We start from the raw sequence: 72,089 nt of genomic DNA, 5'->3' as shown, positions 1-72,089 counted from the left end.
GGATTAGATACACAGCTCAGCAGACAGTATCACACAGGATAGGATTAGATCCACAGCTCAGCAGACCAGTATCACACAGGATAGGATTAGATACACAGCTCAGCAGACAGTATCACACAGGATAGGATTAGATACACAGCTCAGCAGACAGTATCACACAGGATAGGATTAGATACACAGCTCAGCAGGACAGTATCACACAGGATAGGATTAGATACACAGCTCAGCAGACAGTATCACAGGATAGGATTAGATACACAGCTCAGCAGGACAGTATCACACAGGATAGGATTAGATACACAGCTCAGCAGACAGTATCACACAGGATAGGATTAGATACACAGCTCAGCAGACAGTATCACACAGGATAGGATTAGATACACAGCTCAGCAGACAGTATCACACAGGATAGGATTAGATACACAGCTCAGCAGACAGTATCACACAGGATAGGATAGATACACAGCTCAGCAGACAGTATCACACAGGATAGGATTAGATACACAGCTCAGCAGACAGTATCACACAGGATAGGATTAGATACACAGCTCAGCAGACAGTATCACACAGGATAGGATTAGATACACAGCTCAGCAGACAGTATCACACAGGATAGGATTAGATACACAGCTCAGCAGACAGTATCACACAGGATAGGATTAGATACACAGCTCAGCAGACAGTATCACACAGGATAGGATTAGATACACAGCTCAGCAGGCAGTATCACACATGATAGGATTAGATACACAGCTCAGCAGGCAGTATCACACAGGATAGGATTAGATACACAGCTCAGCAGACAGTATCACACAGATAGGATTAGATACACAGCTCAGCAGGACAGTATCACACAGGATAGGATTAGATACACAGCTCAGCAGACAGTATCACACAGAATAGGATTAGATACACAGCTCAGCAGACTGTATCACACAGGATAGGATTAGATACACAGCTCAGCAGGCAGTATCACACAGGATAGGATTAGATACACAGCTCAGCAGACAGTATCACACAGGATAGGATTGGATACACAGCTCAGCAGACAGTATCACACAGGATAGGATTAGATACACCGCTCAGCAGACAGTGGGGCGGGGGGCTGTAGAGGTCGCTGTTATGAGGGATACTGTCGATATCTTAACGACACACAGAAACATTAAATGTAATAGATGAAATATACCCGTGCGAAGCCGCGTCCTTCTGCTCGTCTCTTATATATACACTGAACAAAAATATAAACACAACACTTTCGGTTTTGCTCCCATTTTGCAGGAGCTGAACTCAAAGATCTGACACATTTTCTACAGACACAAAGGACCCATTACTCTCAAATAGAGGAGGTTTTAGACCGGGTCTCAGCTCTAGGACGTACGGTTCCTAAGATATTCCTAAAAAATGACCCACATTAGCCAATACAAGCCTGTAAGTCTTTCTCTTCAAATCCCAACTGCCATACACACAGTCACATGTCCCTTATCAGCCAATAGAAGCTCACATGGCCCTTAGTCTCCACATACACACAGTTTTACTCCAGGTTTCCATAACAACCCAGCCATTTTTCTTCACTGCTGTCAGTCAGCATTAGGCTCCATTCAGACGTACGCAAATGGGTCAGCATCCGTTCCGCAATATCGGGAACGGGTGCGGACCCATTCATTCTCAATGGGGCAGAACAGGATGCGGAGAACTTCCGGGACGCGGCTCCGCAAAAAAATAGAACATGTCCTATTCTTGTCCGCAATTGACAAGAATAGGCAGTTCTATGGCGGGTGCCGACTAGGTGTATTGCGGATCTGCAATTTGTGGATCCGCAATACACCACGGACGTGTGAATGGACCCTTAGGCTAGGGCTACAGGGCGACAATAAATCCACGACACATAGGGCACAACTACGCTGCTACATGCATCCATCTTGGATTGATTTTTTGCGACTTTGCAGCATGTCGCAGTGCGACACCATAGCCTATCATTATAAAAATTGTTGAGGCAAAATTTTGGGCGACACATGTCGTCGTGTAGCCATAGCATTAAAGGGGCAAGGCGCTGTGGAGGTCACTGGTAAATGGGCAGGCACTGTGGAGGTCACTTTTAAATGGGCAGGCACTGTGGAGGTCACTGTCAAAGAGGCGGGCACTGTGGAGGTCACTGTCAAAGGGGCGGGCACTGTGGAGGTCACTGTCAAAGGGGCGGGCACTGTGGATGTTACTGTTAAAGGGGCAGGGTGCTGTGGAGGTCACTGTTAAAGGGGCAGGGCCACTATTAAAGGGGAAAATGCTATGGAAGTCACTGTTAAGGCAGCAGGGTACTGTGGAGGTCACTGTTAAGGGGGCGAGCCCCTGAGGAGGTCACTGTCAAGGGAGTAGGGTGCTGTGAAACTCACTGTTAGGCCTAGTTCACACGAACGTATGGCTTTTATAGTTATTTCCGTTCCCTTTTTTCTGTATGCCGTGTACAGTATACAGTAAGTACATAGAAAAAATTGGTCTCGGCATAACATTTTCAATAGATGGTTCAGAAAAAACGGAATGGATACAGAACACATACGGATGCATTTCCGTATGTGTTCCGTTTTTTTTGCGGACGCTTTGACTTGAATGGAGCCACGGAACGTGATTTGCGGCCAAATATAGGACATGTTCTATCTTTCAACGAAACGGAAAAACGGAAATACGGAAACGGAATGCATACGGAGTACATTCCGTTTTTTTTTGCGGAACCATTGAAATGAATGGTTCCGTATACGGGCCGTATACAGGACACAAAAAAAACGGCCCGTACACTTGCAAAAAAAACGTTCGTGTGAACTAGGCCTTAAAGGGGCGGGCTGCTAGAAGTCACTGTTATGGGGGATACTGTTGATATCTTTTAACGACAAACAGAAACATTAAATGTAATAGATGAAACATACCCATGCTGCTAGTATATATATATATATCTAGGTTCAAAACTGACGATGGACAACATCTGCATGCAGTTTGTATTTTATCCTCGTGTTTGGTTGGGTTTCTTCAAGATAGTCCAATTTCTTCCCACACTCCACAGACATATTGATAGGGAACTTAGATTACGAGCCCCGTAGGGAACAGTATGATGGTAATGTGTGTAATGCGCTGCGGAATACGTCAGCACTATTTGAATGAATAAAATAAATAAATAGATAGTACTGCCTCCCTGTTTCTCGCTGTAAAACATGTGGGTACAGATAGTACTGCATCCCTGTCTCTCTCCATGTAAATTATGTAGGTACAGATAGTACTGCCTCCCTGTCTCTCCCTGTAAATGATGTAAGTACAGATAGTACTGCCTCCCTGTCTCTCCCTGTCTCTCCCTGTAAATGATGTAAGTACAGATAGTACTGCCTCCCTGTCTCTCCCTGTAAATGATGTAAGTACAGATAGTACTGCCTCCCTGTCTCTCCCTGTAAATGATGTAAGTACAGATAGTACTGCCTCCCTGTCTCTCCCTGTAAATGATGTAAGTACAGATAGTACTTCCTCCATATCTCTCCCTGTAAATGATGTAGGTACAGATAGTACTGCCTCCCTGTCTCTCCCTGTAAATGATGTAAGTACAGATAGTACTGCCTCCTTGTCTCTCTCTGTAAATGATGTAGGCACAGATAGTACTGCCTCCCTGTCTCCCTGTAAATGATGTAGGTACAGATAGTACTGCCTCCCTGTCTCTCCTTGTAAATGATGTAGGTACAGATAGTACTGCCTCCCTGTCTCTCCTTGTAAATGATGTAGGTACAGATAGTACTGACTCCCTGTCTCTCCATGCAAATAATGTAAGTACAGAGAGTACTGTCTCCCTGTCTCTCTCTGTAAATGATATAGGTACAGATAATTCTGTCTCCTTGTCTCTTTCTGTAAATGATGTATGTACAAATACTACTGACTCCCTGTAATTGATGTAGGTACAGATAGTACTGCAGTACTGCCTCCCTGTCTCTCTTTCTCTCTCTCTGTAAGTGATATACACGCAGATCATACTGTCTCCTTTTCTCTCCCTGTAAATTAAGTACATACAGATAATACTGCCTCCCTGTCTTTCCTGTAAATGATGTAGGTACAGAAAGTACTATCTCCCAGTCTGTCCCTGTAAATAATGTAGGTACAGATAGAACTGTCTCCCTCTCTCCTTGTAAATAATGTACGTACAAATATTACTGCCTACCTGTCTCTCTCTGTAAAGGATGCAGATACAGATAGTACTGCCTCCCTGTCTCTTTCTTTAAATTATGAGCTACAGATATGTAGCACTGCCTCCCTGTCTATCATTGTAAATTATATAGGTACAAATAATACTGTCTCCTTTTTTCTCCTTGTAAATGATGTAGGTACAGATAGTACTGCCTACCTGTCTCTCCTTGTAAATGATGTAGGTACAGATAGTACTGCCTCCTTGTCTCTCCATGTAAATGATGTATATACAGATAGTACTGCCTCCTTGTCTATCCCTGATAATGATGTAGAGACAGATAGTACTGCCTCCTTGTCTATCCCTAAAAATTATGTAGGTACAGATAGTACTGCCTCCCTGTCTCTCCCTGTAAATGATGTAGGTACAGATAGTACTGCCTCCCTGTCGCTCCCTCTAAATGATGTAGATACAGATAGTACTTCCTCCCAGTCTCTCCTTGTAAATGATGTTGGTACTGATAGTACTGCCTCCCTGTCTATCCCTGTAAATGATGTAGGTACTGATAGTACTGCCCCCCTATCTCTTTCTGTAAATCATTAATGTACAGATAGTACTTCCTCTCAGTCTCTCCTTGTAAATGATGTAGATACAGATAGTACTTCCTCCCAGCCTCTCTTTGTCAATGATGTAGGTACTGATAGTACTGCCCCCCTATCTCTTTCTGTAAATCATAAATGTACAGCTAGTACTGCCTCCCAGTCTCTCCTTGTAAATGACGTAGGTACAGATAGTACTTCCTCTCAGTCTCTCCTTGTAAATGACGTAGGTACAGCTAGCACTGTTTTCCTGCTTCTCTATGTAATATATATGGGCACAGATAGTACTTATAGCTATAAATAAGTGTTTTTAATGCTCTACCAACATTTTTAAAGCTATATAATACATTTTTGGGGGATTTTAAGGTTCTGGAGTACTGGACCTTCTATTCTTCAAGGATAGTAATTGTCACCCAGTTGACTCCCACTTGTCTGCCTCCTCCTCTTCCTCGCACCATGAGTCTGCCTTTGTCACACACTTCCCTGTCCTCACTAATATCATCACATAAATGGGCAGGTCACTGCCCTCACAAATTCGGCACATTTCCTGAAATACTCTGTGTTCCTGGGGACCCTGCTCCTACCTATATAACTATATGACCCTCCTACTTTTCTGTATTCCTCTCATCACAGCATGACACCTAAAGCCACTCTAACTAATATCACCTCAGAGGACATGCCATTAACCCCCCATAAGATCAGCAAATGGCTCTCCTGAAATACTTTGTGCTGCTGGTAGCCCTCTACAAAAATAACACACTCCTCTCCTTAAATACTCTGTGCTGCTGGGAGCACACCCTTTTTCCATGTCATAGCTCCCGCTTGTCCTTATTCCTATGTTCACATCATAACATTTCCTCTTGTAACTTAATTAGCTCCGCAAGGGTTCTCAGGTTCTGGCGCCTTATCAAAAGAAATTTGGAAAGAGACTGCAAGAAAATAAAAGGGAAACTTCATGCATGTTTAATAAAATTATAAATCTCCTAGACTGTAGGCTTCAACATTTCATTATTATTATTATGCACAATTCTGCTCCACTGGCGTGAAAAACGACACAGATACGAATGTGTTCTGTGACCTGGAGCGGACATGTGTGAGATCAGCTGGTGAAAACTGCTGACTGCTCCCCCCTCCTCATTGGCTGCATCAGCCCCACTGCTACATTGTACATTCTGCGGCCACATTACAACATTGCTGTCATTTCTACACAACTTGATTATTTTATAAATATTTTTTTCTGGTTTATAAAGAGGAATCCAAACGTGTTCACATTATCTTATTATCAACTGGAGGAGAATTTCATTATTATTTGTGTTGATGTCTTCTCTGTTCTCTGCCAGAATCGAAAATACTAAGAATGAGGAGAACTTTGGTATCGATCCTGTGTTTTTATTGCTCCTGGCAATGCAGTAGTGACTTTATTATTGTTTGTTTTGTTGTTGTTTTTTCATTTGAGGTTTTATGTGCTCTGATTCTCCAGATGTTTATAGATGCTGGAGCTCCTGGTCCCCAACGTAAAATCTGTACCTGGACAACCACCACCTACCATGTGCCGCTTATAATACGGCTTCTTTTTATGGGGCAGAGACCATTCCCCCCCCCCAGGCACCAGGGCCGGATATGACTACTTTCTTGGCACCGCATTAAAGCACACTCCTACCATGTACAACATTCATACCTAACGTAAACTTCCTTCTTGCAAAACTTCCCTCCGGTCTCAACATGTAGTATTATTTAGGTATTGCATAATGGCATTTTGGGGCACTGTTATGTGTTCATTTTGTGTAAGCACTATATGGCAGCATTAAGTGGGCACTGTAGAGTACTGTTATTTAGGCGGAAATGGAGTGATACCAAATATGTGTGTTTTTTGTTCAAAAGATTTACTACTTTTGTACAATATTAGCACATTTCTTGGAGGAAAGGACAGGATGGCGTCAGTGTAAAATGTAAACTTTTTGATGTTTGTGTGTGTGGTGCAAGTGTTCAGTACAATTTATTTTACCCAATAATCCAGAAGCTTATAAATGTCTGGGTTGTGGTGTCAAAGAACAGCCTCATGGGGCGCAGATGAGTGAATAGATGAGCAAGGATGAGCTGCAATTGATCAAGGGAGTAGGGGATAACATGCACAGAAATACATGTTACCGCTCCCCATGGGGTTATGTGTAGTAATTATACAGGGAGAGGAGGATCTAAATCTCTCTCCTCTTTTTGCAGCCTGTTAGGACCTTCCCAATACACTCCCTCTCCTCAACACTGGATTTAACCTGCTCTATCTCAGGCTGTATAGAAGATAAGGATATAAGCCATGTTTGGTTTTAAAGCTGACAGTGTAATTTTAAAACAAGACCACGATAACAGTTCTAGCCACCATATAGCCACAAATAGAAGCTTGAAAAAACATGCTTTAGAACAAGACCTGGCTCAAGACCCTATAGCTGATGTACAGCCTGAGATATAGAAGGTTAAAGTAGCCCTCCTTTCAGCCGGCTCTAGTCGCAGCTACTAAAGGGAAAATGATGGCCTGGCTTCTTCCCCTTGGTATTGCGGTCCCCTTAGTGGCCACTGTGGTAGTTCCACTGCTTGGCACTGTATAGGATTTGGTTAGTATTATTGTACTCTTTATTGCTCTCTATCCATATTGGGCTATATTTTGCCCAATATGCATTATAATCTTTATGTGTCAACTCAAATGACTGGATTGGCAGGGGTTGGAAACACTACAGTAATGTGGCACAACTGCTTGGTTGGAGGGGGTATAAGGTGGCAATGAAAAAAGGCTTCACCATGTCCAGTTATTCTGAAAGCAGAGATGGTCAAGGAGCTTTAGCAGTCACCAGATTCAACAGGAACATACAGTGGCAAAGCAGAGCTTGCAATCTGCACTATTGTAAGTGCCACCAGAGGTCCGTTGAGCATGGCCATTGAGTTCACATAGGCGCTCAGAAGTGTCAAGATTTGTCTCAGCACTGCTTATATATATTCATGCCAGAAGATGTCCACTCTGAGAACTCCACCATTAGAGGGACCCTCTGGTACTGTTGACACCAGAAATACCCCATGCAGGACATGACGAGGTTGGGCTGACGAACCTCCTGGCTTATGGTACTCTTCAGTCTATCAAGGCACTAAATTGTTGGGGTAAAGACAAGAGGAGGTTTATTGTGACTTTGCGCCCTCCCCTCCTGATTCCTTCTGTGGAGTGGGGGAGCCACGCTTACATTCTCATTACAGCTTGGTAAGGATGAAGGCTCAGCCTACTGTGAATTGGGTCTCCCTTCTTCCATAGGCCCCATACCAGCCGCCATTGTTTAACTAAACCATGTGACAACCTTCATAAATGATGTTATAGCAGCCATATTAACTGTCACCCAAATAAAAACCCTTCCTTCCCTCGGGAGACAGCCTGATTCAGGGGCTCCTGCTGGGGTGCCGCGCTCGTATGGGTGCAAGGCAGGGCGTGTAGAGTGCAATGGCCAGCATATGGTGTAGGAGTCTGTAATCAGGCCAGACGTAACAGAACAAATGTCTCTTGTACTTAAAGGGTTTCTACCACTTGCATATCACATATTTGGTGATCAGACACTAGCGATCCGCTAGTGTCTGATGTAGCTTACAAGCTAATTATTACCTTAATCCGTTCGGCCCATACCTCAAAAAAAGCACTTATATCTTTATGCAAATGAGCCTCTAGGTGCTATGCAGGCGTTTTTCCAGCACCTAGAGGCTCCGTCTACCTTTCAGTTTGCCGCCCAGCGCCTCGCTCCAGCACGCCCATCTTCAACTCTATTCGATCCTCCCCCTGCTTCTGTCTTCTGAAATCTCGCGCCTGCGCCGTTCGTCGCGGCATTCGGCGCAGGCGCAGTCAATGTCTGACCGCTCCGTGCTCAGACATTTCCACTGCGCCTGCGCCGATGACATCGGCGCAGGCGCAGTGGAAATGTCTGAGCACGGAGCGGTCAGACATTGACTGCGCCTGCGCCGAATGCCTCCGAATGCCGCGACGAACGGCGCAGGCGCGGGATTTCTGAAGGCAGAAGCAGGGGGAGGATCGAATACGGTAAGAGATGGGCGTGCTGGAGCGAGGCGATGGGCGGCAAACTGAAAGGTAGACGGAGCCTCTAGGTGCTGGAAAAACGCCTGCATAGCACCTAGAGGCTCATTTGCATAAAGATATAAGTGCTTTTTTTGAGGTATGGGCCGAACGGATTAAGGTAATAATTAGCTTGTAAGCTACATCAGACACTAGCGGATCGCTAGTGTCTGATCACCAAATATGTGATATGCAAGTGGTAGAAACCCTTTAAGTGCAAAATGGGAGTTTCAACTGTACACTGTCCAGATGTGAAGGGCGTCTTAACAGTGTCCCTCACAGCAGCAAAGTCTGAATAGCTGAAGTAGCAGGTTACCTTGCTGACTCCTGTGCTTGACCATGCAGATTCTAGCTTTCTCCATTGTCTCTCTCTCTCTGTCTCTTTCTCTCCTTCTGTAGATCATGCAAAGATCTGTGAATCTCTGTAGCTTGAGGCCAAAGTAAGGAACATAGGCCTCTGCTTCCTTCCTCTAACAACTCCAGTCTAGACTGACCCAAGTTAGGAGTGTGACCAGCCAACACCTAACCATCTACGAGGGCTAAGCCAGGATTGTTAACCCTGGCTGTGCCATCCATACATAGCTATGCTGGGTGCATATATAGCAAGTGTCAGATACCCCCTTACTCTGGAGTACTGCACATGTCCCAAGGCTTGTTAAAAAGTCACAATCAAAAGGTGGCACTAGAGAGACGGTTCTCTTCGCTCATGACATTCCCTCTTCTTAGAAAAGAAGCCGGTTGCAGGTTTGCCCTCAGCGATCAGTTGTGATCTGTGTCAGAAGACAATATCTCTGCAGCGCCACCACTGGGGAAATGTAGTAATGCATGGTGCCCATTGCTTTCTGCATTATTCATTGACGGGTTGGGTCCTCCAGAGAGAAAGCAGCGCTCTTTGTAGCCGCTCTCTACACCAAACAGCTGCTATAACAGGGGATTTTTTTTATTTCAGGTTATACCACAATGGAGTGCCTGGAAATGATCTGATGTCATTGTGAACTATACTGTCAGGTTACAGCTTGTTACACTGTGTATCTTGCTCTCGGCCCCAGCTATTACATTAGCCTTTTACCTAACGCATTTGTTTTTGTCTCATTAACCCCAAGACGGTGGGTTATGTTTTCCCCGAGAAGCGTTGACGCATTATGAGATTGCTGCCTATTGTGCTCACAAAGGGGGAGTGAAGGGATAATTTGCAGCGCTGTATAAATAGTTGTTACACATTTTCCCTGCAGGAGCTGAGACCCCCTGAGGAGGCCGCATTCAGACCCTACCTCTCTTTGTTTTCCCTGTATAAAGGCCTGGCAGCCGAGATGAGTGCACTATAAAAACCTGAGCAGTCTCTCCCTCGGCCCATAACTCAGAACTGTCAGGGTGACTGCAGAGCAGACTGCAGCATGTTACTCAGGTTCCTCTGAAGCCGGCGAGGAGAATGAGCTCCAGAAATCTGGAGCAACTGTCGCAAGCAACTCGGCTTGGCCGGGCACGGCATTGATAATTCCATGTGGAACACAATGTCCGAAGAGTCAGAGCAGTCTTCTCATCTCTGTATTTACATAACATAATGTGCTACAATGTATCATTTCAATTGTAGAAGAAAAATAGACCATTGTCAGTAACTGGGTCATCTCTATCTATAAGCCTACCTAACAATTAGGGTGATCGACAGCCACGTTGATGGCGACACCCAAAATATCTGGATTTTATTACCTGATCACCGTGCGTCCTCTAATATAAACTAGCAACCGAGCTCAACTTTTATAGACATGGACATGTAGGTGCAGAACTTTTTAAAGGGCTTATGCCAAATGTATGCCCTGTCCAAAGCAGAGGGGATGACTATTTGATCGGTGGGGATAACAACCCGAGAACAGGGAACGAATGTCCCTTTCCTGATGGAGGGGCAGTTTAAGCATGGCCCCTGCTGCCCCATTCAGTCTCTGTAGTACAGTGCTCAGCTATTCCCAGCAGTCCCATAGAGAATGAATGGAGGGAGCATGCTGGACCACCCGCTTTCTCAGAACCCTTATTCTCAGCAACAGTAGGGTCCAGCATTTGGGCCCCTATGTCAGTTAATTATTTCCTAACCTGAGGATAGGCAATAACTTTTAAACTTGGAACAACCCTTTTAACTTGAAGCTTCTTGGCCCCAGTGCAAAATCTCTTCTTAGGTACCAGAGGGGCCCCTCAGGCAAGAGAACCCAGGAGAGACTGCTAACTCTGCCTCTCTTATAACGGTGCTGTTTTTTTGGCGGCCCACATGCACACAGAAGCTATAGTATATTGGAGGTTGTATGGACCCTCCCTGATCACTAGATTGCAGTCCTCGCCTATCTCCACCAATCCCAGGGACTCTTCAGCTGTTGTGAGAAAACCGTCCCATTCCTGCCGTGTATCCTCCTGTATCTCCTGCACCGACTGAAAAGGTGGTTAATAGGGTTCTTCTGCCTTCACAATCCTATAACTTACTATTACTAAGGTTTTGTTGTGTCTACCATCAAATGCTAAGTAACAGCCCAGAGGATTGAAAGCCTTAGGGCCTCTTTACACAAGCTGACTGATGAGGCAATTATCTGGAGCTGCTCATTCCCAATAATTGCCTGCTCCTCAGAGGAGGTGAGATCTGCATTTACGTGCGGCAATCATCTCCTCTGTACGGAGATGATCGATCGCTGATGTGATCATTCGTCCCCACACAGATGCATTGCAGATCATTGTAGATTCTGCTGACCAGAAACAATGATTTTGGTGCCGCATCAACGATGCTTTCACCCGATCAGTGAGCAAATATCGAGTGACTGTCACCTGTACACAGGACAATAACTGGGGTTGTGCATTCATATGAACATCCATTACCAATACTCCGGCAGAACAGATGTCCAGGAATCTACAGGAATCGTAAGTGTGTAATGTGTGCGTGTTATATATATAATGTGTGTGTGTATGTGTACTATGTGCGTGGTATATATATAATGTGTGTGTGTATGTGTACTATGTGCGTGGTATATATATAGTGTGTGTAAAAAGTGTGTGTATGTGTCATGTATATGCACTTATGTGTATAGGTTGTATACTGTACATGTGTAATTGTGTGTGTCATATATATATGTGTGCAATGCGTGTGAATATATGTGTAATAAATGTGTCAGTATGTATACAGGTGCATCTCAATAATTTAGAATATTATCAAAAAGATAATTTATTTCAGTAATTCTGTTTCAAAAAATGAAAATAATATATTCTATAGATCCATTATACACAGTGATCTCTCATATATTCTATACATCCATTATACACAGAGTGATCTCTCATATATTCTGTAGATCCATTATACACAGTGATCTCTCATATATTCTGTAGATCCATTATACACAGTGATCTCTCATATATTCTATACATCCATTATACACAGAGTGATCTCTCATATATTCTGTAGATCCATTATACACAGAGTGATCTCTCATATATTCTATACATCCATTATACACACAGTGATCTCTCATATATTCTATAGATCCATTATACACACAGTGATCTCTAATATATATTCTATAGATCCATTATACACAGTGATCTCTCATATATTCTATAGATTCATTATACACAGTGATCTCTCATATATTCTATAGATCCATTATACACAGTGATCTCTCATATATTCTATAGATACATTACACACACAGTGATCTCTTATATATTCTATAGATTATTATACACAGTGATCTCTCATATATTCTATACATCCATTATACACAGTGATCTCTCATATATTCTATAGATCCATTATACACAGTGATCTCTCATATATTCTATAGATCCATTATACACAGTGATCTCTTATATATTCTATAGATTATTATACACAGTGATCTCTCATATATTCTATACATCCATTATACACAGTGATCTCTCATATATTCTATAGATCCATTATACACAGTGATCTCTTATATATTCTATAGATTCATTATACACAGTGATCTCTCATATATTCTATAGATTCATTATACACAGTGATCTCTTATATATTCTATAGATTCATTATACACAGTGATCTCTCATATATTCTATAGATCCATTATACACAGTGATCTCTCATATATTCTATAGATCCATTATACACAGTGATCTCTCATATATTCTATAGATCCATTATACACAGTGATCTCTCACATATTCTATAGATTATTATACAGAGTGATCTCTCATATATTCTATACATCCATTATACACAGTGATCTCTCATATATTCTATACATCCATTATACACAGTGATCTCTCATATATTCTATAGATTATTATACAGAGTGATCTCTCATATATTCTATAGATACATTATACACAGAGTGATCTCTCATATATTCTATAGATCCATTATACACAGTGATCTCTCATATATTCTATAGATCCATTATACACAGTGATCTCTCATATATTCTATAGATTCATTATACACAGTGATCTCTCATATATTCTATAGATACATTACACACACAGTGATCTCTTATATATTCTATAGATTATTATACACAGTGATCTCTCATATATTCTATACATCCATTATACACAGTGATCTCTCATATATTCTATAGATCCATTATACACAGTGATCTCTCATATATTCTATAGATCCATTATACACAGTGATCTCTCATATATTCTATAGATCCATTATACACAGTGATCTCTCATATATTCTATACATCCATTATACACAGTGATCTCTCATATATTCTATACATCCATTATACATGGTGATCTCTCATATATTCTATAGATCCATTATACACAGTGATCTCTCATATATTCCATAGATTCATTACACAGCAATCTTCTCCTACTGGAGTCTGTCCAGTATATTGACTCAATACTTGGTCTGGGCTCCATGTGCATGAATTACTGCATCATTGTGGCCTGCAGGCGATCAGCCTGTGACACTGCTGCGGTGTTTTGGAAGCCTAGGTTGCTTTGATAGCGGCCTTCAGCTCGTTTGCATTGTTGGATCTGGTGTCTCTCATAGATTCTCTATGGGGTCTAGGTCTGGTGAGTTTGCTGGCCAATCGAGCACAGTGATACCGTGGTTATTACTCCAGGTATTGGTACTATTGTCGGCCGGTGACAAGTCCTTCTGGAAAATGAAATCAGCATCTCTATAAAGCTTTTCAACAGAGGGAAGCATGAAGTGCTCCAAAATGTCCTGGTAGATGGCTGCACTGACTTTGGACTTGATATAGCACAGTGGACCAACTCCAGCAGATGACATGGCTCCCCAAACCATCACTGACTGTGGAAACTTCACACTGGACCTCAAGCATCTTGGATTGTCTGCCTCTCCACTCTTCCTTCAGACTCTGGGACCTCGATTTCCACATGAAATGCAAAACTTATTTTTACCTGAAAACAGAACTTTTGGAGCACTGAGCAACAGTCCAGTCCTTCTCCTCCTTCGCCCAGGTAAAACGCTTTTGACATTGTCTCTGGGTCATGAGTGGCTTGTCACAAGGAATATGACAGTTGTAGCCCATGTCCTGGATACATCTGTGTGTGGTGGCTCTTGAAGCACTGACTCCTGCTGAAATACACTCCTTGTGAATATCCTCCTTGTGATCCCTATCACTTGTGTACCTTTTTCCACTACTACTTTTTTCTTCCACCCAACTTTTTGTGGTTTCTCCTCAATGACTGTCTTCTGGACAACTGTCAAGTCAGCAGTCTCATAATTATCTAGCCTACTTAACCAGACTGAGGGACCATTTAAAGGTTTTCGTGTTGATTAGCTGATTACAGTGTGACGACGAATCTACAAGATTGAACTTTTTGACAATATTCTAATTTTCTGAGATACTGACTTTTGGGTTTTCATTAGCTGTAAGCCATAATCATCAACCTTCAAAGAAATAAACTCTTGAAATGCATCACTCTGTGTGTAATGTAATGTATAGTATGAGTTCACTTTTTGTATTGAATTACTGAAATAAATGGTACATTTTTGGTGATGTTCTAATTTACTGAGATGCACCTGTGTATAATGTGTAATAATTGTGTGTCCTGTGTGTACCGGGTATATCACAGCCTTTGCACTGCAAATACATAGACTCAATTGTATATACTTATAGTGTGATAGTTGCAGATTGTATCAGGGTATATATATATATATATGCCTCTTATATACACATATGCATACTGTGGGATAAAGGAAAGGTAGACCCTCAGCGTCGTCTCCTCTGGTGGGGCTAATCTACCCCAGAACGATGCTGCCCCCAGTGGTCTTAGCTGAGATATTGAAAGAAATGAGATTTGCACCTACAGACCTGTGTAGGCTCATGTTAGCCTCGTCAAACATGAAATATCTACATTTCGACAGAGGATAGAGTAAAACCCTTGAAACGAGAAGTCGGTAAACTTCATAAAACGATCACAACTCAGAATAACTGGAGGACGGATCTGGCAGAGCTAACCCTAGACATGTCAGGTTCCCCGTGGAGGCCGAGGGCTCCGATTGCTGTCACTTTACAAACATTTGGTGCTGAATCTTTATTGTACTTGTCACTATTCACATTGCGTTTTTCTGTTTTTTGTTTCTTGTTTTGTGTTTTTTGTTTTTCTTTTGAATTTTGTTAAAAAAAAAAAAAAAACATAATATCCTGGGATGTAAGGCCAAGTTCACATATGCACCACAATTCCGCTATTCTGAACGGAATACCGGAACTGCTGGATCATTGCTGACGCCCGACGGATCCTATTGACTATAATGAGGTCCGTTGGGTTTCTGGCATGACTCTGCAGGACAAAATACCGCCTGAACCTCCTCCGCAGATGTGAACCTTGCCGAAGAGGGGCTCTAAAGGGTGATGTATTGCATTTCATTCTAAACGATTTACCTACTGTGATTTGCTTGCAGGAGTCGCACCTCACTCCCGAGTCATCGACCAGGAGTAAAAGAAAATGGGTAAGCACGAATTACCATTCCATCTACTCCACATACTCAAACAGAGTATTTTCATTCATCAAAATGTTAAAGAGGACCTCTAAACTTTCCTGACATGTCTTTTCTAGTAACCACTTGCATTCTTCACGTAATCTATGACTCGATGTTGTGCTATTCCTACATTATTGCTTCTAGAATTGAATTGCCCAAAAAGGTCCATCTGGGTGTTACCCGTTGGTGGTGTGTTGCAGCACAGTTTAACACTGTCCAATATGTGCAGGGACACACACCCAGTTGGACCTTGATTGGCAATCTGTTCTTAAACTTCTAGTAGGAATAGCAGAGTAATGGCACTGCATAGAGTCATAGGAATAGATGCTCCAGAATTGTTATTACATAGTAATATAGTTTATAAGGCTGAAAAAAAGACATCTGTCCATCCAGGTCGGCCTATTATCTCGCAAAGTTGATCCAGAGCAAGGCAAAAAAAAACATGAGGTAGAAGACAGTTTTCCCATTTTAGGAGAAAAATTCCTTCCCGACCCCAATCAGGCATCAGAATAACTCCCTGGATCAGCGACCCCTCTCTAGTAGCTATAGCCTGTAATATTATTACACTCCAGAAATACATCCAGGCCCCTCCTGGACTCCTTTATTGTACTCACCATCACCACCTCCTCAGGCAGAGAGCTCCATAGTCTCACTGCTCTTACCGTAAAGAATCCTCTTCAAACCTTCTTTCCTCCAGACGCAGAGGATGTCCCCTCGTCACAGTCCTGGGGATAAACAGATGATGGGAGTGATCTCTGTAATGATTTTTGATATATGTTAATGTGTTACTATGGTTATCATAAATTATATTGAGTTCATTCTGATGCACAACTGCTGTATCCGGGGTACAGTAATGGGGGCCAGGTTTACCCCAAGTTATGGTAACCTATATATATATACAATGCTAAGACTGCAATATGGGGAAATACAAGTAGCTACTAAATCAGACATGTCAGGGGAGGTGAAGGGTCCTCTTTAAAGGAGAAGTTTTTGATGTCCTGGTTGATGGCTCGGAAAGATATGTAATCCAGGATGGTCCTTCTGAGGGGTTGATCTGTATTCTGGTTTCGATTTCTATATCTGCCCATTATTCTCATTAATCACTTCATTATGGTTGACGAAGGGCAGTTGTCCACTACTGATAGCCCTCGTTTGGCTATGTGAAGGGAAAAGTCAAAAAGTTATGGCTGTTGGAAGGCAGGGAAAAAAAAATGGAAATGAGAAAATTAAAATTGCATCCTTAAGGGGTTAAGATATAGGGAAGTTATATCAGAAGACAAAGACAATGGAAGTGGTGGATAAACCGCCTTAATTGTGTGGATAAAAACAACTTTGCTCGGCTGCCCTATTAATTAACCTCCATTGACCTCCAGTGTTGGGGGGGGAAGGTTGTTCTTGTTTTTAATATTGCACGTTGTGGATTTTATTATAGTGTTGTTCGTCATTAGAAAATCTGTAGATCTGAACCGGCAGGGTCGTATTTACAACAAGGCACATAAGGGCACGTGCCTAGGGTGTCAGGAGGGAAGAGGGTGGCATTTCACAGGCTGATGATTTCTGTTCATTCTTTCGCCTTAGTGCTGCTTTTCATGTCTCCTTATCACTTGTTTATTGTAGCTACAAGTCAGGAAATGTAATCCTCACACAGCTAATCTCTTCAGGAAGGGAGTGTAAGGGTTAACAAAAACTAAGTGATAAGGAGACAGTCAGATGATGACCACGGCATCTGAGAGCGCACGGCTCACGGGCAGGTACGCCCCCCCCCCCACCTCCACCCGGCAGAGATCGGGGAAGGCATTCCATGTGACTAATAAGCCTGTACTAGGCTTCCAGGCTCATTACTTGTATATAACAATTCAGGCCAGCAGGTGGCAGCATTGAATTGTAATATAGCTATTTCTGTATAGGATAATTAAGAAAATTCCATTATTCTATACAAATTGCAATCTGATGATTGCATGTTGTGGTCCACTTGAGAAACTAAAAGAAAAAGTAAAAAAATATATTTTTTTAAAATTTAAAAACAATATAAAACTTCAAATGACCCTCCTTTCCCCAAAATCTAAATACTATTATATAACAATAAAAAAAAAAATCAACATCATGGGCATCACCGCGTGAGAAAACACCCGTGTACTATTAAAATATAAAAAGAACTATCCCATATGGTGAATGGTGTAAAGGAAAAAAAATACTTCCTAAAAAAACGGAATAAAAAGTGATCAAAAAGTCATGTGTGACCGAAAATGGTATTAACAAAAACTACAGATCCCGCAAAAAATTAGCCCTCATACATTACCGTAGACATAACTATAAAAAAGTTACGGGGGTCAGAATATGGAGATGAAAAGAAAAAAATTCAAAAATTTTTATTTATATTTTCAGTACTAAAACGCAAGAAAAACTATAGCTATGTGGTATCGTCGTAATTGTACTGACCTGGAGAACGAAGAGCATAGTGAATGCCGTAAAAACAAAACCCATAAAACTGTGGCGAAATTACATTTTTTTTCCAAATCCACCCTATTTGGAATTCTTTTCCAGCTGCCCACTACATTCTTTGCAACGTTAAATGGTGCCATTAAAAAAAAAGTACAATTTGTTCCGCAAAGAAAAACAACCCTTATATGGCTACGTGAACGAAAAAATAAAAAAGGAGCGAAAAACGAAAACACAAAAGTGGAAAATCGCTGCATCAGGAAGGGGTTAATGGAGATGCATTAAGTGTATATTTTACTGGCGGCTGTGTAAGGCCTCTTCCGGATGTGATGTGTGCTGTGAACGGATAGCTACCGGACTGAATCCTGATCCATTGATTTCTATGGGTCAGTGCACATGAGCGTCATCACTGATCAGGAAAGATCGCAGCATATTGTACATTTTTCACGCAGCCCTGGCCCCATAGAAATGCATGGCGCTGCATGAAGACGGAAGAAGGCATTTGGACGCAGCGCGTTTTTTCACTGATAGCTGCTGGGAGAGGTTGAGTGTGAAGCTACATTCCACGGACACTGGCCAATGTGCAATTGCGGACAAGAATAGGACAGAAATAGATATATTACAATGCGGGGCCCACGGAACGGAACTACGGAACAACATGTACTGTCCGCATCTTTTGCGGCCCCATTGAAATGAATGGGTCCACACCCGTTCTGCAAAATTGCTGAATGGTTGCGGACTTATTCATACGGTCATGTGATTGAAAAAAATATATACATCAAAAACTGATTGCACTTGCGCAGTAAAAACAAAAAAAACGGTGTGCAATTGCAGATAAAACTGATGGTGCCGACAGAACCATCGGTTTTTCGCTGGACGGACTCAGGGTAGATGTAGATGAGATGTTTTTGACCACAAGGTCAAAACTGCGTAACAAAAAAGGCGCTTAAAACCACTCTTGTTTTTACCGGGTTTGCTGCGGTTTTGCGATATTTGTTTTCACGTCGGTAGGCAGCTTTAGGCTACTTTCACACTTGCGTTATTGCTTTCCAGTGTTGAGATCCGGCTCAATACCGGGAAAAAACATTTCCGTTCAGGATGCATCAGGATGTCTTCTGCTCCGGCAGCATTACGTTTTGTGACCGGACACAAAATCGCTACAAGCTGCGGGATCGTGTCCGGTCATAAAAATGGTAAAAACCGCAAAAACAATGTAAATCAATGGTGACAGACATGTTGTTTTAGGAGCCTAAAAAAACGGATCTGTCACCCATTCACTTTCAGTGTATTTAGTGACGGATCCGGAGTTTTTTTTCGTTTTGATTTCACACAAACGCATCCTAACAGAACAGATGCATCCTGATGTGCAAAATCAAAACGCATCCGTTTTATTCCGGTATTGAGATCCTCTGCCGGAATTAACAACGTGTGGAAGTAGCCTCAGCCAAACGTATAGCGGGTGTGAGCTTTAAACGTGCCTAGGGCAGCGTATAATACAGCCCTGTGGACGGGTGGACTTGCTGCTCCCCACAATGTGGTCCCCAGGGATCCTACATCTGTCGCTCGCTGGTGCATTTGTTTCACGGCATCAACCATTTATAATAGAAAGAAAAAAGCAATAGTAAATGTAAGGACTATGTAATGTATGGCAGCTCCCAAATCCCACTGAAATCCATGGGGAAATACTTCTGTGTGCGATCAGCTTAAAAATTCTATTTATATGTTTCCTTTGTGATATCTTCAGTGAGTGACAACCGTTGGTCACCATTACAGGCCCCACAGGGATTGTCACCCAGCATTGGGATTATCTATTAGGCTGAATGCACACACGGCCGTGTTCCGCGGCCGAGAGCGGTCCGTAGTATGCCGGACTGCATTCCTGTTCAGAGCAGGCGCGCACGGCGTCATTGGTTGCTATGACACCGTGCGCTTCATGCCGCCGCTGGACTACAGTAATACACTCGTATAGTGTATTACTGTAGTGCACGCCGTGCGCGCCTGCTCTGAACAGGAATCCAGCCCGGCATACCACGGACCGCTCTCGGCCGCGGAACACGGCCGTGTGCATTCGGCCTTATAGAACGAAAAAATCCCCTCTGGGGGAGTGGAACTTGGTGTCACTTCTTATGGGAACTGTAAATCCAAATTGGTTGCAGAGGTAGATACACGGAGCAAAGTTCTCCTGAAAAATAGCACTATATGGGCCCCCAGCTCCTCTGCTGCTTACTTGGTGAGTGGCCCCTGAGCACTTATGGGGGCAGGATAGCTACCCCTAGGGTAACCAAACGTCCGGTTTTAGGCCGGACAGTCCGGTTTTCTGGCACCCTGTCCTCCGTCCGGCACAGTGCCTGGACGGACACAGGGATGTCCACCCTTTCAGTAGCTCACACTCAGACAGCAGCACTGCGCTGTCTAAGTGTGAGCTGCAGCAACTGACCGAGGCTTCTCTCACCCCCAGTCAGTCACTAGAGCCGCAGACATTGCTCCCTGTGGCTGACTGAGGGAGAGAGAAGTGCCCTGGGCTGCCCCTAGCTCACCTTCGGGTCTGAAACATGTGGTTTGGAGGCGTGGTTTGTTGTGTTGTGGGCGTGGTTTGGGGCGTGGTCGGTGAGGTCCGGCTTTCTAGGGTGAAGCCAGTGGCCACCCTAGCTACCTCACCCAGTGGCAGCCCCCTTACCCTTCTGACATTTGTGAAGTAGGGTTGCCACCTTTCCCAACAAAAAATACCAAAGGGGGTGTGGTTGTGGGAGCGTGGCTTAACACGAGGTGTGAAGTCACTGTCATACTGTGGCTCCCCAGTAATATTAAAGCCCCCATTAGCGCCCCCAGTAATAGTAATGCCCCATTAGTGTCCCCTCAGTAATAGTAATGCCCCATTAGTGTCCCCTTAGTAATAGTAATGCCCCCATTAGTGTGCCCCAGTAAGAGTAATGGCCCTATTAGTGCGCCCCAGAATGAATAATGCCCCCAATAAAAGTAATGCCCCCATTAGTGACCCCCAGTTAGAGTAATGTGGCCCTCATCCCCCAGGAACCGTCACTCGGGGCCGGCACACTGACTGTAGAGTGTTGTGTGAGAGTCCGGCAGCTTTCCTGGGCCCGGTAACGGAGACCGGGGGAGAGGGGAGGTGATAGGAAAGGAGCGCAGCAGAAGAGTCGGGGACGGGAGGAGTGCAGGCCCGCGGATAGTCTCATTGTTATCCAGCCTGATCTGGGAGTGAGAACGGTTCAGTCCCGGCGCGGCCGCCATGCTGTGGGGCGAGGGTTTGCTGCTCTCCTTCAGCAGCGTCTTCGTGCTCCTGACCACCCGCAGCCCCCAGCTCTCCGGCTTCCAATCCATCCTGACCGGCGGCCTCGTCCTCTTCAGGTTCGAGACGGTCCCAGAGTGCCTGCCGCTCACAGCTCGCCGCCGCTCACTCACCGCCAGCTGTCAGGACCGTGAGCGAGCAAGTCAGACAGTCTGCACTGCAGTTTGAAATGAATCCTGTGCCCGGGTCTGAGAAAGGCTTGTACCCGGGCACAGGATTACAAACCCGGACTGTCCGGGTCAATCCCGTACGAGTGGCAACCCTACTGTGAAGGCCTGACTGGTAGGACACATAACACTTATAGGGGTTCTGTACTTTTTTTTATTACTGATGACCAATCCTCTGGATAGATCATCAGCATCTGATTGGCGGGGGTCCGACACCCGAGACCTGCGCTGATCAGCAGTTTCAGAAGGCAGTGGCGCTCGCAGTAGAGCCGTTACCTTCTCGCTGTTTCCCACAGGCCGGTGACGCCATTACTATATCACTGGCCTGGGCACGGCTCAGCCCCGTTTGCTACTGTGCACACTGCTGCCTTCTCAAACAGCTGATCGGTGGGGGTCCCAGGTGTCGGACCCCCGCCGATCAGATGCTGATGACCTATCTAAAGGATAGATTATCAGTAATAACAAGGTACAGAACCCTCTAAATAGCTAGAATACTTGCCAATACTACAACAGTCAGATGCGCTTATTGACATCTCATTTATCTGATTAGATTTAAATCCTTTGGTTGGACACTTTGTTGGCAGGACGGACGGACATAAATACTGGCGATGACCTGAGGTGATGGAATGGGTGGTAATTACCATTGTCAGTAAATGTATTACACCTATGGGGGAGTCAGAGATACTGGTGAGGACTGTCCGCACTGTGTTTTGTGTATTGAGCCTGCTTTCACAGTATTACATTGAAACGTGGTTTCATACTGTATCTTAAGGGGGTTCTGCAGCTTTTTCTTACTGATGATCTATCCTCTGGCAGGGGACCACCGCCTATCAGATGCTCATGATCTATCCAGAGGATAGATCATCAGTAAGAAAAAGCTGCAGAACCCCTTTAGTGGGGATCGTAGTACTGACTTCTGACACTAGATGTCACTGTTGCATATCATATAATGGCTTGCAGCAGGGAACATACAATAGTATGTAGCTGAAGCCACAGGGTGTGAGAGAGTAGGCTGCTTACTAAAAAGTCAGGTCAAAGTGGCGAGTCATGGGTGCAAGGTGTCAAACGGAGGCTAGAGAATTGTTGCGTGACTCTGGGGGATCGCAAGGAGGAGCCCACTGGTCAGCAGGAATTTTGGACTAGCCTGGTTCTAGTAAGTGTGAGTACTGCCCCCATAGACTGGGACCTGAGTTCTGCATGGCTACAGTCGAATAAATGGAACTACAGGGCACATGAACATTCCCCTGTACCGTGGAGTGGACATTGTAGTCTCCTTGAAGTGAAACAAGCCAATAGCCAACACCGTTTTCAGTTGTCTACCACACAGACAAATTACAATTACACACAACAGGTTATCTAGAAGTCTAGTGGCCCTTGGATAGGGGAACCCCAGCTCAGATAGGTCCCCCCCCATGGCTGGCATGAACCTGCACAGGTCTCCTCCTTTTTGCATGTTCCACAACCAAAGCTAATTAATTATGGAAAGGGTGTCCTAATGATCACACCAACATCTCTCCTAAACACCGCTGGATCATAGAATAGACTGACCCCGGGGGTCTTCACCAGCTTCAGGACTGTAAATGTAGGTCTTGTGGGATTACTTAGACACTGTATATGACTGCTATGTGCTCATCGTACAGAACTATTATGTAGGCTTTATACGGCTGTAAACGTCTTGTACTGTTATTTGGCCCTATTTAGCGGTATGATTTTGTAACTATGTGAAAAGACTGTATAATAGTATTATGGGGACACTGGTACTATTATTAAGTGCTGTATGGAAGTATTATTATAATTACGGAGGCATTATTATAGCACTATATGTTTTTTTTGCTTTGGTGTTGGATGGCACTGCATGGTATTATATGGTAACACATAGATACAGAATAGTTTGTTTTCTGGTTCTCTAAGGTAGTTTTATCTAAGCACGGTCTAGGTATATTAAATAGGTGTACCGCATCACTATCAATGTGCATTTCTGATTATATGGCTGCGGTGTGGCGCTACTTTCTGACACTATAGAATTATTTAGGACAGTATAGCAGTAGTAGGTAGGCACTACATCGTTATGATATATGTTATACTAGTGTATATACCTGCCGGTGTATATATGTCTATCTATATACTTTCTTACGCTATTTTTTCCTAGAAATACTCATTGATGTCTTTGGCCCAATCAGAGAGGTAAAGAAGACATCCAGCATTTTTATATAATTTATTAATGTTTTTTTTCCATAGACTTGGTGTACTGTTGGCTGAACCCACTGGTTCGGCCGACAGTTTGATGTTAAAGGGGAGCTCCTGACGATATCAAGGAAGAGAAGGATTTGGTGAAATATATATTTTTACCTGATCCTCTTGTTCTCCCAGGAGATAAGCTGCCACCAGAAATGTCTGGCAGTGGCTTTGTCTTCTCCCCCATTAAGTACACATAGAGAGAGGAAAATAAGGATTTGATTCACTGGCCATTTTGCAAGTTTTCCCACTTCAACTGTAAGAGACAGAATCGAAAAAAAATTAGTCAAAAAATTACATTTAAATAATTCATTTGCATTTTATTGCATGAAATAAGTACAGGGTGGGCCATTTATATGGATACACCTTAATAAAATGGGAATGGTTGGTGATATTAACTTCCTGTTTGTGGCACATTAGTATATGTGAGGGGGGAAACTTTTCAAGATGGGTGGTGACCATGGCGGCCATTTTGAAGTCGGCCATTTTGAATTCAACTTATGTTTTTTCAATAGGAAGAGGGTCATGTGACACATCAAACTTATTGGTAATTTCACAAGAAAAACAATGGTGTGCTTGGTTTTAACGTAACTTTATTCTTTCATGAGTTATTTACAAGTTTCTGACCACTTATAAAATGTGTTCAATGTGCTGCCCATTGTGTTGGATTGTCTGGAACAGTTTCCTGGAAAGTGGATTGGTCATCGTGGGCCAGTTGAATGGCCCCCAAGGTCTCCCGATCTGACCCTCTTAGACTTTTATCTTTGGGGTCATTTGAAGGCAATCGTCTATGCTGTGAAGATACGAGATGTGCAGCACCTGAAACTACGGATACTGGAAGCCTGTGCTAGCATTTCTCCTGCGGTGTTGCTATCAGTGTGTGAAGAGTGGGAGAAGAGGGTTGCATTGACAATCCAACACAATGGGCAGCACATTGAACACATTTTGTAAGTTGTCAGAAACTTGTAAATAACTCATGAAAAAATAAAGTTACGTTAAAAACAAGCACACCATTGTTTCTCTTGTGAAATTCCCAATAAGTTAGATGTGTCACATGACCCTCTTCCTATTGAAAAAACAAAAGTTGGATTCAAAATGACGACTTCAAAATGGCCGCCATGGTCACCACCCATCTTGAAAAGTTTTCCCCCCTCACATATACTAATGTGCCACAAACAGGAAGTTAATATCACTAACCATTCCCATTTTATTAAGGTGTATCCAGATAAATGGCCCACCCTGTACAATATGCATGAAATACAATAGAAAAATAGAACTTAATATTTGGTCCAGAAACCTTTGTTTGCAATTACAGAGGTCAGACGTTTCCTGTGGTTCTTGACCAAGTTTGCACACAGTGCCTACTCCTCCATTCAGATCTTCTCCAGATCTTTCAGGTTTCGGGGTTGTTGCTGGACTTCATTGAGTTTCCGCTCCCTCCAAAGATTTTCGATTGGTTTCAGGTCTGGAGACTAGGCCACTCCAGGATCTTGAAATGCTTCTTACCGAGCCACTCCTTAGTTGCCCTGGCTGTGTGTTTCGGGTCATTGTCATGCTGGAAGACCCAGCCACTACCCATCTTCAATGCTCTTACTGATGGTAGGAGGCTGTTGGCCAAAACCTCGTAAAACATGGCCCTATTCACCCTCCCAGTCGTCCTGTCTCCTTTTCCACCCCCATGCTTTACTGTTGGGACGGTGTTCTTGAGGTTGTACTTATCCTTCTTCTTCCTTCAAACACGGCGAGTGGAGTTGATACCAAAAAATTATATTTTGGTCTCATCCTGACCACATGACCTTTTTCCATGCCTCCTCTGGATCATCCAGATGGTCATTGATGAACTTCAAACGGGCCTGGATATGTGTTTTCCTGAGCAGGGAGACCTTGCGTGCCCTGCAGGATTTTAATCCATGACGGTGTAGTGTGTTACTAATGGTAATCTTTGAGACTGTGGTCCCAGCTCTCTTCAGTCATTGACCAGGTCCTCCCGTGTAGTTTTGGGCTGATTCCTGACCTTTCTCAGAATCATCCTTACACCAACAAGGTCAGACCTTGCATGGATCCACAGACTGAGAAAAATTGACAGTCATCTTGTGTTTCGTCCATTTTCTAATAATTGCACCAACAGTTGCTGCCTTCTCACAAAGCTGCTTGCCTATTGTCCTGTAGCCCATCCCAGTCTTGTGCAGGTCTACAAATTTGTCCCTGGTGTCCTTAGAAAGCTCTTTGGTCTTGGCCATAGTGGAGAGGTTGGAGTGTAACTGATGGAGTGTGTGGACAGGTGACTTTTATACAGGTAAAAAGTAGGGCTGCAGCTATCAACTATTTTTGTAATCGGGTATTCTATCGATTAATCCAACGATTAATCTAGTACTCTAATACCAAAAAATGAATTAAAAGAACGTTTTTCTTTATACAAACTCATCAGCCCCCCCATGCCATCAGGTTTCCCCCTAGTGCCATCAGCTGCCCCCTCAGTGACATCGGCTGCCCCCTCAGTGCCATTAACTTCCCTCCCAGTGCCATCAGCTTCCCCCCAGTGCCATCAGATTCCCCCCAGTGCCACCAGCTGCCACCCCAGTGCCATTAGCTGCTACCCCAGTGCCATCAGCTGCGACCCAGTGCCATCAGCTTCCCCCCAGTGCCATTAGCTTCCCCCTCAGTGCCATCATCTGCCCCCAACTGCCATCAGCTGCCATCCAGTGGAATTAGTCTCCCCCAGTGCGATCGGGCTCCCCAGTGCCATCAGCTGCCCCATCAGTGCCATCAGCTGCCACCCCAGTGCCATCAGCTGCCACCCCAGTGCCATCAGCTGCCCCCTCAGTGCCATCAGATTCCACCCCAGTGCCATCAGCTGCCAACCCAGTGCCATCAGCTGCCCCCTCAGTGCCACCAGCTGCCCCCCCAGTGCCATCAAGCTCCCCCTAGTGCCATCAGCTTCCCCCTCAGTGCCATCATCTGCCCCTCCACTGCCACCAGCTGCCCCCCAGTGCCACCAGCTGACCCCTCAGTGCAATCAGCTGCCACCCCAGTGCCATCAGCTGCCACCCCTGTGCCATCAGCTGCCCCCCAGTGCCATCAGCTTCCCCCTCAGTGCCACCAGCTTGCCCCCCCCCCAGTGCTATCATGACCATACAGTGTCATCAGGTTCCCCCCAGTGCCATCAGGCTCCCCCAGTGCCATCAGCTGCCCCCTCAGTGTCACCAGCTCCCCCCCAGTGCCACCAGCTGCCACACCTGTGCCACCAGCTACCCCCCAGTGCCACCATCTGCCCCCAGTGCAATCAGCTGACACCCAGTGCCATCAGCTGCCCCCTCAGTGCCATCAGCTGCCCCCTCAGTGCCATCAGCTGCTGCCCCCAGTGCCACCAGCTGCCCCCTAGTGCCACCAGATGCCACCCCAGTGATTAGCTGCCACTCTAGTTCCATCAGCTGCCATCCCAGTGCCATCAGCTGCCCCCCAGTGTCATCAGCTTCCCCCCAGTGCTATTAGCTGCCCCCTCAGTGCCATCACCTACCCCCCAGTGCCACCAGCTTCCCCCCAGTGCCATTATGACCATACAATGCCAACAGGCTCCCCCCAGTGCCATAAGCTGCCCCCTAAGTGCCATCATCTGCCCCCTCAGTGCCATCAGCTGCCCCCTCAGTGCCACCAGCTGCCCCCCTAGTGCCACCAGCTGCCCCCCTGTGCCACCAGCTACTGCCCCAGTGCCACCATCTGCCCCCCCTAGTGCCACCATCTGCCCCCAGTGCCATCATCTGCCACCCAGTGCCATCAGGCTCCCCCCAGTGCCATCAGCTGCCCCCAGTGCCATCAGCTTCCCCCCAGTGCCATCAGCTGCCACCCCAGTGCCATCAGGCTTCCCCCAGTGCCATCAGCTACCCCCTCAGTGCACACCAGCTGCCCCCAGTGTCACCAGCTTGCCCCCCCAGTGCCAGCAACTGCCCCCCAGTGCCACCAGCTTGCCCCCCAGTGCCACCATCTCCCCGTCCTAGCCATGTCTCCAGCGGCAGTACTTACCTTTCCTGTAGGCACGCTGCTCCACAGCTCCTCCATATTCTTCTCTGTGCGCTGCACTGCCGCCCTGACGTCACACATCATCGGGCCATAGTGCGTGCTTACGTGCACTATGACCTGACGATGTGTCAGGATACAGTGCAGCACGGTACGGGCCGGCGGTTGATCACAGAGCGGTGAGTAATAGCAAGCGCTTCACTCCCACTCCGTGGTCACATGACACATATGAATGAGGATTTTTTTGTGTTGAATTACTCGATCCAATTGAGTAATCGTTTCAGCCCTAGTAACAAGTTCAAGCAGGTGCAATTAATACAGGAAATAAGTGCAGAGTAGGAGGGCTTCTTAGGGCTCTTTCACACTAGCGTATGCCGTGCGGGTAATCTGCTGCATGAAAGAGAGCCAAGCCCCGCTCCGGACAGCAGAGACACGGAGCAGCAACATGATTGATGATGCTCCGTGCCTCTCTGTGATCTTTTTACTACAAAATCATAGTGAGATAAAGTTGTCATCGTGATTTTGTAGTAAAAAGGTCACAGAGAGGCAAAGAGCATTATTAATCATGTTAATGCTCCGTGTCTCTGCTGTCCGGAACGGGGCTGGGCTGTCTTTCATGCAGTGGATTCCAGCATCCGCTCGTGTGAAAGAGCCCTTAAAGAAAAACTAACAGGTCTGTAAGAGCCAGAATTCTTGCTGGTTGGTAGGTGATCAAATACTCATTTCATGCAATAAAATTCAAATTAATTATTTACAAATCATAAAATGTGATTTTCTAGTGGTTTTTTTTTTAGATTCTGTCTCTCACAGTTGAAGTATCTACAATAAATATTAGAGACCTCTCCATTCTTTGTAGGTGGGAAAACTTGAAATACTTATTTTCCCCCACTGTATATGTACGGCCGATCCGGGATGGAGGAGTCGGGAGAGACTGAATGTGTATGGCAGACCCGGCACTTTGGTCATGCCGGGAAACTTTACAAATCCCACTACTTGCCCATTCGTAGAAGAAACACCTTTGCACCTGTTTTGGGAGTGCTTCTTTGCATAGAGTCTTTTGTATTTTACATCTCCGCTGCATTTCAGTCAACCTCAACATGTTAAGGTCATGGTGGAATGGGGCCCAATTCCAAGTTTTCCCATGTGGCCTCGTTGTTATTTATTACTCCCCTGGTCACATTAGTGTAAAAAATCCACGCTGCATCATTGATTGCTCTGGGCAGTAAACATGCAGGGAGATCAGCACTCTAAAAGGACCTTATTTACTGACAACACGGAGGGAGAGGTCCACTGAGAAGCGCTGTAGTAAAGTAAAAGCTGTTCTGCAATTTGTTTCTATAGGCAATAAACAATTTGACAGCAAATGCAAGGAGATGAGAGGTAGAGTGAAATGCAAGGGAGATGAGAGGCAGCATGAGAAGCAGTGCCTCAGCAGTTACAGTTACATGAGCGTATACATTTTATACACATTTATACACATTATTTTATTAGAGTCTTCCAGAACCCTGTTGGCTGGACTAATGTTAATAAGACCCTCAATCAGACCTCAGCTCAGACCCCAATGTGAATAAACCCCAATCAGACCTCAGATAAGAGCCCCAATATAAATAAGAACCCCCAATAGACCTCTGATCAGCCCCCATGCCTCAGATGACATAACATTAAAGGGGTTCTGCACTTCGTTTAAACTGATGATCTATCCTCTGGATAGATCATCAGCTTCTGATCGGCGGAGGTCCGACAGCCAGGACCCCCGCCGATCAGCTGTCTGAGAAGGCAGCGGCACTCCAGCAGCACAGCGGCCTTCTGCGCAATCACAGCACAGCCGACGGCAGAGGACCAGGAAGCGGTGAGTACAGAGCCCAGGAAGCGCTGCATTCACCACTTCCCAGTCCTCCAGTACTAATGAGCATAATGGAAGGGCTCATTAGTATTCGCCCATAGGACGCAGTGACATTTTCCCCCTACTCTTGGGGGGAGTGTGTCTTATGGGGCAAAAAATACGGTAACTTGATTGAGATCCATCAAAGCTTGTAGAAGCCTATGGTGAACAAACATACAAACAAATGAACAAACTTTCACTTTTTATACCTACCAGCACATATACCCAGCGTTGGCCGGATCTACATCTATCTATATAAATAGCGTGCAAGAGAAGGATGGGGGAAATAAATATTTTCACCTGATCCTTTTTGGGAGGTAATCTGCCGCCATAAGTCTCTAGAAGCGGCTTTTTCCCTTTTCAGCATTAATACATACAAGTTTGGCTGAGCCGATGTGTGTGGAGAAGCTGGGAGGGAGTCGGGAGATATAGCTGAACGTTCGGCCAACAGCTATTGAATGTGTATGACCGCAACACTTTGGTCCTGCCTGCAAACTCTGCAAAACCTGCTAATGCCCCAGGTGTTCATTCACAGAGGAAACATCTTTGCACCTATGTTGAGAGCACGACTGCATAGAGTCTGTTGGATATTAGTTCACATTTCTGTTAGTGGATCCGGCAGGCTCTTCCAGTACAGAGCAGCCTGCCGGATCCTCTACTTCATCACCGGATCCCCATTGGCTGAAATGGGGTCCTGCAGTGAGCCGGACGATTTCTGGCATAAATGCAGGGTTTCGGCTAGAACAAAACGTTGTACGCCAGACCCAACAACACTCAATGGGGATCCAGTGGTGAAGTAAAGGATCTGGCAACATGAGCTAACATGTGCCAGAACAGGCTGCCAGATCCACAAATGGAGATGTGATCGAGGCCTAATATCTCCCCTGCATTTCAGTCTGCCTCTCATCTCCCTGAATGTGCTGTCTAAAAGACAAACTGTTTGTTGCCCATAGCATCCAATCCCAGGACAGCTTTCATTTTACTACAGCAAACCTCCCAACTATCCTGCTGGATATGTGCCCCCTTCACAGTAGTTATGCCCAGATATGTGCCCCCTTCACAGTAGTTATGCCCAGATATGTGCCCCCTCACAGTAGTTATGCCCAGATATGTGCAATGACCAGGAACAGGTACGCTGACGCCACTTATGCAGTGGGCCAGGATACGGGTGGATAATAGTCTGTATTTGTTCGTGACGCCAATTGCAGCGTGTGCAGGGTACTATCCTAGGGCCCTTCCAAGGTGTTATAACGCACGTCCCAGATTAGGAATGCCAGAGTAGTGTAATGGCCTATAATGTCTTTATAGTTTTGTGATAGTTGTGTCAACGGTGTCTCTTTCCTGGGTACGGCTGGACTCCTGGCTCGCTTGCATTAAATTTGAGTGTAGTGATAGTAGGAGTAATAGAGGGATTTTGCAGCAGAAATGATGGTAGCTCTGTAACGGGCAGAAACTAATCTGCACTTTTTTGTAACTTCTGCTTTGTGGGGACAGACTAGCTGAAGAGGAATAGCTTCTCCTAGGTCTCTGGACTTACTCACAGATGATTTCTCAGGGGATGCTTTCTTCCTGGAACTCTGAAGGTTGTCTGTAGCTTTCTGCTTTCTTTTCATCCAGCTGAGGCTGCAGGAGCTCAGACTGGGTATGTGATCAAGTCTCAGCCGAGACAAGATTCTTGCTGTCTTCCCTATGCAGTGGATCTCCTGAAAGCTATCACACAGCCTTTCCCAACAGGGGTGGCTGGCACACTGCCTCTAACTTCCTTCTCCACCCATGCTGCAGGATGTGGGCACAGAGCACTATGCTCACAGAGGGGGAGCTAAGCTGGAATAATCCATTCCAGCCTAGATACACTAAACTGGGACTAGTACCTTGCCAATGGAGTTGCTGCCACCTGCTGGTGAACCTTGAAAATTACAGGAAACAATTACATTTAACATGGTTTTAGATGCACATTTGTGAAGACATAATATAAATTATATCAGATGACAATATAAAGGCTCTTAGAAGATAGTAGCGTGGTAGAGGCATGTAGTAACACAACTCTGGGGTGTTACATGTGTGCCTCCTTCACAGTATTTATGCCCAGATATGTGCCCCCTTCACAGTAGTTATGCCCAGATATGTGCCCCATCATAGTAGTTATGCCCAGATATGCACCCCCTTCACATGAAAAAAAAAAGTAAATAATCACCTAGTTCCTCCAATGATCATCACAGCTCACCCGGCGCTCCCCAGCAGCAGGATACTGTACACATCGCGCTGCTGTGTAGAAGAAGCAGAGGCTGATTCCCGGCCCGCACCGCTCCTCTTGCACAGCTCAGCAGTGATATATCTAACTGCATCCTGCCTGTTGCTGCTGGGGAGCCCAGCAGCTGAGCTGAATGTAAGAAGCGGACGGCATGGACGCAAGGAAAGCTGAGGGCAGGACATACATCAGCCATTCCGAGAGCCACCGAAATGCAGGACTGTCTTGCCCGATCCGGGACGGTTGGGAGAGAAGCATTACAAGGAAGAGGTATAAGAGGAGAGGAATACAACTCTCAGCATGTCCAGACTGTTATTATATGATATCAGAGGGCATTATAGGGAAGAGGTATAAGAGGAGAGGACTACAACTCACAGCATGTCCAGACTGTTATTCTGTGATATCAGAGGACATTACAGGGAAGAGGTATAAGAGGAGAGGACTATAACTCCCAGCATGTCCAGACTGTTATTATTTGATATCAGGTGACAATACAGGAGAAGGTATAAGAGGGGGGAACTACAACTCCCAGCATGTCCAGAGAACTACAACTCCCAGCATGTCCAGACTGTTATTATGTGATATCAGAGGACATTACAGAAGAAGGAATAAGATGTGGGAACTAAAACTCCCAATATGTTCTGGCTGCTATTCATTATCAGACGATCTTACTGAAGGAGGAGGGAACTAAAACTCCCAACATTTCCCTGGCTCTTACACTGAAACCATTGCTTCTTCAGTTTTCTTCTCCTGCAGACAAAGCTTGGTTCCCTCATGTCACATGATGTCATCACAGGTCCTTCACCACCTCTTCCCTCTCCACTGCTGAGTTCTGCCCCTCCTAGATAGATCACATGATAGTGATGTCATCACAGGTCCTTGACCACCTCTTCCCACTCCACTGCTGAGCTCTGCCCCTCCTACACTGATCACATGATAGTGATGTCATCACAGGTCCTTGACCACCTCTCACTCCACTGCTGAGCTCTGCCCCTCCTACTCTGATCACATGCTATGACGTCCACATAGGGTGGCCACTGGCCACGCCCCCAAATGAATAAACAACACCCGCCTCCGTGAAGTTACACCCCGCCTCTGTGAAGCCATGCCCCCCAGTCACCGGCTGGGAAGTTTCTGAATGGAAGGTGAGCTGGGGGCAGCCGGGGTGCTTCTCTCCCCCTCAGTCAGCCACAGGGAGCCATGTCTGCGGCTCTAGTGATTGACTGGGGGCGAGAGAAGCCTCAGCGCAGTGCTGCTGTCTGAGGGTGAGCTGCTGAAAGGGTGGACATCCCTGTGTCCGTCTAGGCCCTGCACCGGACGGAGGACAGGGAGCCAGAAAACCGGACTGTCCGGCCTAAAACTGGACGTCTGGCCACCATACGTCCACAGGTCCTTAATGACTAGGGATGAGCGAATCGACTTTGGAAGAAACATCCGAAGTCGATTCGCATTAAACTTTGTTCTAATACTGTACGGAGCAGGAGCTCCATACAGTGTTAGAATGTATTGGCTCTGATGAGCTGAAGTTATTGCTTTGTGAAGTCTCACGAGACTTTGCGCAATAACTTCATAAACTAATTTGTACTGTAAAAAAATATTTCCTGAACTCAGGTTTGGTTCTAAGGTACCACTTGGAACCAAACCCGAGCTCCTGCTCCGTACAGTATTAGAACGAAGTTTTATGCAAATCGACTTCAGATGTTTCATCCGAAGTCGATTCGCTCATCCCTACTAATGACCATTAGGAGAGCACTGTTACTATGGGCAAGGCGGCCATAGTGGGACATGCAGGCAACCAGCCAGGACAGCGGGACGGTGGTGAAATCTGGGATGGTTGAGAACGACAGTATTCGGTAATTACCAAGTTTGGTTGAAATACATCAAGGCCTAAGAAGATCAAACTTTCACTTTTTTTATAGATAATGTATGTCTTTACATATATAAAAGTGAGTGTCTGTCGCCTGTTCTTCATGCGCGGCCAAACAACTAGACCGATCTGCAGAAAATTTGGCACACAGGTACATCAGGTGCCTAGAAAGGTTTTCCACAGGTCTCAGCTCTCTAGAACGCACCGTTCCTGAGATATTCACAAATAAGGCAAATATGGCATTATCACATGACCCGTATTAGCCAATAGAATCTCACAGGTCGCATGACCCCTATTGGCAACTAGACGCCCACAGGTCCTTCACTCTTAGCCTCACTGACATATTCACAGTTTTAGGCTACATGCACACGACATTGTGTGTTTTGCGGTCCACAAATTGCAGATCCGCAAAACACGTATGGCGTCCGTGTGCGTTCCGCAATTAATATAACTGCCTGTTCTTGTCCGCAAAACGGACAAGAATAGGACAGGTTATATTTTTTTTGCGGACAACGGCACGGAGCAACAGATGCAGACAGCACATGGAGTGCTGTCCGCGTCTTTTGCGGCCCCATTGAAGTGAACGGGTCCGCATCCAAGCCGCAAAAACTGCGGCTCGGATGCGGACCAAAACAACGATCGTGTGCTTGTAGCCTTACACCAGGTTTCCATAACCACCCAGCCATTTTCATTAACTGTTATGGGGGCACTGTGGATGTCACTGTAATGGGGGCACTGTGAATGTCACTGTTATGGGGGCACTGTGGATGTCACTGTTATGGGGGCACTGTGAATGTCACTGTTATGGGGGCACTGTGGATGTCACTGTTATAGGGGATCTCTGGATGTCACTGTTATGGGGGTGCTGTGGATGTCACTGTTATGGGGGTCTGTGGATGTCACTGTTATGGAGGATCTGTGGATGTCACTGTTATGGAGAATCTGTGGATGTCATGGTTATGGGGTCTCTGTGGATGTCACTGTTATGGAGGAGGATCTGTGGATGTCACTGTTATGGGGGCACTGTGGATGTCACTGTTATGGGGGCACTGTGCATGTCACTGTTATGAGGGATCTCTGGATGTCACTGTTATGCAGAATCTGTGGACGTCACTGTTATGGGGTCTCTGTGTATGTCACTGTTATGGGGGCACTGTGGATGTCACTGTTATGGAGGACGATCTGTGGATGCCACTGTTATGGGGGCACTGTGGATGTCACTGTTATGGGGGATCTGTGGATGTCACTGTTATGGGGGCACTGTGGATGTCACTGTTATGGGGGCACTGTGGATGTCACTGTGATGGGGAGCACTGTGGATGTCACTATTATGGGGAGCGCTGTGAATGTCACTATTATGGAGGCACTGTGCATCTCACTATTATGAGAGCACTGTGGATGTCACTGTTATGGGGGCACTGTGGATGTCACTGTTATGGGGGCACTGTGGATGTCACTGTTATGGGGGCACTGTGGATGACACTGTTATGGGGGCACTGTGGATGTCACTGTTATGGGGGCACTGTGGATGTCACTGTTATGGGGGCACTGTGGATGTCACTGTTATGGGGGCACTGTGGATGTCACTGTTATGGGGGCACTGTGGATGTCTCTGTTATGGGGGATCTGTGGATGTCACTGTTATGGGGGCACTGTGGATATCACTGTTATGGGGGCACTGTGGATGTCACTGTTATGGGGGCACTGTGGATGTCACTGTTATGGGGGCACTGTGGAAGTCACTATTATGAGAGCACTGTGGATGTCACTGTTATGGGGGGCACTGTGGATGTCACTGTTATGGGGGCACTGTGGATGTCACTGTTATGGGGGCACTGTGGATGTCACTGTTATGGGGGCACTGTGGATGACACTGTTATGGGGGCACTGTGGATGTCACTGTTATGGGGGCACTGTGGATGTCACTGTTATGGGGGCACTGTGAATGTCACTGTTATGGGGGCACTGTGGATGTCACTGTTATGGGGGCACTGTGGATGTCACTGTTATGGGGGCACTGTGGATGTCACTGTTATAGGGGATCTCTGGATGTCACTGTTATGGGGGTGCTGTGGATGTCACTGTTATGGGGGTCTGTGGATGTCACTGTTATGGAGGATCTGTGGATGTCACTGTTATGGGGGCACTGTGGATGTCACTGTTATGGGGGCACTGTGCATGTCACTGTTATGAGGGATCTCTGGATGTCACTGTTATGCAGAATCTGTGGACGTCACTGTTATGGGGTCTCTGTGTATGTCACTGTTATGGGGGCACTGTGGATGTCACTGTTATGGGGGCACTGTGGATGTCACTGTGATGGGGAGCACTGTGGATGTCACTATTATGGGGAGCGCTGTGAATGTCACTATTATGGAGGCACTGTGCATCTCACTATTATGAGAGCACTGTGGATGTCACTGTTATGGGGGATCTGTGGATGTCACTGTTATGGGGGATCTGTGGATGTCACTGTTATGGGGGCACTGTGGATGTCACTGTTATGGGGGCACTGTGGATGACACTGTTATGGGGGCACTATGGATGTCACTGTTATGGGGGGCACTGTGGATGTCTCTGTTATGGGGGATCTGTGGATGTCACTGTTATGGGGGTACTGTGGATGTCACTGTTATGGGGGCACTGTGGATGTCACTGTTATGGGGGCACTGTGGATGTCACTGTTATGGGTGCACTGTGGATGTCTCTGTTATGGGGGATCTGTGGATGTCACTGTTATGGGGGCACTGTGGATGTCACTGTTATGGGGGCACTGTGGATGTCACTGTTATGGGGGCACTGTGGATGTCACTGTTATGGGGGCACTGTGGAAGTCACTATTATGAGAGCACTGTGGATGTCACTGTTATGGGGGGCACTGTGGATGTCACTGTTATGGGGGCACTGTGGATGTCACTGTTATGGGGGCACTGTGGATGTCACTGTTATGGGGGCACTGTGGATGTCACTGTTATGGGGGCACTGTGAATGTCACTGTTATGGGGGAACTGTGGATGTCACTGTTATGGGGGCACTGTGGATGTCACTGTTATGGGGGCACTGTGGATGTCACTGTTATTGGGACGCTGTGGATGTCACTGTTATGGGGGCACTGTGGATGTCACTGTTATGGGAGCACTGTGGATGTCACTGTTATGGGGCACTGTAAATGTCACTGTTATGGGGGCACTGTAAATGTCACTGTTATTGGGGCACTGTGGATGTCACTGTTATGGGGGCACTGTAAATGTCACTGTTATTGGGCACTGTGGATGTCACTGTTAGGGGGGCACTGTAGATGTCACCGTTATGGGGGGCGCTCTGTAGCGGTACAGTGTGCTGGATATCGCCGTTTCTCTCCATTACTACGTGATTTCTGTATCACCCTGTGTATATGTTTTGCGCTCTATAGTGTCTATACGTTCCTGTACATTTTCCTGCCTCTTAAAGACACCGGTTTTGCTTTATGGAATGAGAGTCGATAGGAGAGTGAAGATGATAACGGCAGTCATACCGGATACTCGCTTTCCGCACAGATGAATGCCGACTATTCATGAAGACACGACCGTCCTCCTCCATAATTACTACGTTACTTCACCACTTCCAAGAATTCCCTAATAGGGGATTTTAAAAAGGCTTTTCTATAGTCGACCGCCCCTTTAAGTGTCAATGCCTCTCTTCTGGGCTGTGGTTGCTGCACGATGCAGTAAATTCCAGATGCGCTTGTAAATGTGTTTTTTACAGTTTTCACGACAGTAATTCTCCAATTATAGTCTGGTATCTGCATCCCGGCCCGACCAGCTGCGGACGTGATTCAACCTGTAAAAATGCTCGCACCGTTAAGGGACGCCATTACGTTACCTTCCCTTCACTTGTCCTCTGTGTTAATATGTTTTATTTAGCCGTACATCAGAGGGCGTCACAAATTTACGGACCCCTGAACAGCGAATAGGCTACAGGCCAATCCGGCATGAGTGGCATGTCCCAGAGACCTCCCCTTTTACTATAACAGACCTCATGCAGGCAACTGAACGTATTTTGTAGTTTGCAAACTGTGGATCCGCAAAATAAGGATATCGTCCGTGTTGCATCCCCATTTTTTGCGGACCTGTAAACTTCCGCGGGGGTCGGCCGTCTGCACTTTGCAACCAAATGTAGGACATACGGATGCGGAAAGCAGGCAGATCATCCGTGTGTTTTCTTCATCCGTATTTCTGTTCTACAAGAAGATAGAGTATGTCTTCAAAATGCGGATTACCAACCCATTGAAGTCAATGGGGCAGCAAACAAAAACTGCAAGCGGCTCACAGAGCACCTCCGTATTTTTCAGACTGCAGGACGGACACAGTTGTGCGTATGAGGGCTTAGTCTGATGTCAGGTGTATTCGACGTGACGCTTTTGATCAGGATGGAGCCCTATCAGTCTCTGTTTGTTGTGATTAGTGTTGAGCGCGAATATTCGAATCGCGAATTTTTTTCGCGAATATCGGCACTTCGCTAATTCGCGAATATTTCGAATATAGTGCTATAAATTCGCAATTTCGAATATTCGTTTTTTTTTTTTTTTTTTTTTTTTTTTTAATTGTTATATTTTTTCCTTTCCCACTTCCCTAAAGTTGTTCTTACCTGTCCTTTGGATTCCTGGCTTCCTGGCTGCTCCAGTCAGTGCCCGTTGCCGCTTCTGCCGCCTTCCGTGCTCATGGAGCGTCCCCATCTCCATGGGAACGTCTCCATATACTAGAATGTACTGTCGGATTTGAGAATTACGTTGAAATCGCAATTGCGATTAATATAACACGAAATAATCGCATTTGCGATTTCAACGTAATTCTCAAATCCGACAGTACATTCTAGTATATGGAGACGTTCCCATGAGCATGGAATATAGCATTACTAAGTAAAAATCGCAAATGCGATTATTTCGTGTTATATTAATCGCATTTGCGATTTTTTTTTTTTTTTTTTTTTTTTTTTTTACTATGGTTGGCTTCAATGGTAGAATTAGCGAATATGACGAATATATTCGTTATATTCCACAAAACGAATATACGAATGTATTCGTCATATTCCACAAAACGAAGAGAACGAAGTATTCTGCATCTCAGTTATATCTACCTATTCATCAACTTCGCTAATTCTAGCAATCATATAGGACAGTTTACTATAGAGACAGCTAAGTATAATTCGCTATGCGATTATATGACTGCTTTTTTTTAAATATAAATAGAATAATTATAATACCTGATAATTATTATAATCTATTTATATAAAAAAGCAAAGTAATATAATCGCATAGCGAATTATACTTATCTGTCTCTATAGTAAACTGTCCTATATGATTGCTAGAATTAGCGAAGTTGATGAATAGGTAGATATAACTGAGATGCAGAATACTTCGTTCTCTTCGTTTTGTGGAATATGACGAATACATTCGTATATTCGTTTTGTGGAATATAACGAATATATTCGTCATATTCGCTAATTCTACCATTGAAGCCAACCATAGTAAAAAAAAAAAAAAAAAAAAAAAAAAAAAAAATCGCTAATGCGATTAATATAACACGAAATAATCGCATTTGCGATTTTTACTTAGTAATGCTATATTCCAGGGATCAGCAACCTCCGGCACTCCAGCTGTTGTCAAACTACGACTCCCAGCATGCTCCATTCACTTCTTTGGGAGTCCTGAGAACAGCCATGGAGGTGTGCATGCTGGGAGTTGTAGTTGCACCACAGCTGGAGTGCCGAAGGTTGCTGATCCCTGCTATATGCCATGCTCATGGAGCGTCCCCATCACCATGGGAACGTCTCCATATACTAGAATGTACTGTCGGATTTGAGAATTACGTTGAAATCGCAAATGCGATTATTTCGTGTTATATTAATCGCATTTGCGATTTCAATAGGAGCGTAGCCTTTAAGTTTAAAAAAAAAAAAAAAAAAAAAATTTTTTTTTAAAAAATCGCATATGCGATTTTTTAAATCGCATATTATTCGCAATAACTAGCATAATGACGAATATTCGATTTCGACGAATATAAAACGAATATTCTATCGAATATTCGCGAATTTCGTCGAAATCGAATATGGCACCTGCCGCTCATCACTAGTTGTGATGTTTCAATACTTGTATCACTATGTTGCGATTTCCCCATTGTAACAGTAAGAAGAATGGACGGAGGATACAATGACAAATACAGGATAAATGAGAGAGATTTTCTAAAGTATCTGGAATTCTTCTGCTGCTGCTGCATGAGTGGTGTCTGGGACCTTGTGAAGACATTACCTTAGGTGCCACTCAAACCTGTGGCCCCCAGATCTGAAGGGAGTAAGCATTGGAGTCCGTGGTGTGTGGCAAACACCTGTGAACCTGCCACCAACACAGGTTATAGGACAAAAACAAATCAGTGGGCAAATCTAAGGATAATGTGCCGTAGGAAAAGCGTTGTTACCTAAGAGGGATCCAAAACTATTTAACCCCTTAAAGGGGTTGTCCGCCATTAAATGTTACTTTATTATAATTCAGTGTGAAAATCGAGTTAGTTTTGTAATTTACTTTCTGTTCACCTGTGAGATAATCTCTTCACTTCATGATGATGGTGTGCTCTATAGTCTATGGGGGAGATTTATCAAGACCGGCCTGTGATATCCGCCCCACTGCCGGAGGAGGCGCAGGCTTCATTATAAATCAGGCCTGTCCTCCAGCAGTCCCCTCGGGCTGTCATAGACTTCACTCTGCATTCATGCTGGAGGAATGTTGTAGAAGGAGATAGATAAGCTGTCCTCTCCGCCCTCACTGCGCCCCCTTCTTGGAAAGTGGCGAGGGCGGCGTAGAAACACCACTTGGGACTAAATGTTGTTTCGGTGCAAACACAAGGTTTGTGAGTTTTTTTTCACCAGAAAACTGCCGCAGGGAAAAGATAAATCTGTATTGTAGCAGCGCGCGCTGTGTGTCCGCTGTATGTGCGCTATGGATACAATGTAGAGACTTCTGTCTGTAAGTTACCTTGTCTCATCTTCCCTGTGCTAATGTGCAGAACAGTCTGTCTGTCTGTGCTCTCTCCATCCCTTCCTCTCTCTCTCTCCCTCCAACCTTTCTCTCTCTTTCCATCATCCTCTCTCTTTCTCTTTGTCCTTTGATCGCTCCCTTTGCTTGCTCTCTTCCCCATTTTGTGTCTCTCCTCATATGTCTCTCTCTATCTTCTCTCTGTCTACTTTGCTTTCACTCTCTCCCATGCTATCTCTCTATTTCTGCCATTGTTGCTCTCTTTCTCTCTCCCTTGCCATCCTTTATTGCTTTCCATCTCTTTCGCTCTTCCTCTCTATCCTCCTCTCTCTCTCCCTCTCTCTTTCTTTCTCTTCACCCTGTCGCTCTTTCTCTCTCTCTCTCCCTATCACCCACACACCTCTCTCTCACATGTCCTCTCTTTTTACCTTCTTTTCTTTCACTCTCTCAACTTCTCTCTTCCTCTCTCTCTTTCGCCTACCTCTCTTTACCTCTCATTCTCTTTTGCTCTCTCTTTTCCCTGTCCATCTCTTTTGGTCTCCCTTTCACCCTCCCACCCTATCCTCTGTCTCTCTCTTTCCACTCCATCACTTTTGCTCTCCATCTGCTTCTCTCCCTCATCTTCTCCTTTGCTATCCATCCTTCTCCTCCATACATTTCTCTTTCTCTCTCTCCCCCTCTCCCTCTTCCTCTCCCTCTCACTCATCTTCTCCTTTGCTCCCCATTCTTCCCTTCCCCTCCCTACATTTCTCTCTCTTGCGCTCTCTCTCCCCCACCTCTCACTCTTCCTCTCTCACGACCTCTCATCTCTCTCGCTCTCTCATTGGCTCTGTCTAGTTCCATGTTGCCTCTCATGTGACTGTTCTCCCTCTTTCTCTCTCTCTCTCTCTCTCTCTCACGGCCTCTCATCTCTCTCATCTTTCTCTTCTTCTACCTCTCTCTCTCCTTTTTCCTCTCCCTCTCTCTCCCTCTCTCTTCCTCTCCCTCGTCCTCTCCATCTCTCTTCCTCTCTCTCTCCCTCTTCCTCTCTCTCCCTCTTCCTCTTCCCTCTCTCTCCCTCTTCCTCTCTCTCTCTCTCCCTCTTCCTCTCCCTCTCTCTCCCTCTCCCTCTTCCTCTCCCTCTCTCTTCCTCTCCCTCTCTCTCCTCTTCCTCTCCCTCTCTCTCTCTCTCTCCTCTTCCTCTCTCTCCCTCTTCCTCTCCCTCTCCTCCCTCTTCCTCTTCCTCTCCCTCTCTCTCCCTATTCCTCTCCCTCTTCCTCTCACTCTCCCTCTCTCTCACAGCCTCTCATCTCTCTCATCTTTCTCTTCTTCTACCTCTCTCTCTCATTCTTCCTCTCCCTCTCTCTCTCCCTCTTCCTCGTCCTCTTCCTCTCTCTCTCCCTCTTCCTCTCCCTCTCTCTACCTTGTCCTCTCCCTCTCTCTCTCTCCTCTCCCTCTCTCTCCCTCTTTCCCTCTTCCTCTCATCTCCCTCTCTCTCCCTCTCTCGTCCCTCTCTCTCTCTCTCCCTCTTCCTCTCCCTCTCTCTTCCTCTTCCTCTCTCTCCCTCTCCCTCTCTCTATTCCTCTCCCTCTCTCTCCCTATTCCTCTCCCTCTCGCTCCCTCTTTCCTCTCCCTCTCGCATCCCTCTTCCTCTCTCACGACCTCTCCCTCTCTCTTCCTCTTCCTCTTCCTCTCCCTCTCTCTCCCTATTCCTCTTCCTCTCCCTCTCCCTCTCTCTCACAGCCTCTCATCTCTCTCATCTTTCTCTTCTTCTACCTCTCTCTTCTCCTTCTTCCTCTCCCTCTCTCTCTCCCTCTTCCTCGTCCTCTTCCTCTCTCTCTCACCTCTTCCTCTGCCCTCTCTCTACCTTGTCCTCTCCCTCTCCCTCTCTCATCTCTCTCCCTCTTCCTCTCTCTTCCTCTCTCTCCCTCTCCCTCTCTCTCTCCCTATTCCTCTCCCTCTCTCTCCCTATTCCTCTCCCTCATCGCTCCCTCTTCCTCTTCCTCTCCCTCTCGCTCCCTCTTCCTCTCTCACGACCTCTCTCTCTCTACTTCCTCTCCCTCTCTCTTCCTCTCCCTCATCCCTCTCTCTCTCTCTTCCTCTCCCATCTCCTCCTCCCTCTCTCTCTTCCTCTCTCTCTCCCTCTCCCTCTCTCTCCCTCTCTCTCTCCCTCTTCCTCTCCCTCGTCCTCTTCCTCTATCTCTCCCTCTTCCTCTCCCTCTCTCTACCTTGTCCTCTCTCTCCCTCTCTCTCTCTCCCTCTCTCTCTTCCTCTCTCTCCCTCTCCCTCTCTCTCCCTCTCTCTCCCTCTCTCTCTCCCTCTTCCTCTCCCTTGTCCTCTTCCTCTATCTCTCCCTCTTCCTCTCCCTCTCTCTACCTTGTCCTCTCTCCCTCTCTCTCTCCCTCTCTCTCCCTATTCCTCTCCCTCTCTCTCCCTATTCCTCCCCCTCTCTCTCCCTCTTCCTCTCTCACGACCTCTCATCTCTCTCGCTCTCTCATTGGCTCTGTCTAGTTCCATGTTGCCTCTCATGTTACTGTTCTCCCTTTCTCTCAGACACGAACAGACTTTTCCTGGGACGGAATTAATGTGAGTCCATCATTACCCTGCCTGTCTCTTCTCTCTCTTCCTCTGCACTCACCGCCTCACTTTCTAATTGCTCAGACTGCCATATTAATAGTAAAGTCACTGCATCTGATAATCCAAAATGTCCATCATACCCAGATAATGCTGAATTAAAGGAACTTTACTGCTTTTAGAGGGCAGAAGCTCTCCACTTCCCCTCAGGCAGTACTCCTCCCCTGACTGCAGGGGGCAGCATTTCATATATAGCTCCACATCTGTCCATGGGTAGTGCCTGGTATTGCATTGAAGTAAATGATGCCAAGTTGCGATACCACACATCCTGTAGACAAGTGTGGCAAATGTGTGTAGCTTTTTCTTTTAGCTGATTGCTGATAGTTTCCTTCTTAGAAACAAGTTTTTTTTTTATGTCAACCACTAACCCAAAAATTGAACGGTCCGAGTTGCTATGGGCTGTATCTTTAATCCTAGAGTAAAGCCAACTCCTTACATTACTTGCTCTGTACAGTAAATTAACCAGCACTCACTGACCCTGGCCTTTTTCTCAGCTATGATTCTTCTTGCTGATGGTTTCCATCATCAAAAACATTTTTTTCCCCATAGGCAACATTGATTGTGATGATGACTTGATAACATCTTCTCAGAACTCATGTATGTGTCATCACAATGTCTAGAATGCAAAAGTCAAATTTTTGAGTTAAAGGGGTTGTCCAGGATTAGAGAGCAAGACTGCTTCCTTTTAAAAACCGACCCTCTTCAGGTTGTGTGTGGTATTGCAGCTCAGCCTCATTCAATAGGGCTGGGCTGCAATACCAGACATAACCCACGGACAGGCATGTTTTTCTTATCCTGGACAACCCTTTTAAGATGGACATGTGCATTTTTTCTTAAGATCCAAGGATGATGTGATATCATATATAAATGTCTGATTGAGGAGGGCTGACTGCTGGGATCTTCAATGATCACCAGAATGGGGCACCCAGTCCCACCATTGGGGTCTATGGGACATACTGGAAGCGATTGGTCGGACCTCCACTCATCTGACATCCCAATGGACATACCATAAATAATTCTCATCTGAAAACCTTATAATAATGACGCTTAGGAGAATCTGCACCATGTCCGTCCACCATTAGCATGCACCCACCCCCTTTACTCTCTATTTCCGCACTTTATCACTTTCTCTCTTTCACTGTCGAGATTTCGTAGACACTCATTGGTCTCTGTAGCCACTGCTCTTGGTTCTGAAGCTGTCTCCTGACTGTCTCTCGATCCTGTCCTGTCTCTCTCAATATGTACGACTCTCTCCTTCCCTGAGTGATTATCTCCTCTCTCTCTTATAATCTGTCTGCCAGCTATCAATGGAAGACACAACCTCGATCCTTCCTCGATTGAAGAGACACTCTAATGCGTATGGAATTGGTGCTCTCGCCAAATCCTCTGTCAAAGGTACTGGATATTCGGAGATGGTCCTGGCCCGGGCCTGGGCCACCCTTCTGTCTAGGCCGTTGAGTCAACGTAATAACCCTCTTCCCCTTCTCTCGTACCGCAGGTATCTCTCGATCGATGAAGGATCACGTGACCAAGCCTACAGCTCTTGGCTCAGGACGTGTTGCTCATATGATAGAATGGCAAAGTTGGGCTCAACCACCGCCTCCGGCCAATAAATGCCCTCAAATGGACAGCGACGCTTACTCCGACTTGAGTGATGGTGAGAAGGAGGCAAGGTTTCTGGCAGGTGCGTATGGTATCAAATATAGTCAGATAATGATGGAAATTGAATGTATAACCCTAAATCTAACAAATGTATTCTTAATTGATTTGTCCAGGAATAGAAAAGCATGGGCAGGGAGCACTTGAGGAGCCTGATCGCAAGATGGTAGTGGTAGTGGTTCTGACTATAGGATGTGTCACAGTGGTTTCCCTCAGGTCATTGCTCACTAGGGTCGGTACAGTGAGAGGAGGGTGCCTTTCTTCCCTCAGGGCACTCCCTGTAGTTGGGGCTCTTGCCTGATGGTAGTTGGGGTGCCCATGATATTAGGTGTTTGGATGGCTGCAAGGCAGAAGACGTAGTAGTGCAATGGCCAGGGTATGGTGTGATAGGAGTCAGGAAATCAGGCCAGTGGTAAAAGAATAAATGTCTCTTTTTACTTGACTGCAAAATAGGAGTTGTAGTATGTCCAAAAATAATCTGTACACAGTGCAATTTCTTTCCGAAGATAATATAGTATAGTATAAGGTTAGCAATGTGGCTGATAATAGCACTCTTGGTATGCAGTTTTGCTAAAGTCTCTCTCACTAGAATCTCTGGCTGGTACTGTAACTGTAATCTGGCAATTATGGGTTATAAAGTCCACTGCAGGATACAGATTTTTAGAGACACGTCTGGCCAGGACATGGTCAAGTGTGAAGGGTGTCTTAACTGTAATCCCTCACAAGCAGCAAAGTCTGTAATAGTTGTAGTCGCAGGTTACCTTGCTGACTTTTGTGGCTTGGTCATGCAGATTGTAAGTTCCTTCTTTCTCTCTTTCTTGCTGTAGCAGAAGCAGTAACTTTCACAGAGATCTGTTAGTCTCTGAATCCTGAGGCCTAAGGCTACTTTCACACTAGCATTTTTGCTGGATCCGGCAGGGCTCAGCAAAAACACTTCCGTTACTCATAATACAGCCATCTGCAGCCACAGATGGCCGCAGCGCTCATTAGAGCACCCTGTGATCTCTTTAAACACCTGATGGAGGGGATGGTTTCCTGACATTTACAGACTTTGCCTTTGTTATATGCAGTTGACTGGATATAATACAGCTGGTGCTTAGGATTGTGCTGGGACTTTTTGCCGTGCTAGAGGCAGACAGAGCTATCCCCCTAAGTTTCTGGTCACAGACCTTTATATATCATTTTTGCAGGGGTAAGTTATCATGAGGGGAACTTTTGTAGTCAGACTTTGTTGAGTGTGTACTGCTATAATCTGTGCCAAATTTATCAAACATTGAATGTTGTGTGATACAGTGGGGTGCAAAAGTTTGGGCAACCTTGTTAATCGTCATGATTTTCCTGTATAAATCGTTGGTTGTTACGATAAAAAATGTCAGCTAAATCTATCATATAGGAGACACACACAGTGATATTTGAGAAGTGAAATGAAGTTTATTGGATTTACAGAAAGTGCTATAATTGTTTAAACAAAATTAGGCAGGTGCAGACATGTGGTCTCTGTTGTTGTCATTTTATTGATTCCAAAACCTTTAGAACTAATTATTGGAACTCAAATTGGCTTGGTCAGCTCAGTGACCCCTGACCTACATACACAGGTGAATCCAATTATGAGAAAGAGTATTTAAGGGGGTCAATTGTAAGTTTCCCTCTTTCAAGGTTTCTCTGAAGAGTAGCAACATGGGGGTCTGAAAACAACTCTCAAATGACCTGAAGACACAGATTGTTCACCATCATGGTTTAGGGGAAGGATACAGAAAGCGGTCTCAGAGATTTCAGCCGTCTGTTTCCACAGTTAGGAACATATTGAGGAAATGGAAGACCACAGGCTCAGCTCAAGTTAAGGCTCGAAGTGGCAGACCAAGAAAAATCTCAGCTAGACAGAAGCGACGAATGGTGAGAACAGTCAGAGTCAACCCACAGACCAGCACCAAAGACCTACAACATCATCTTGCTGCAGATGGAGTAACTGTGCATCGTTCAACCATCCGGCGCACTTTACACAAGGAGATGCTGTATGCGAGAGCGATGCAGAGGAAGCCTTTTCTTGAGGTGGGCTAAAGCACATTTGGACAAGCCAGCTGCATTTTGGAATAAGGTGCTGTGGACTGATGAAACTAAAATTGAGTTATTTGGCCATAACAAGGGGCGTTATGCATGGAGGAAAAAGAACACAGCACTCCATGAAAAACACCTGCTACCTACAGTAAAATATGGTGGTGGTTCCATCATGCTGTGGGGCTGTGTGGCCAGTGCAGGGACTGGGAATCTTGTCAAAGTTGAGGGACGCATGGATTCCACTCAGTATCAGCAGATTCTGGAGACCAATGTCCAGGAATCAGTGACAAAGCTGAAGCTGCGCCGGGGCTGGATCTTTCAACAAGACAACGACCCTAAACACTGCTCAAAATCTACTAAGGCATTTATGCAGAGGAACAAGTACAACATTCTGGATTGGCCTTCTCAGTCCCCAGACCTGAATATAATTGAAAATCTGTGGTGTGACTTAAAGAGAGCTGTCCATGCTCGGAAGCCATCAAACCTGAATGAACTAAAGATGTTTTGTAAAGAGGAATGGTCCAAAATACCTTCAACCAGAATTCAGACTCTCATTGGAACCTACAGGAAGCGTTTAGAGGCTGTAATTTCTGCAAAAGGAGGATCTACTAAATATTGATTTCATTCCTTTTTTGTGGTGCCCAAATTTATGCACCTGCCTAATTTTGTTTAAACAATTATAGCACTTTCTGTAAATCCAATAAACTTCATTTCACTTCTCAAATATCACTGTGTGTGTCTCCTATATGATAGATTTAACTGACAATTTTTTTATCGTAACAACCAACAATTTATACAAATCATGACGATTAACAAGGTTGCCCAAACTTTCGCATCCCACTGTATATTGGATTCATCAGGATATGTCATCAATCTCAGATTGGTGCTCCTACCTCCATAAAAGGGCTCCCAAAGTGAACGGAGAGCAGCCACGCATGTGCGACCACCCTCCGTTCTCCAATATGGGTGTTCCAAAATTTTCCAGCAGCAGTCCCATTGCAATGATAGAGTTTAGGCCATGCATGCACAGTGTGCATTCACTGCCTTGGGACTTGGGGCTGTTTTCAGAATTCCTATAACAGTGGATGGAGAGCACTCTGCACATGTGCAGTGTGCTCTACTTCACGTCGGGGGGCCCCATTTCAGAGATAGGAGCGGATCCCAGAGGTGGGACCTGCACCTATGTGATGGGAATACCCCTTCAACACTTTTGTCTACGTACAGTTGTTGTACACTACTGGAGTAAGATTGCGCTTAACCTCAACTTTCCCACATTCTTTTCAGAAATGGTGAGAGTAACGTAAAATCGCAAACATTTTTACATAAAAATTATAAATTCCCCCTCTGAGCTTTCAAAGCAGGTGGATAAAGCAAATATAAACCATCATTTTCCATTATATTATGCGACATTGTTCTACATTATGTTTTAGTGTATTATATTATACTATACTGTATATTGTATTACTTATATTGCATCACATTAGGCAAAATTACATTACTATATCTCATGTTCTACTGTTATATAGTATATTCCATGGTTTTATGTTACCTTATGCTGTATTTTATTATAATTGTATTACCTTGCTCTAACTTCTATTATGTTATAGTTTATTCTGTTAAACTATTTTAAATTACATTATACCGCATTACAATATTGTATATAGTAATATACAGTGTGTTAGATTGTGCTCTATTGTATTACAATACGTTATACTATATTACATTATGTTTTACTGTATTACACTACTTTACATTCTATTACATTACATTATTACAATTTCATATTGTATACAAAAATTTGTTTGCATTACACGACAATATATTATATTACATTTTACCAAATGATATAGTGTAACATTATACTGCCCTATGCTATGAAGTGTTAAATTACATTACCCTCTATTATATTGTATGCTCTCATCATTAAAACCTCATTTTGGTTTGTTTTATGATGTTTTGGGCATTGTATTATATTGCATTCTATCACACTGTATTAAGTACATGATATCATATTACGGTGCATTATATAATACTGTATTATATGACATACTGTATTATATATACATTATATCATGCTAACATTGTTATTACAGTACACTGAGAACACTGTGAAGTGACAACTCTTTACCTTTCAGTATAGCATATACATTATTTCCGCGCTGCAGAGCGTCCCTCCCTGAGTACGTACATAGGTGCAGAGCTTATTCCAAGTTGTTGTTGCAGATTTTTTCTTCACTCTGAGAAATTTAACACTGAGCAAAGCGAGACGGGGGAGACTAAGTCCATCTCTCTGCAGAAGCTCACACTCAGCAGTCCCATTCTTAGAAAGGGGCTGGACCTCACCGAACTCCTCATACCAGCCATATGGGCTTAACTGCTGGAGAGTGAACATGAAGACGACCTCAGATATTCCAGATGCAAAGATTAGATGTCCGTACATGTGAAGGTACATCCACACCGTCAGGTTTCTGCATGAAGTTTTGGAAGTCAAAACCAGTAGGGAATAAAAAAAAAAAGATATATGTATTGTATTTTACCCGTATGATTTTGACTTCCAACACTACATCTGACTGGCCGTACTGTTAGGGCAAAGACCCCAATGCCGGATGGGCAGTAGATTCCCAATCCAATTAGAAGTAATGAGTACTCATAGAGAAAAAACAACACAGGCATAGAGCTGTGTATCAAGTGATTGTAAACTTTATTTTAAAAAAGCAGAGGTTGATATAGCGATTTTCTGGATCATTTCCAACTGAAGACGTAGTTAAACATTTACATCATTAACTCATTAAAACTACAATCTGAAATGAGCATCTCTTGGCTATACGCCCGAAGCGTCTCCCTAATGCTAAGTGTGGGTGTTAATCACGTACCAGTCTTTCTAGCAATTATAGAAATTCCTTTAGACCAGGTGGTGGGGGCTAGGAGTGACCTTGAGGTTATAGTATCCTTAGCAAAGAAGTTCACAGTTTATAACATAAAATGGCAGTATGAAGTACAACATGGAGGCTGAGGACACAATATGAAGTCTCAACCCTCACAGTACCCCTAGATGGAAGTAGCAAAACACGGTAATATTGGCATCATATTATGGCATCATATGTTTTAGAGAATTGCTTCATCCTCAACCTTCCTATGCCAGCAGGTCTGACCTGTCACAGTATTGCAGCACGTGCTGCATCTGAAAATGCAAAACCCTCCAATATTTATTTATTTTACGCACTTATATAGCACCGACATATTCCACAGCGCTTTACAGACATTAGCATCATGCTGTCCCCAATTGCGCTCACAATGTAAGTTCCCTATCAATATAGTTTTTGAATCTAGATAAGTGAGGAAACCCACGCAAACATGGGGAGAACATGTAAACTCCATGCAGATGTTGTCCTTGGTCACATTCAAACCTAGGACCCCAGCTAACCACTGAGCCACCGTGCTGCCCTGTAGTGCTGGAAGGCTGATAAGGTGATAGAGTGGCCTCCTCTGGATCCATATTATGGACTGGCTTATGTGTTTTCCCTGCATAACAGGTTCCAGCTTCTAGAAAAGACTGCTGTCACTTTAGGATGTTGTTGCAGCCATGAAGATTGTTTATTGTTGGTGTTGCTATTTGGTTATTAATTCTGTTTCACATTGTATTGTGTTATATGGAAGAAGGACCTGTAGTCACATGATCATGCCTGTGCAGGTCCTCAAGTTAGTAATGCTGCTGTGACTGCATTATTTGATGGCTGTGCCTACATTCTATGTGCTCCTTGGAACATCCAGTCTTGCCCTCAAACAGTCCACAGAACCAATGTCCACCACTGCAGCAACCCTAAACCTAATCTATACACACAGACCCCTTTGAAATAATGCCACAGACCTGGAAACGCAGGACTTGCTAATCGCTGCTTTTTACCACCACCACTCTCAGCATCATGTGTCCTCCTCATATGACCTATGAGGAGGCTTTACCATAGCTGGATGCACTCAATCCTTACATGATCAGTGGTTCTCCAGTGCGTATGGCCATGGTCAATCAATATGTAGAGATGGCCTTGCGGTTCGCCTGGCGGTCGTTTTGCGGCGAACTTTGCTCGTTCTCGATTCGACGAACATATGGCGATATTTGCACTCGCCATATTTTTTTGCATTGTGCCGAACTTTGACCCATGACGCATCCATCAGGTGGGACAGGACAGCCAATTGAGATGTTTCAGCAAATGGACATACCCCCAACCTTATAACAGAACCCGCTCTGGCAGACATTTTACATTATGTGTTTTGCCAGTGTAGGGAGAGGTTGCATTTTGGAACAGGGACAGTTAGGGACACCAAACGCTAGCTAATAGGGCCATAAAAGTCCTTTTAAGGACTTATATAGGTGTGCTATCGATAGGTGTGATATAGAGGGGTGTGATATACTTATAATATACTTTCTAACAAATAAATTATATTATAGTGTATTTGTATTGTGCAGCAGTTGTGTGCGGTTCTGCTGCGATACCGCTGCAAGATAGAGGGACAAATGCTATTGGAGTAACTAATTTCAACGAGTGTGATATACCTGTTGCCCCAAAAAAAAACTGCTTGAGGGCTGCCATATACCTTCTTCCACAAAATCCTGATTGAAGGGTACTATATACCTGTTTCCGCCAAATACTGATTGAGGGGTGCTATAGCTATATACCTTCTTCCACCAAATACTGATTGAGGGGTGCCATATACCTGTTTCTTCCAAATACTGATTGAGGGATGCTATATACCTGTTTCTGCCAAATTCTGATTGAGGGGTGCCATATACCTTCTTCCACTAAATACTGATTGAGGGGTGCTATTGCTATAAACCTTCTTCCACCAAATACTGATTCAGGGCTGCAATATACCTTGTTCCACAAATACTGCTCTTCTCTACGGACTTAAGCAGGGGGTAATTTAGAAAATGATGGGCAGAGGAAGAGGCAGACCGTTCCGCAGGGATAGTAGGGGTCGGGCAGGTGCACCAGGCTGGATCCTAAGTGGGAAGTTGAAGAAGGTGAGTGCGATAACTTCAAAGGGCCGACCAGAGTTGGTTGAGTGGCTCACTTAGCTTTCCGCTTCTGCACCCTCCTCATCCTCTGTTTCAGCACCCTCCTCACTCTCTGCTGTGTGCACCCCCAAAGACACCACCACCATAGCCCCTCTACTCGAGTCAGAGGAATTATTTTCCCATCCATTCCTAGACCTTACCGATGTGCAGCCATTCTTACCATCGGATGAGGAAGAGGAGGTAGCAACGGCCGCCACCCAGCGGTCTGATGACAGTACCCAGATCAGCCCAAGGAGGGTGGTACCCGCTGCCTACTCCGAGATCTCTAATGTCAGTGGTGGTGAAGGTGACGATGATGAAGGTGACTGCAAATGTATCTGGAGTGAGACATCCACCATGCAAGTCACATATGGCGCTCCCAGGACGCCGGCATTTGGCTCCGCAGTGTGGGCTTTTTTTTAACATGTCAGCTGCTGATAATAGTGTTGCCATCTGCAGCCTGTGCTGTCAACCCATAAGTCGCGGTAAGCCCGACACTCACCTAGGGACGACTGCCTTAAGAAGGCACCTGGCCTCCCATCACCGAGCCCAATGGGAGCAACACCGTCAGAACCCACAAAGCCACACTCCCGGGGCTCCACCTCCTGCCTCTTCTCCTTCTCCTCTCTCCTTCCACTCCACCTTCCACCGTGTTCATCTAGCACAAGGCAGGTTTCTATGGCCCAAATGTTCGATCATAAAAAAATGATGACACTGGATAACCCTCTTGCCTAATGGCTGACCGCCGGCTTGTCGGAGCTGCTAGCCCGCCAACTACTGCTATATAAATTAGTGGACTCGGAGGCCTTTAGAAAATTTGTGGCCATTGGCACACCGCAATAGAAGGTCCCCAGAAGGAAATATTTCTCCCAGAAGGACATCCCAGAGCTATACGGCCATGTTCAGCGGCAAGTGAATATATCTTTGGCACACAGTGTCGGTGCCAAGATGCATCTGACCACAGACACGTGGTCTAGCAAACATGGCAGGGAAGGTACATAACTTTTACTGCCTACTGGGTGAACCTTCTGACGGCTGTCAAGCATGTAACCCGTGGCACCCTTGTGGATTTTGTGTTACCGCCAAGGATTGCATGCAAGCCTGCCTCTTCTTCTCCTCCTCCATCCTCCGTCTCCTCCTCGGCTGACTCCTCCTTTTCCACTGCTACCGCCTCTTCCACTGCACCCCCCAAGCTCCCCAGAACCTATTCGACGTGCCAGGTGAGACGTCGCCATGCTGCGGCTGTTGTGCCTGGAAGCCAAGAGCCTCACCGGTCCTGCACTGCTTTCAGCTCTGTGGTCACAGGCCGATCAGTGGCTAACCCCGCTCAATTTGACAGTTGGTAAAGTGGTGTGCGACAACGGTGCCAATCTGCTGAGCGCACTGAAACAGGGCAAAATGACACCCGTGCCGTGCATGGCACACGTCCTGAACTTAGTCGTGCAGCAATTTGTTACCAAATACCCCGGGGTCCAGGACGTCTTGCGGCAGGCCAGAAAAATCTCTGCCCATTTTAGAAGATCTTACATGGTCATGGCTCGCCTTGCTGACGTTCAGCGGCGACACTACTTGCCCGTCAGATGTCTGATTTGTGACTGCCCGACGCACTGGCACTCCACCTTGTATATGCTTGATAGGCTGCTCCAGCAGAAACGTGCCGTTAACGACTACTTGTACAAACTCTGCGGCAGAGCAGGTTCTGGGGGGCTTGTATTTTTTTCACCGAGCCAGTGGCTGCTCATGCACGACCCATGCAGACTTCTGCGGCCATTTGATGAGATCACCAAACTGGTCAGTCGCAGCCAGGGCGGCATCAGTGAAATCGTACCTTACACCTTCTTTCTGGAGCGTGCATTGCGTTGTGTCATTGATCAAGCCATCGAGGAGCAGGAAGATGAGATAGTCGCAATGCTGGATGAATTCCCAGGGGGGGCTACTCCATCTGAGACAAGTCATCAGGAGTCTGAGGAGTCAGAGGAGGATTGTGGCTGGGGAGAGAAGGAGCAAGAAGAGGAGGCTTTAAACTTTTCGGGGATCCCTGGTGTTGTCCGTGGCTGGGGGGAGGAGACCGAGGACAACATTCTCCTGGGCGATGAGCAGAAGCCAGGGCGCTCCACCGCTTCTAAATTGTTGCAAGTGGGGGCCTTCATGCTCCAGTGTTTGAAGAAGGACCCCTGTATAAAAAGCATAAAGGTCAAGGACCAGTACTGGGTGGCAACGTACTTAAACCCCCGATACAAACACAAAATGGCAGACTTGTTACCAGCATCACAGAGGGCTGTCAGAATGCAGCATTTCCAGGCCTTGCTGCCAGAGATGCTGCATTCTGCTGTTGCGGGCACTGGCAGAGGAATTTCCACCTACAGCGAAACAGATGCGGGTACCAATCCTACCGCGCCTGCAAGAAGAGGGCGGTTTGAAGATGTGTTGGTCACTTCGGATGTGAGAACGTTCTTGCAGCCAACCCATCGACAGCTGCCCTCTGGATCCAGCCACAGGGAACGCCTAGACCGACTGGTGTCTGACTACATCGGGTTAATGGCCGATGTGGACGCTCTGAGAAGCGAGGAACCCCTGGACTACTGGGTGTGCAGGCTTGACCTGTGGCCAGAGCTGGCACAATTTGCCATGGAACTGTTGACTTTCCCCTCTTCGAGTGTCCTGTCCGAAAGGACGTTCAGCGCAGCAGGGGGGATTATGACCGATAAGCGCACTCGCCTAGCTCACGGCAGTGTGGATTACCTCACATTTTTAAAAAGGAATGAGGCATGGATTTCGCAGGAATTCAACACCTGTGATGACCACGTGGTCCTTGCCTTATGTATATTGAACGGCATAAAAGGACTTTTATTTCAGGTGAATGCCTAATTTTTGGGGTCTGTACTGGCCAACAGTTACATATTTATCATGTGACAGCCTAATGTACCTCCAGCCACAGAATCCAAAGTTCTTTGCCGTCAGATGAATGCTTATTGCTAATTTTTGGGGCCTGTACTGGCCGACAGTGATTTTTTTTATCTCTAGCCACATCCAGTCACACCCCTGTCTCACTCCTCTGCCTCTCATTATGGTGGCGTATGAACCGCATTCACCATAAGGACCTTTTAATGTCACAGGGTCATGTGACTCTGTACTGTGCCCCTCACCCTGTACTGTGCCACCTTATACCCTGCATTGTGCCCTTTTACCATACCCTGTGCAGTGCCCCTAGTCATTCCCTATATTGTGCCCTCTCATACCCTTTTTTCCGGTTACGGTATGGCGGTGTTATCCGGTCACTGTACATGAGGTGTTATCCGGTCAATGTATGGCGGTGGTATCCAATATCTGGATGGCCATAACTGTATCCCTTTCCCTGCCCACGCTATCCTTTTTTAGACCTGGCATAAACGGGAAAAATATGCAGATTGCGGTGCTAAGGACCTTTGCGCCACAATCTGTGTCAGAAATATGCCTAACATAGATGTGTTTCTATATAATAATTGATCACCTTATCGTATTATTATTCAGGGGTAGGGCTAATATCTTTATATTATATAGATTCTAGCGTATTATACTGTGCCCTGTATTTCCCAGTAGAAAATGATCCTTGGGAAGCACATCCTCATCCCTGACCACCAGGACCAGGTAGCGCTCTGTCAGTACATGGCGGCCTCCCCTCTCCGCCACGCTGCTCCGCTGTGTACTGGTGCTTATTCTGACACTAGGGCTGGGTTCACATCCTATTTTTGCCATCCATTTAATGCATACCAAAAATGTATACATTAATAACAGATGCCTCAGACTGATGCCGTACAGTGGCGTCCGGTCACCATACAATCCTCAGACTGATGCCGTACAGTGGCGTCCGGTCACCATACAATCCTCAGACTGATGCCGTACAGTGGCGTCCGGTCACCATACAATCCTCAGACTGATGCCGTACAGTGGCGTCCGGTCACCATACAATCCTCAGACTGATGGCGTGCAGTGGCGTCCGGTCACCATACAATCCTCAGACTGATGCCGTACAGTGGCATCTGTTCAGCATAGAGTTCCATGGTAGAAAAAAAAATTACGTTAACGTATGCATTTGTTTAATGGACTCTCCAGGATACTGCAGACTTGTATGGGAAAGCTGTGGGTTAAACTCAGGCATTATATGCCATCACCATCACACCGGACCATAATGTGAGTCTCCCCTCCTACAGGCATAACTATAAGGGGTGCCAGTCAGCAGGTGCACCCAAACCCCAGTGCCTGCTGGGCTCTTAGTCCCATTTGAGATATCTCATATGATATGTGGGGGCCCAGTTCCAGATTTTGCAGACCTGATCTTGCAGAAGTCTATCACCAATGGTGAGTTGCATTTTCTGGAAGTCTCCTTCATTAATATCCATTACATTTCGTGACATGTATTTTCCTTGCGGCACGTCACTAAGTCCGGAGTTTCCAGATTCTCTCCTCGCTGCAGATCAAGAGGCTACAACATTGCAAAGTAAATTAAATTCCACCTACAGAAAGTTGCAATCAGCAAAGGAATAATTTTCCCTCCTGGAACAATCCGTCTCCTGACCAGGGCAGCAATTAGGGGCATTAATTGGTGCTTTGGATGTATATTTCAGTGTATTGTTCTTGTGCAGATGGACAGTTCTGGGGGGACAAGGGGCAGTGGATTTGGTTTTATAAGGTCCAAAGTACTGAAAAGACACCTGCCGGGGCTGTGATTGCTCTGTTTTTTTGTATATCATACACTGAGCAGGGCGACTTGGGGACATGCAGTCCGAGCGATAATAGGAACCCAGCAGAACATGGACCATGAGTGTGAATGTCCATGACTATAACATATATATATAAAATGTTATATAATGATATAGTATAATTAAATGAACTGCCATTCTGCATCTAAAGACAAAAATACTTACAATATACCGCTGTCACCATTACTTAGTTGCCCCCCATATTTCAGTGCAAGTAGCTGAATGTTGGAGAATGTGATCTGATTGACACCTTCACTTTCAGGTTCTGTTGATGCCACAGTCCTGTGTTGGGAAATAAAGGCACACAGCCGAAAGCACTACATACGTTGGTTTGATCTGTGTATGTGCTGGCATGTGTTACACAGCTTATATCTGTGTGCAGCAGAATACACAGATGACATTTTGTAGTGTTTTAGGCTGTGTTCAGGGATATCCTAACACAGCGCTATGGCATAGCAGGATCTGACCCCAGAGCAGACACAACAGCAGCAATGCCTATGAAACTATAATCCCGCATGCATTTATTAACCTCAAATAAACTGCCAGATATGGCATATGATAATATGCAATCCACTAGAAGTGTATATTCAGGTACAGGCTGTGTTCAGTTCTCTCCTGGCTCAGCGTGTGGCATAACAGGACCTGATGCCAGACTGCACACAACATCAGCAATGTCTATAAAACTCTAATCATACATGTATTACTTTCCAACAACAACTAGATGTGGCCTTATATATAATGTGCAATAAATTTGAAGTGTATATTCAGGTACAGGCTGTGTTCAGTTCTCTCCCGGCATAGGACCTGATGCCAGTCTCCCAGACTACACACAACAGTAGCAAATGTCTATGAAATTCTAATCATACATTTATTACTTTCCAACAACTAGATGTGGCCTTATATATAATGTGCAATAAATTAGAAGTGTATATTCAGGTACAGGCTGTGTTCAGTTCTCTCCTGGCAGAGCACTGTGGCATAACAGGACCTGATGCCAGACCACACACAACAGCAGCAATGTCTATGAAATCCTAATCAGACATGTATTACTTTCAGATAAACAACCAGATGTGGCATAATATATAATGTGCAATCGATTTGAAGTGTATATTCATGTACAGGCTGTGTTTAGTTCTCTCCCTGCACAGGACCTGATACCAGACCACACACAACAGCAGCAATGTCTATAAAATCCTAGTCGTGCATGTATTACCCTCAGCTAAAGAGACAGACGTGGCATCATATATACTGTGCAATCCACTTGAAGTGTACATTTAGGTACAGGCTGTGTTCTCCCTCCACAGCACTGTGGCGTAACAGGACCTGATGCCAGACCACACACAACAGCAGCAATGCCTATGAAATCCTAATCAAACATTTATTACCCTCTGATCAAAAACCGTATGTGACATTACATAATCTGCATTCCCCTCAAAGTGTATATTTAGGTACAGGCTGTGTTCAGTTCTCTCCCGACAGGGGACTTGATGCCAGACCACACACAACAGCAGCATTGCCTATATAATCCTAATCAAACATTTATTACCCTTTGATCAAAACCGTATGTGACATTATATAATCTGCAATCCCCTCAAAGTGTATATTCAGGTACAGGCTGTGTTTAGTTCTTCCCGCCACACCACTGTGGCATTACGGTATTCCCAGTCTCCACAATGGAAAAAGCTTTCGGTTTCCTGACTTCTTAGTCCTGCAGGCTTTTGCTGCTGTTCCATGCATTTCATTTCATGTTTCTTTTTTCCCCTCAAGGTGTTATGCAGCAATTTGCTATTTCTGAGGCAACGCTAATGGCCTGGTCATCTATGGATGGAGAAGAAGAAAGCGTCAATTCCAACCAGGAAAGACAAAGTGAAACTTATCAGGAGTTGCTGGAGAACCAGGGTAAAAGTCTACATTATCCATTTATAGGATTCAGGAGAATCCAGAGCAGTGACCCGAAAGCCAGATATGATATTACTGGGAGACATGGGAAGAGGGTTGGCAAAATTTTTGCTAAAATAGGCAGCTTGCTCAGGCCTGATGCCCTGTCAATTCTGGATCAGGCATGGAATTTTGTGACCTAAATTAACTGACAATTGTAAGACAGTCCTTTGGATGGAAGGGAAAGGAGCCAAACAGAAATTAGAAAAAAGTTCCAAAAACAAAAGCACAAATAACAGCACCATGCAGTCTCCAAATAATACTACCGTACAATACCCAAAGGTAGAGGTAAAGTATATAGTGCTCCAATAAATATGCAATACTGTTCACAAAAAACCATTTTAAGGTCCAAGCCAAGCATTAGAGAAGGGTAGTTCAACTACTGTGGACCATCTTGAGGATGGTGAGGGAGACTTTGGGACAACCCTGATTTTTGAAACTATAAAGCATAGGGTTTTTTCTTAATATTGGTTTGAGGAGGATAAAACTCTAAAGGGGTTAGAGTGATATAGGATGTCCTCTTGTTATTATGAGCTGGTAAAGTAAAGCAGACTGATATCCATGTTTAATGTCTTCTTTATGTCTTCCCTGTCCTGTCCTTCTATGTTTCCTATGAATTTTCTCCTCTCCTGTATAGACAACCTTGCACAGACACACTCTGACTGCTGGCCACATTCATACGTGTCACAAGGACTCTATTGCCTGGGCTCCTCTGAAGCATGGGCCAGCAGTGAGCATTCGCTGACGGTATCCCCAGCACCAACAGGGGTTCTAACCACAAATCCTGGACCTGACTTTGAAGAAAGACAGCTTGAAAACATATGTGAGATTGCCCCCCAGTTACTGCACTCTAAAATGTCCCCTTCAGAAGAAGACGATGTCGTTTGCCATGACTTGCAGTCTCTTTCTCCGCCGCGTGAGGAATACGAGAGCCCTCCACACAGCCGGAAGGTATCAGATGTTGCGACATCAGGGGTGCAGTCTGGAGAGGAAGAAGAGGAAAGAGAAGTGGAAAACTGGGTCACTGAGGGGATCTAGAAGAAGGAAATGATTGAGAGCATGGCCGTGTGAGAGACTGATAGTGTAAGCTGGCTTCTGGGTCGGGTCATTTATCAACACTCCCCTAAGCTGAACGGCAGCTAGGAGGAGCATATAGTCCACCAGGACAACAATAATTTGCTGCTGCTTCTTCCAACCTTTTTGCACTCAGTTACATGAAATGCACCCAGTCTGTATTGCAACACCTCAGGTTGTCAACATCATTTTGATACATGTTACCTATGTCCCCTTCCTACAAATTTTTCAGACCAATACCCTGTAGGCCCATAATTTTAGATTTTCCTACCCTTTATGCTGTCCCAGTACCATTCAGAGTAATTTGCACAATGGGCCACCCCATTATTATTTTTTTTTACTTTTTGGAACTATGACAGAAACCACTGTTTACCTATTTTCCTTCCATAATCATTTTTTTAAATATTTGCACCTATAAAATCCTAATTATGCAATTATTAGCCAGATGTGGCCATACGTAGTCCACAATCGCCTCAGTGTGTAGTCAGTTTTAGGCTGTGTTCAGTGATCTCCCACCATGACAGGACCTGTAAGCAGAGCACATGTAATGAAGTCACCGCTACCTTATTTACTTATGCTTCTTCATACGGGAACCATGGTCTCCACTGTCTTCATATAACATCCTAATAATGTAATTAGCTAACAGCCTGAGGTGCCCATATGTAGTCCATAGTACCCTTCAGAGCAATATAGGCTCCACATATGCACAATGGGGAAGTTTTTGTAACTCTTTTGGGCTTGAAATGTACGTATGAGGAGCAAAACAACAGCATCATACCTAACGAAGGAAAAACTCCAAATGCTTTCAAAGGGATCCCTTTCTCTAATGATGTTTTTTTCTTGCTCCGGGATCCATTGGGTTAAGGCTGTCGCATTAATCCATGGATTTTCCCCAAAAAAGTACTTTTTCATGCTTAAATAAGATGATGGCACTTTACTGCCCTCTTTAGGCAGCAAATTGATTTGATAAATGACCCGCACCCCAAGAGAATGTGAAACGCAGGACATCAAGGATTTAAAAAACAGCAACTTAAATGTGTAAAAAGAGATACAGGCTGTCTGTCTGCCCTACCACCACTGCAAAAATGTCTTCCCATGTTGTCCAAGAGCTGAGGACCATCTTCCACCCCCCCATAGTCATCTGTGATAAACAAGTCAAAGATACAAAGAAGTTCCTATCGTGCCCTCTCCCGAAGTTTGCATATCTCACAGAGAGACAGTCTGAGTTGGTGGAAAGACTGCTCGGTTTGGGGAGGTCTCGCATGCCTTAAAGTGACCTCCTTAAAACATCCGTAAAATCATTGCCAAACCCCAAAAACTTATATCTGCATTCCTGCCAAAGACCCCAGAGCATTGCTTCAATAACCCTATTTCCTGCCAAAATTCATAAGGGCATTGTACTTCATCCTCTTGCCAACTATTCCCATGGCAACTTTAAAAAATATACATAATGGGCATTTTACTGCATCCATGTTTTTTAAATGTATTTGTCTCATTTTCTGTCTTGATGGCAAAATTCATTTACAGAATTGGGTCATTAGACCCATGTTTGCTGAGCACTGCTCTGATGACACAGTTCTGGAAAGACTGCTTACAGTTTACTAATGTATTCACCCTTTTGGCAAAGATCTGCAGAGCATCTTGGCACTAGCTTCTTGTCCTTGACCCAGGAACCCATCTTATAATGATACTTCTAAGTTTACTCATTGTAATAGCCTTTTTACCCTTGTTCTTTGTATATCTGCAGATATAACCTGTGGTGGCTTCATCATAGGGACAATTGTACCTGTAGTTTTTAAATCAATTGGTTGTCCTCATTATTGATTGTCTGCCCATACAGGTTGTATTGGGCTCTTAACTTTTGGTCTACAGACAGTGGTTGTGGTGCCTTCTTTGCCTTTGCTCTATAGAAACAGTTCTTGTGGTCTACCAGCAAAGTTTAGTTGTCCTGTTTACCTACAGTCCGAAGACGTAGACTGTGGTTGTACCTTTGCCTGCAGATATAACCATGAGTCAACAGTCTCATAATTTTTAGACACAGATTTCACTGACCTTTTTTGCTTTTGTCAAGGTGACAAAGACAAAAGGTGGGGATCACCTACTTTCCTGTAATTTCAGGTTAAATTTTAGTTGACCTCTTTATCTACAGTCTACGTATACAGATTGGGTGGCTTCTTCAGTCCACAGATTCAGGTTTAGGTCACCTCTTTAACTTAAGTCTACAGATACAAGTTGGGATGTCCTATTTAGCTTCAGTCTACAGACAAAGGTTGAGGTGACCTATTAATCTTCTGTCCACAGTTTCAGTTATTGAGTGACCTCTTCATCTTCTGTCTACAGATACAGGTTAGGGTAACCTCCTGTTTCTAAGTCTACAGACAAACATTGGGGTAACCTCTTCTTTTTCAGTATAAGGATACAGGTTGAGGCGACTTCTTTATTTTCTGTCTAGAGATACAGGTTGTGGTGTCCTCTTTATTTTCAATCTAAAAAGGTTGGGTGACCTCTTGGAGTAACCTCTTCTTTTTAAGTCTTAAGATGCAAGTTGCAGTGGCCGATTTATCTTTTTTTTTACAGATTCTGGTTGAGGTGTACGCTTTATTTTCTGTCAACAGATTCAGTTTGGGGAGGGGAACCTCTTTATATCCTGCCTACAGATACATCTTGGTGGTGACCTACAGATACAGGTTGGGGTGACCTCTTTATCTTCAGTCTAGAAAGGTGGGTGACCTCTTCATCTTCTATCTACAGACCAGGTTAGGGTGGTCTCTTCCTTTTTCAGTCTGCACACAATGGTTGGGGTGATCGCTTTATCGTCTGCTTACAGATAACAGTTGGGGTAACCTCTTTTTCAGTCTATAGATACAGGTTAGGGGGACCTCTTTATCTCCAGTCTACAAAGGTGGGGTGACCTCTTCATCTTCTGTCTACAGACACAGGTTAGGGGGACCTCTTTTTTTTCAGTCTACAGACAAAGGTTGGGGTGACCGCCTTATCTTCTGTCTACAGATACAGGTTGGGTTTATCTAGCTTTATCTAAACAGTACTGGAGATATGAGCATGAATGTTTTTGAGTCATCAGACAAGCCAGACATCGTCCTTGAAACTTAATGACTGATAAAAGGCACATGGATCTGTATAACTATTTACTCACCCTGAGCAATCTTCTATGAAGTTTTAAGTCTTGTGCAAAATGTTGGCCTTTAATGTCTGTGTAGTTGAGGTTATCGTATGTCCCTCTGTCAAGACTGTGGCCTTCATATGTCTGTACATTTTATGACCCAAGTTACTATCTTGTAAAGTTTTAATGTCCAGCAATATGTCTGTGTCTGTATAAAAAATTTTTTTTAAGTAACTAACTGTCTGATAATTTTAAAAAATTGAACATTTGTACAGCAATGTTTTTGATTTCTATCTATGAAACTTGGTAGTGAATGATTTTACTACGTTTTTCTTTACTTTTGTTTTCTTTCTCCTAAGGGAATTTGGGGGGGGGGGGGGGGGGGAGTAACTGTTATCTTAAACTTTTAATTAAAGGGGTCATCCAGTTCAGACAACCCATTCCCTAATACCAAATAACCCATTCTCAGTTAATAAAGGAGTGCCCCCCATTTGGGATCCTTATCTATTAGTGGGGAACAGCAAACCCTAGCAGCTCTTGGAGGACCCACCATGTCCAAGCATTACACTGACCTCCCATTCATTTCAGTGAGGAGTCCAGCAGTAGGACACTATATAATGAGCTAATTTTTAAGGGACTCTTCTAACTATGGTGGAGAAGCCCTTTAAATAGGCCGAAACATGATCACACTAGACAAGAAGAGAATTAAATACTGTAGAAATCTGGACATTGTCCTTAGTAACAAAGCAGAATCTAACTAAAATCCTACATCATTTCTATATAACACTGTAAATTTCCAGTGTAAATTTTTAGCATGCATATTTTACATTTTGATTTACATTTTTCACACCCAATAAAGTGAAGACAACGAAATATATATATATATATATATGATAAATTGCACTTTTGCCATTATTCAGTGTGATGTTGTCCATTAGAAGACAATCTATATGGAAACCACCTTCATACTGATACGGTACAATCCGTAGAATAATCCTTTGTATATATGGACACACTGATAGTTGTAGTTGATCCTCACTAATTTCCTATACATTAAAGGGACAGTAAACCCTGAAAAAGACATAATAACACAAATACATTTAGTTCATAATTCACACACAGCTATATGTACACGGTCATACACAGTTTCAGAGAGATCTTGCAGAGAAAGAACTTTCCCCTTCCCCCAGTCCGCTCCATCTTCAGAACAGCACATGCCCAACATTTACCAACGTCTGGATTACTCCACCTAGTGTGACACTAAACACCCAGACATCAGTAAAGTTTCTTTGTTACACTGTGCCCCTGTCCATACTGGATCTTTTGCATAAATCCCTCAGAGCAGTGATGGCTAACCTCCGGCACTCCAGCTGTGGTGAAACTATAACTCCTAGCATGCTCCATTAATTTCTATGGGGTTCTGAGAACAGCCAAGCGAGTGTACATCTTGGGAGTAATAGTTGTACCACCACTGGAGTACTGTAGGTTCGCCATCACAGCCCCAGAGCGTTCTCTAGTGATACCCATTAGGGGCTGTTCACATCACTTTTCTGCAGTCTATTAAAGTTCCACATGGTTGTAACTCAGCTTTCTTGGGACTCTGGAAAGTAATTCTGTCTAGCTATGGCAATATTTAGGAATGGGGCTTTGGATTTATCTTGGTAGATTTAGTATTCTTTAGTCTATTACAGTGCCACATGGTTTTAATTGAGCTTTTCCTGGAACATAAAAGGTAAATCTGTCTAGCTATGGCACTATTCAGGAATGGGACTTGGGATTTATCTTGGTAGATTTAGTATTCTTTAGTCTATTACAGTTCCAAATGGTCTTAATTCAGCTTTTCCTGGAACATGAACGGTAAATCTGTCTAGCTATGGCACTATTTAGGAATAGGACTTGGGATTTATCTTGGTAAATTTAGTATTCTTTAGTCTATTACAGTGCCACATGGTTTTAATTGAGCTTTTCCTGGATCAAGAAAGGTAAATCTGCCTAGCTGTAGCACTATTTGGGAGTGAGGGGAAGGATTTATTTTGGTAGACCTAGTATTTAGCAGTCCTTATTATAGCTCCACATAAAGTGTTACCCAACTTTCCCATACCCTGAATGGCAAATCTAACTATACTACGACATGGAGGATTTGTACTCAGCTTTTCCAGGCTTCTGGCTAGCCAATCCTGCTAGGTATTCTACAATACTGGGGGTTTACCAATTCATAAACAGGCTGATCTGGCATTCTGCAGTCTGGGAAAGCTGGGTAACCTCTGTGGAGCGGTGATTTGTTATATAAAATGCACACAATGCTGCCCTGAGATATTGTTTGAATCTATCATATGGTCTCAGGGCAACATAATCTGTTGTTACGAATGTAGCTGCACAGTCTTGTCACCCAGCTTTTCCAAAACCCTGAATGGCAAGATGGTTGTCTAGCTAGATGAAGAGATTTATCAATACATACCTAGGCAAATTTGGAATTCAGCAGTCTTGGAAATCTTGGTCCATACATTCTGTATACATTGTATCCATAAATATAAGATGATGACAACCTTGAGTATATACTATATATGTAGTTTGATCAAAATGCTATCCCGTTTTTTAAAGTTGCTCACAGCAAATCTGCACAATTATGCAATGAAGGAAGGAATTTGCACTGTTTAACTGGGCAGATTAGCTATTGGGCTGTATATACTATGGCTGGTACTATGTATAAACTAGGGCTGCTACAATGTATATACTAGAGCTGGAACTGTTGGCACCGTTACAAAATGTGGCAGAGGGAGACGACATGGCTGCAGCCTGAGAGAACAATACACTGCTTCATAGAAAATTATATTATGGTTTTTGTTTTTATTGTAGATGTTATCAATGCGTTGCTAGCTTTTTACAAAGCTTTTAAAATGTCATAGAGGCATATAGAAAGTTCTGATCGGTGTGGGTCATGAATAAAAATCATGAATAAAGTAAAAAATCATAATATTAAAGTGCCACTAACATTTCAGAAAACTTCCCAAATATATAACTATCTAAAGGATAATGAAAGGAAATAACAAAAAGAAAAAAAAGAATAAAGTAAAAATAATATTAAAGTGCCACTAACATTTCAGAAAACTTCCCAAATATATAACTTTCTAAGGGATAATGAAAGGAAATAACAAAAAGAAAAAAAAAAGAATAAAGTAAAAATAATATTAAAGTGTCACTAACATTTCATTCAGACGCCCACTGATCCCTAGAAGAAGGGAATAGAAACACACACATATTGCGCTCTCTCCTCGCTGGCCAGGACGTTATCGAGATGGACCCATAGACTTCTGTGGAGCCGGTGTCGCGCAGAGATAAGAGAGAGCGCAATATGTGCTTCTCTCCCCTCGTTCTAGGGATCATTAGGGTCTCAGCACACCCTACCGATCACAACTTTTGATATCAAACTTTTACATGTTGTGAAAAGTTAGTGACACTTTAATATTACTTTTTACTTTCTTTATGATTTCTTTTTGCTTTTTTTGTATTGTTATTACCTTTCCTTATCCCATAGACAGATGTATATTTGGGATATTTTATGTCTTGGAAATCATGTGCATTATGTCTTAGGTTGGCACCGAAATATTGGACCTATTACTTTGGACCAATTTAGTCCCAACCAATGACGGGTAGTTTTTTGTTATACAGTATGTTCATGGACGGAGTGGAGGGGGAGACAAACACCAAACTCCTCAATCAGGTGTGGGAATTCCTGGCACCATAACCCACAGCCCCATTATCAGTAATAAATAATATACGGTATCAGTAATCCATAATAATGGCCCTATGTAAATACTGTATTTAATGGCAATGGTTATAGTTTCCTATGTAATAATCACCATAAATGACACCAGTCTTGTGATGTCAGTGATATTTAATATATAATGCTGACCACTGTCATGAATGATGTCGGTGACAATACGTATACTCCTGGTCATATATGAGGTCAGTCACATATGTAATAACAGTCCTATGTAACACATTTGCTATATAATGTTAAACCTGTTTGATGTCCATCATATAATACTGATCAACATCATGAATGATGTCAGTTAAATACGCTGGTGGTCATATATGAAGTCAGTGATATGTATAAGAGCAGTCCCACGTGACATGTATAGAATAGAATATCACACCTGTGTCATATCTCATATGTAATATTGGCTGTGAATTCTGTCACTGATATTATAGTAAAGGTAGTGTAGATGACATACTAGAGCCGGAGCAAACGCTGCGCATGCTGTGTGACAAAACCGCTACAATGTTAGAAAATTATAAACAATAGCAACAATGAGCCTCAAAAAGTGCCACATAGAGCACAATAACTGTGCCACATAGTGTCCAGATAATAATGCCAAGCAATACCAAAGTACTATCACCATACAATAGCTAGAGAACAATGTCAGACAGTGCCCAAGTAATGACTCTTTTAACATTGCCGTTTAGTGTATCCTGCTGGAGATCTCTGGATCCATCTTTGCCGGATGTTACTGGAATGGCCACAGGCCCCATTAACTATAGTGGGGTCTGGCGGAGATCCGTCTGCTACCCGACAAATATAGTGGAAGTCGTACTGTAAGCGCTGTACGGTATAAACCGTGTATACTATTTGTGCTGATTGTTATTAGTGGTATATCATATCAGCTAGATATAATATCAGCAGGGTGTGGTATAAGCTGTCTATACAACCAGTGCTGTACATTAGTCCTGTATGATATGAGCTACATATGACATCAGTATAATATAAACTGTGTATACTATCAGTACTGTATAAAATGTGTATCCTATCAATACTGTATGATATAAGCTGTGTATACTATCAGTACTGCTGGTATAAGATCTATCAGTACTGTATGATATGAGCTGTGTATACTATCAGTACTGCTGGTATAAGATCTATCAATACTGTATGATATGAGCTGTGTATACTATCAGTACTGCTGGTATAAGATCTATCAATACTGTATGATATGAGCTGTGTATACTATCAGTACTGCTGGTATAAGATCTATCAATACTGTATGATATGAGCTGTGTATACTATCAGTACTGCTGGTATAAGATCTATCAATACTGTATGATATGAGCTGTGTATACTATCAGTACTGATGGTATAAGATGGTATAAGATCTATCAGTACTGTATGATATAAGCTGTGTATACTATCAGTACTGATGGTATAAGATGGTATAAGATCTATCATTACTGTATGATATAAGCTGTGTATACTATCAGTACTGATGGTATAAGATGGTATAAGATCTATCAGTACTGTATGATACAAGCTGTGTATACTATCAGTACTGATGGTATAAGATGGTATACGATCTATCAGTACTGTATGATATGAGCTGTGTATACTATCAGTACTGCTGGTATAAGATCTATCAATACTGTATAATACAAGCTGTGTATACTATCAGTACTGCTGGTATAAGATCTATCAGTACTGTATGATACAAGCTGTGTATACTATCAGTACTGCTGGTATAAGATCTATCAGTACTGTATGATACAAGCTGTGTATACTATCAGTACTGCTGGTATAAGATCTATCAATACTGTATGATATGAGCTGTGTATACTATCAGTACTGCTGGTATAAGATCTATCAATACTGTATGATACAAGCTGTGTATACTATCAGTACTGCTGGTATAAGATCTATCAATACTGTATGATACAAGCTGTGTATACTATCAGTACTGCTGGTATAAGATCTATCAGTACTGTATGATACAAGCTGTGTATACTATCAGTACTGCTGGTATAAGATCTATCAGTTCTGTATATGATGTATATACTATCAGTACTGTATGGTATATGATGGGTATGATATAGGCTGCGTATACTACATGAGTTCTCTATGATATACACGGCATTTGGAAAGTCTTCAGACCTTTTCACTCTTCTCACATTTTGTGGCTCCTTGTGCTAAAATAAAAAAGTTTTCCCCACCATTCTGCTCCCAATCCGCCATAATGAGAAAGTGAGAATTGAATTGTAGAAATGTTAGCAAATTTATTAAAAACAAACAACTAAAATTTGGCATGGACATAAGTATTTAACCCCTTTGCTCTAAAACTTGACCTTTAGTTCTGGGGCCTCTTATTTCCCTGGATCACCTTTGAGATGTTTCTGCACCATGATTGGGGTAAATTCAGCGGAATGGACAGGATTTAGAAAGACACAGCCCTGTCTATATAAGACCTGACAGCGGACAATGCAGATCAGAGCAAAGACCAAGCCATGAGAAGGAAAGGACTGCCTGTAGAGCTCAGAGACAGGATTGTGCGGAGGGGGATAGACATATTTCTGCTGCACTGAACGTCCCCAAGAACAAAGCGGCCTCCATAATTGTTAAATGGAGGAAGCTTGGAACAACCAGCACTCTTCCTGGAGCCTTCCGCCCCACCAAACTAAGTAATCAGAGGAGAAGGATCGGGGTAAAAGAGGTGACCAAGTACCCAATGGTCACTCTGGCTGAGCTCCAAAGATTCTGTGTGCAGAAAGGAGAATCCACCAGAAGGTCAACCATCGCTGCAGCCGCCACCAACCTGGGCCAGAAAGAAGCCTCTCCTCAGTAAAAGACACTTGAAAGCTGAAAGCAAAAAAGCATCTAAAGGGTCAGACTGTGAGAAACAAGATTCTGTGGACTAAATAAACCAAGATTGAACTTTTTGGCCTTTGGCCATGTCTAGAGGAAACCAGGCTCTGCTCATCACCTGCCCAATACCATCCCTACAGAGAAGCATGGTGGTGGCAGCATCATACTGGGGCCCAGGCAGACTGGTCAGGGTGGAGGGAAAGCTGAATGGAGAAACATACTGAGATAGTCTTAATAAGAACCTGATCCAGAGCTCTGGACCTCAGACTGGGCCGAAGGTTCACCTTCCAACAAGACAATGACCCTAAGTGAGGACAACACAGGAGCGGTTTAGTGACAACCCTGTGAATGTCTCTGAGTGCCCCAGACAGAGCCCTGACTTGAACCCAATCGAACATCTCTCGGGAGTCCTACTGTCCACCGACGGCCCCCATCCAACCTTTCGGAGCTTGAGAGGATCTGCAGAGAAGATTGGTAGAAAATCCCCAAATCCAGGTGTGCAAACCTTGTCGCATCATCTCCAAGAAAACTGGAAGTTGTGATCACTGCCAAAGGGGCTTCAACTAAGTCCTGAGTAAAGGGGCTGAATACTTATGTCCTCAGTAAAGGGGCTGAATACTTATGTCCTGAGTAAAGGGGCTGAATACTTATGTCAATGCAAAATTTAACTTTTTCCTTTTCAATAAATTATCAAAGATTTCAAACATTCTGTTCTCACAAGAAGGCAACATAACAAAATGTAAAACGCTCAACAGGCAAAAAACAATGTTTCCCTATGGGCATGGTTCTCACCTGAGCGTATTACAGCGCGTACGAACGCGCTGTAAAACGCCCTATGCCCCAGGAAGTACAGGAGCTTCTTTGGGGCGTATTGTTGCGCGTAACACCTCTGTTTTTCATTGTACGCCTCTGTGGTCAGTAGAAAGAACGCGCTGTAAAACGCCCTACGCCCCAGGAAGTACAGGAGCTTCTTTGGGGCGTATTGTTGCGCGTAACACCTCTGATTTTCATTGTACGCCTCTGTGGTCAATAGCAAGAACGCGCGTACAACGCGCGTTTCCAAAATACAAAAACGCCCAAAAATCCACCTCAAAAATGCCCGATAAAAACGCCTGTAAACAGCGCTTATCGAATACGCTCAGGTGTAAACCCAGCCTTACGCTGCAGCAGAATGCGGAATACATTGTTCCGCCATCCCTGTGTAAAGACAGAGATAATAATCACCTGCAGATAAAATCAGCATAAAATACAATGCAGTAGAACATGGAACAATGTAGAGCAATAGAAAATAACGGTGAATTGTGAAATACAGTACAAAAGAATATGATCAATAAACAATATTAATATAATAAAAATATCAGAACTATGGGAAATGCTAGTACAGAGTACAAAACCAGTACACAAGAAATACCTATACAACAGAATGTGATCAATGTAAAATTTTACAGCTACAGAAAATACCAGTACAATATAAATACCTGAACACAGAACATGATCAATATAATATGCTAGCACAATCTAAAATATCAGAACTATAGAAAATACCAGTACAAAGTAAAATACCAGTACAACAGAATATGATCAATATAAAATAATAGTAGAACATATCATGACTTGTGCAGTATACAATATAACATATCAGTACAACAGAATATTATCAATATAAAATGCAGATACAATATAAAATATCAAAGCTATAGAAAATACCAGTACAAAGTAAAATACCAGTACAACAGAATATTATCAATATAAAATACAGATACAATATAAAATATCAGAGCTATAGACATGACCAGTACTGTATACCTGTACAACAGAATAGGATCGATATTAAACACCAGTACAATATAAAGAAGCAGAGTTACAGAAAATGCCAGTAAAATAGAAATACAGTCCACAGACCCTGATCAGTACCATAACAGTGCAATAGAAAATCTCATAACAATAGAAAATACTATTACAATAGGGCAGCATGGTGGCTCAGTGGTTAGCACCGTTGCCTTAGGGTCCATCCACACGTCCGCAAAACGGGTCCGCATCCGTTCCGCAATTTTACGGAACAGGTGTGGACCCATTAATTTTCAATGGGGCCGGAATGTGCTGTCCGCATACGCATTTGCGGATCTGCACTTCCGTTCCGCCAAAAAAGAACATGTCCTATTCTTCTTCGCAATTGCGGACAAGAAAAGGCATTTTCTATGAGAGTGCTGGCGATGTGTGGTCCGC

General features: G+C 44.3%; 1 protein-coding gene across 1 annotated transcript; it reads left to right on the top strand.

Annotated features, from left to right (window-relative positions):
• The first annotated feature begins 43,492 nt into the window (after nt 1-43,492).
• On the top strand, nt 43,493-60,423 carry FAM131B (family with sequence similarity 131 member B). Its single transcript, XM_044298653.1, has 5 exons — nt 43,493-43,548; nt 44,898-44,991; nt 45,095-45,280; nt 58,870-59,001; nt 59,678-60,423. Exons 2-5 carry the CDS (start codon nt 44,904-44,906, stop codon nt 60,076-60,078), a joined length of 807 nt encoding a protein of 268 aa, XP_044154588.1. The 5' UTR covers nt 43,493-43,548; nt 44,898-44,903; the 3' UTR covers nt 60,079-60,423.
• Nucleotides 60,424-72,089: the final 11,666 nt, after the last annotated feature.

Source organism: Bufo gargarizans, chromosome 6 (genome assembly GCF_014858855.1).
Source record: "Bufo gargarizans isolate SCDJY-AF-19 chromosome 6, ASM1485885v1, whole genome shotgun sequence".
In the NCBI taxonomy this organism is placed as follows: Eukaryota; Metazoa; Chordata; class Amphibia; order Anura; family Bufonidae; genus Bufo; species Bufo gargarizans.
The sequence above is the reverse complement of the archived record's forward strand: the minus strand, read 5'-3'. Positions and strand labels throughout refer to the sequence as shown.

Excerpts from the sequence above, each read along its gene's own strand:
- FAM131B (XM_044298653.1), top strand. The coding sequence starts at position 44,904 with ATGGAAGACACAACCTCGATCCTTCCTCGATTGAAGAGACACTCTAAT. Across the intron at positions 44,992-45,094 it reads CGCCAAATCCTCTGTCAAAG|GTATCTCTCGATCGATGAAG; the intron begins GTACTGGATATT and ends CTCGTACCGCAG. Across the intron at positions 59,002-59,677 it reads GGAGTTGCTGGAGAACCAGG|ACAACCTTGCACAGACACAC; the intron begins GTAAAAGTCTAC and ends TCTCCTGTATAG.